Source organism: Coccinella septempunctata, chromosome 7 (genome assembly GCF_907165205.1).
Source record: "Coccinella septempunctata chromosome 7, icCocSept1.1, whole genome shotgun sequence".
Taxonomy (NCBI): Eukaryota; Metazoa; Arthropoda; class Insecta; order Coleoptera; family Coccinellidae; genus Coccinella; species Coccinella septempunctata.
The window spans coordinates 29,455,279-29,527,367 of NC_058195.1; the positions used below are offsets into that span (position 1 = coordinate 29,455,279).

Here is a 72,089-nt window from a genome sequence, read left to right on the forward strand (position 1 = left end):
TTGACATTCTTTCTCAATGAATTTTCAACATCAGAAATATATTCTGAATAACATGTGGTCGCCAAAGAAGCACACTCCGACCTTATCTTGCTGAATGCTAGATAATCTTCCCAACTTTTGAATTTTTTGTATACTCGATGGATTTCTTTTTTCAGGAAAATAAGTCTCTTCAACTCTACAGAGAACCACGTTTTTTTTTTTTTTTTTGGTGTAAACAGACGAACACACCCTCTGCTGAGGGGGAACAGTGTGGGGATTCTCACTCTCTGAGCTCGAGACCCACTAAAAACCCTTAACTGCTTCTTCATAGGTTCCGGGCATTTTGCCTATTAACCTGTTGACTCTTATGGTTTCTCTCACACGATCATAGTCGTGTTGATAGTTGTATGCTGCCTATAGCTTTTATAGGTTAAGCTCTTCTTTGGTTACATTTAAATCCTTAACTGATCTCTCGGTCTTCGGTGGTAGGTTCTTGACCTTCTAGCTTCTTCCGTTGGATCGTAGTCGACTAATCTTCGTAGTTCCTCATTTGGATGTTGTTTGGCTTTGTCGAATATCCTTTCCGCCATTCTCTTCATAAATTCTGTAACTGGTTCCCATTCCAAGTCCTTGTAGATTTGTTTGTTCCTAACAAACCAGGGTACGTCCATCGCCATTCTAAGGAGTTTATTCTCAGTGGCCTGTATTCTCTTGATGTGGGTCTTGGCTGCGAAGCCCCATGCCGCCGATCCATATGTGAGTTGTGGTCGCGCAATAGTTTTAATCATCGTCAACTTGATGTTCTTATTCATATGACTTCTTCTGCCTATGAGTGGATAAAGTTTACTCATTGCGGCTTTTGTTTTATCAACAGCACATTTGATGTGGTTTTTCCATGTAAGTCCTCTGTCAAGCGTCACTCCTAGGTATGTTGCTTCATTTTTCCATTCAACCTCTTCTCCATCAACTTCAAGGTTTTCTTCCATCCTCAATCTTCTCTTTTGCAGTAATATTGCTTGAGTCTTTCTTCCATTGATTTGGATTTTCCATTTGGCTTCCTGCAGTCTCCGTGTATGATCTCTGGGCGTCGATGTCTGAACGATATTCCTGTGTCATCTGCGTACAAGGTGAGCATATTTCTAGCATTCTTCGGGATATCATAAACGTATATTACGTAAAGCAGAGGTCCAAGTACCGATCCTTGAGGCACTCCCGCTTCCAATTGTCTGGTTCGAGAGGTTGCTCCATCTATCTTGACATAAAAGTTTATATTCCTCAGATAGTTCCTTATAATCTTGCATAGCTTGGTCGAATATCCTGCTTTTTTCATCTTGTAGATTAGGCCTTCGTGCCATACTCTATCAAAAGCTCTCTCGATATCCATCAGAACTAATCCTGTGGCCTGTTTGGTCTGCATTCCTTCGGTGACGTATTCTATGAGCCGTAGTAATTGGAGTTCAGTCGAGTGTTCTCGTCGAAATCCAAATTGTTCGGGTGGAATTATCTGCAACATTTCTGTTTCCCCATTCACCTTTTTGGCGATAACCCTCTCGACGACTTTTCCTAGTGCTGATAGTAGGCTGATTGGTCTATAATTTTGAGGAAATTTCCGTTCCTTTCCAGGCTTGTTGAAAACTATAATTTCTGCAGTTTTCCATTTCATTGGGTAGTATTCGGTCCTCATCACTCCGTTTGTTATATTCGTCAAGGCTGCTATTCCTTTTCTAGTCAATTTCTTCAACATATAATTCGTTATCCTATCTTCTCCCGGTGCTTTCCGGTTTTTCAGTTTCATTATTATCTCTTTGATTTCTGTTGGTGAAGCCGGTTTTGGAATGATTTCGGTTTCCAGTGGTTCCATCATCAGTTCTTCGTTTGCCTCCACTTCTTCTTCTAGATCTTCATTGTCATCATCATTTCTGTAATTTATTCTGGCTTCTCTCTCAATCGAGTCGGCAAGTGCTTCGGCTTTTTCAAGTCTCGTATATACCATTCCGTTTGCTCCATGCAGTGGAGGTATAACTGTCTGTTCTCGTCGTAAGCGTTTTTGCATTTTCCAAGCCGAGTGATCTATTGTATTCAGTTCCCTTAATCTCTGGTGCCATCTGTTATTACGCAGTTCTGTTAAAGCATTTTTCAATATCTGACTATGCTTATTCAGTTTCTTCTTGTCTTCTTCTCTTTTTGTTGTTCTGTAGATTTTCCTGAGTCTTCTGTTCTTTTTTATAAGTTCCTTTATATCCCTTGGCGTATCTCCATGTGAATGTTTCGGAATTGGTTTCCTTATTCTCTTGGTGCTTTCTTCATAGGCTTCTTTTATTTGATTTTCCAATTTTTCAACTGCTTCATCTAATTCATCCCGGGTGTTTATTTGGGGAATTTCCGTGATTTTCTCCTGAAGTAAATTCTTATATTTCTCCCAGTCTGTGCGATCCTTGGTTTGTGTCTCTTCTTCGTTTCTTGGGCCATGTCCCACTATGAATTCTATGGGATTGTGGTCTGAGGTTCCGTCTTCTATTGTATCAATGCTGATTTCTTCAGTGATGTCTTTCATTACGACAATGTCCAGTACATCGGGTAGTCCATTTACTCTTGGTATGTAGGTCGGTATATCAGGTCCTATCACAACTGCATCAAGTTTTTCAGCATAAATCTCCAGTCTTCTCCCGTTGGTATTTTCCACCCTACTGTTCCATTCCTGCGATTTGCAGTTAAGATCACCAATTATGATTTTCGGGTGTCTTCCTTCTAGTAGCATTTTCAGATCCTCTTCCAGCATGTCCTTATCCGGTGATTTATAAGTCGAAATAATCTTCACTTGTCCTCGATTGGTATTCACAATAATCGATATTGCTTCTGCTTCTTGACCATTGAATATTTGGTCGAAATGGTGATCCATATTCCTTCTAGCCAGTATAGCAACGCCACCTGTGCTGTTAGGTCTATCATTTCTGTAGATATCGTAATTAGGAAATGCTATCCGAACGTTGGGGTTAAGTCTTGTTTCTTGGAGAGCTATGACATCCGGTCTCTTCTCTTCGATCAGTTCTTCGAATTCTGGTCTGCGGGCTCTCAATCCTTCGACGTTCCAAGAGACGATTATGAGATTGTTCTTTATCGTCGTATCAGCCATTAAATATTCTTAATAATTTGCTGCATCTTCTTCTCAATCTCTTTCTCCAGATTCTGCATCATCGTGCTGAGGAGGTTTTTCGTGAACTTATCCAGTTCCTCAGTGATTCCAGAAATTCCTTTTCTGGTTTCGGCTTTTTTGACGGTTTTTGCCTTTTCCGTCTTTTTATCTGGTTTCTTCGTCTCTTTGACTGCTTTGGTTGCAGTTTCCTGGGGTTTCTTCACTTCCGAAGAGTTTTGGGCTGGCTTCGGAGTATTTTGTGTTGGCCTCGAGCTGGTTTGGTTTGATCTTGGCGATCTCTTGGCCTTTTTAGTGACCAATTTCCATTCGCTACATCCCTTGTAGCTGGCTGGAGTAAGGACTTTCCTTATTTCCCTCCTGCAACTCGAGCCTCTCCCTGAGATTTTTAAACTCAGCAACTAAGCTAGATACGCATCTATCTAGCTCATTCACCCTCGCTTTCAAACTTGCATTCTCCTCTCTCAAAATATCGTGTTCGGACACGACATTAGCGATTTCTGGCGCGTCTTCTTCCATTACGGAATCGCAGTCCGAATGGTCAGACATTTTAAAATCTGATTAATAATTACTTTGCTACTCAAAGAAATTGGAAATAAAATTTTTCAAGACAAAAAAGAAAAATGTATCTCATGCATAAAAACAAAACGACTCATCAAAAATTCTCTACGCTATGAGAAAAATCAGAAAGAAAGATACAAAAAATAAGCTCACCTGATGTTTTCTGCAGTACCAACGAGAAAAAAATCCTCTGGACACTTAGGATGAACACCAACTTTGAAAATTTTAACGAATTAAAATTCCGATAGCACCACGGAGGAAAGGTTGACCTCCTTATTCTGATCCTGGGCACGAACCTATCAATGGCCGCCATGAGCACTTCATAGAAAGCATTTACAAGGTCATCCACATGACCAGACTCGGACAGTCTGGTCATGTCAGACACAAACATCTATGACGTCGGCGGGATTCGCTACCTCCGGTATCCTAGCCGAGTTCGCTGCCAACCCGACCGTAGAGGCTGTTTAAATGCTATTGGTATTAATGGTATATATATATATATATATATATATATATATATATATATATATATATATATATATATATATATATATATATATATATATATATATATATATATATATATATATATATATATATATATATATATATATATATATATATATATATATATATATATATATATATATATATATATATATATATATATATATATACCATTAATACCAATAGCATTTAAACAGCCTCTACGGTCGGGTTGGCAGCGAACTCGGCTAGGATACCGGAGGTAGCGAATCCCGCCGACGTCATAGATGTTTGTGTCTGACATGACCAGACTGTCCGAGTCTGGTCATGTGGATGACCTTGTAAATGCTTTCTATGAAGTGCTCATGGCGGCCATTGATAGGTTCGTGCCCAGGATCAGAATAAGGAGGTCAACCTTTCCTCCGTGGTGCTATCGGAATTTTAATTCGTTAAAATTTTCAAAGTTGGTGTTCATCCTAAGTGTTTTTTTTTTTTTTTTTTTTTTTTTTTTTTTTTTTAATTTCACACAGAATGTGGTGCCTTTCGGATTGCTCGGGAAAAAGCGCCAAGAGCAATCCGACTGATTAGTGTGGGAATATCACTTGTCGTATGATGCTGACAGTTGCCAATATTACGGCCTTCTGCATCCAAGTTATGGTGTTTGAAGGCAGATCCATCTCTCTCAAGTGCTCAACGGTTTTCTTATGTACCAGACCATTGCAGCTAATCACCAATGGCTTTATTTCTACTTTTTCCAGCTCAAAAGTTCGCTTCATCTGTCTTGATAGCAATTCGTATTTGGCAATCTTCTCTCCGTAGGCTTTAGCGAGGTTTTGGTCTAACGGTACCGCGAAGTCAATGATGATCGCCGACTTCTTATCTTTGTTCCATACAACCATGTCTGGTCGGTTATGTTCAGCACCCGGATCTGTTTGCACTGTCAAGTCCCAATAGATCTTGATATCTTGGTTTTCCCGGACAGTCGTCGGTTCGTAGATGTGATGAGGGACGAACTCTTGGAGAAGCCGTTCTCTGAGACACATAAACTGGTGTACAACTTTGCCCATGTTGTTATGGCGAGACAAGTATTTGGTGTTAGCTATAGTCGAGCATCCAGATGACAAATGTTGCACAGTTTCCTCAACGTTGTTGCAGAGCCTGCATTTTGTGTTTTCGATGTTTTGCTTCATTATGTGTTTCGCGTAGGCTCGTGTAGGAACAACTTGATCCTGTATTGCCATCAGGGTTCCCTCAGTCTGAGGATAGAGGTAACCCTGAGTGAGGTAGGTGTTCGTGCTGGGCAAGTCGACTTCTGGCTGCTGCAGGCTGGCATAGAACCGTCCATGTAAGGGCTTTGATCTCCATTTTTCTTTCCATTTTTCAACCATGTTCTCTGTTTCAGGTTCCTGCTCATCGTCGTTTCCTGCCGGCGTGGACACATAGCGTTGGCTAGTTACCCACTGGTGCACCGGTAAGTTGCTCTGCAGAAAAAAGGTTTTAATTCTGCTTTCTTCTTTCAGATAGACGTTCTCCAGTGAGCTCAGTCCTCGCCCCGACTCTCTACGTGGAATATACAGCCTTTCAATAGCTGAATTTGGATGCAGCAAACCATACTGTGTCAAGGTGGTCCTAGTTCTCCTGTTTAGTCTTTCCAGATCCGTCCGAGACCAGGTGAGTACTCCAGCAGTATATATGAAAGCCGGTATTGCCCAGGTATTGATAGCGGTCATTTTGTTCTTGGCTGACAGTTGTGTGTTTAAGACTTTCTTGATCCTTGTGAACAGCTCTCTTTCGACTTCTTCCTTATTCTCCCTTTGTCTAATTTCATATGTCTCCTGGACACCAAGATATTTATACCTCTCTTCTGCCCCTAAAGCTGGTATCACTTGTCCGTCTATCAACACCATATTTTCTTCACGTTCCAGTTTCCCTCTCATCACAGCGACCGTCGCACATTTATCCAGCCCGAATTTCATCCCAATGTCTCCGCTGAACTCTCTCACCATATATATATATATATATATATATATATATATATATATATATATATATATATATATATATATATATATATATATATATATATATATATATATATATATATATATTCTTTTGAAAAAGAGTGTTACAAACTTTTACAATCTGAAAATTACAATGAAGCGGGTGTAAAGAAATGGAACAAGAGACAGATCCTAAAAACCTGTTCCTCGTTCCAGATCTCAGTGTAAGCAGAGGAAAAATGTCAACGGGGTACCATACATATCTTCGTATGATACATGAAAAAAAATAGAGATAAAAACCTCAGAAAAAACTCTCTGTTTGCCCGTATAAGTGTAATGATGATGTATTTGTGTAAAGAATAAGCTGAAAATAATTGAAATTGAAGGACATCTTCTTCATATGACAAAATCCAAAAACTTCCTCCTATTCTTTCTACTATGATGGTTGACGAAGAATAATCTGAAAACAAAAAAGAAAGAAAAAAACGAGAGGGGTGTATTGAATTTTATATTACTCATCAAATAATTTTGAAATTAGTAACCCAACTCAAAAAAGAATCGGTAACCGAATGAATACCTTCGAAACCACCCTGAAAACGATATATTCTACAACTCTTCACCAAGTGGTCTATAGTTTCTTCTTCTGCACCACACTCACATCTTGGACTATCAACAGCATTCCACCTAAAGAGCATGCTATTACACCGACCATGGCCAGTCCTCAGTCGATTTAGTGTATACCAAATTTTTCTTGGAAGATCAAAGCCAGGAACTTTTTTTGAAGGATCAGTAATCAAATCTTTATTAAAGAGATTACATGAATTCCATTCTGATTGCCAAAATTCTTTATGGTTATTAGTTGAATACAGAAAATCATTAGTCCATAAAGGCTTACGGGATTTTAATCTGGCACTTCTAGAATCTGGTAAATATGATAAAATTGGAAATGAATTTGGGTAGGAATGGAATTTATTCCAAGACTTCGAGACTGCCACCTGTCGGCGAATATGAGGTGGTACGATGTTTGACAGAACGGGTAACCAATGCAAAGGTGTAGATTTGATAGTCCCCGTAACGATCCTCATAGAATCATTGAGTATGGTGTCGATTTTATTGACGTGAGCACTGTTGAACCAAACAGAGCAACAGTACTCAGCAGCAGAAAAAACTAGGGCCAAAGCTGCCGTACGAAGTGTGATGGCATCAGCACCCCATGAAGAACCAGCTAATTTTTGAATTATATTGTTCCTCGATTTTAATTTCAAACGTAAACTCTCCAAATGAACCTTAAAATTCAATGAAGAATCTAATTTTATTCCGAGATATTTAGGATTGAAATTATGTTGTAAAACATCATCATTAAAAGTTACTTTCAATTTTCTATATTTTTGCTGATTATAAACAGAGTATAATTGGTCTATGTTGACTGTGTGGGAAATTATTTAAAACTTTACGGTTTACAGAAAGAGGTCTGGAATTTACATCAGAGGAAACTATACATAAATCTGGATTATATCCTCTGTTCCATCTGGCCGAATGAAAAGTAGGCCTATCTTTTGCATCGAAAATTAGATGAAGGTCGTTATTAATGGTATAACTGAGTATCACGAAAAGGTGAGTCAGAAAAAGTTATTTTCAAGACTGTGTACTAACGGAAATGAAGCAAAAGATGAATTATCAATACGATGACACTTGCATTTACAAAGAATAAATGGAACAGGACATAGAGCTAGTCATATTTTTTTTTTCAGATTTTTGACTGCAAATATTTTCATTTTCCTTGAATCTAAAGGATAAATGAATATAGCGATTTATAATTTAGCGGACGTTATCCTCCGTTTCATATCTACATATCTATAATCAAACTGTCCGATATATATTGTACCTTGAAAAAATTTTATATAAGTCTTAAAAGTCTCAGAGTGGTCTAAGAATAACGCCATTCAGACGTCTTTGTGCGACGTCTTACTAGCCCACTTGAATTGACATCTCAGAGACGTTATTGTACGTCCGAGTGACGTCGAAGACCAATAAAGACCTAATGAAAACGTCTTCGAGACAACATCCCTCTAACTGGGGTATATCCGTTGAATGTCCATTGGAAGTACAAAATGGACATGACAGACATCCATTGTACGTCCAGTTATGTACAATGTTTGGTCCAGAAAACGTCTGAACCTCACTGGATTTAACATTCTATGGACGAACATACATGCAGGATGTACAATGGACTTACATGCAGGATGTACAATGGACTTACATGCAGGATGTACAATGGACGTACAGACAGGATGTACATTGGACGTACATACAGGATGTACAGGGTGGACAAATTTCGATGTTTTAGCACTACAGCTTCAAACCAGAGGAGATAGACAAAATCTAATACCCGATTCTCGTTCTCTTTTTCTGAGAAACTAACAAGAGTAGTAGTCATTTTTGGCCAGCTTCTTTTGTTTTCAAGTTATAAGCGAAAATTGGATAAATGGCGATTTCGAAATAATAAATTTATATCTCCGCTAATACCGATGATAGAGCTCTGAAATGAAAACATTATATAGGCACTTTTTTAAGTAGAATCCAGTGGCCTGCTTGCCTTTTTAGCAGGATTTTTAATTACGAAGCTATAACCCAAAGTTATTTTTTTTTTAATAGGAACACTAGATTTCTGTGCAATGTTTTGAAAGCTTAATTTTTACTGATTCCAAAAATATACAACATCATATGGTTTCTATCAATATAAATAATAGAAAATGGTCAAAAACTTATTTTCTCAATATTTCTATGGTTTTTAGTTTTGATGAGAATAGAAAAATGTAGCATCTTAGGATTACCACAGTCTCCTTCTAAGTTCTTTCATTTCTATGCTTCTTACTCAATTTCTACAAAATTCAAATTTTGTGGAAATTGGTAAAAAGCATAGAAAGAATGACATTGCTGGAAGGAGACTGCTCTTGTTATGGAAAGTTCTATTTTTCTGTGTTCGTCAAAAGAAATATGGAGCAAATAGGTGTTTGACGATTTTCTATTATTTATATTGATACAAACAATATGATGTTATATATTTTTGAAATCAGTGAAAATTAAGCTTTAAAAAAATTGCATAAAAATTTAGTGTTCCCATTAAAAAAAACATAACTTTGGGTCATAGCTTCGTAATTAAAAATCCTGGGCGTACATACAAGGACGTCCACTGTACATCCTGTAGGTATGTCCATAGGATGTTGAAACCAGTGAGGTTCGGACATTTTCTGGACCATTCATTGTACATAAATGGACTTTCTTTGGGCGTCTCAAATGCCCATTTTATTGGGGTTAGTATTTTTTAAGTTTGATTCGGAGAAGGTATTTTAGAATCCCACCTATCAACACATATATGTATTGATAATTATAAGGAAATTGGAATTATTGAAAAATAAAATGCCTGGAAATGTTCTACATCTCTATGTGAAAAATTAAAATGAAATAAATAACAAGTAAGTATAATTTGAACATTGAACTATAATATATCCCTAAGCAAAAAAACTAAACTACAAAAAAACTAAATAACAATGAAGCAGATATGTAGGTATATGTACACTGAATAGGAAACACTTTTATGATTTTCTATCGTTGGCTCCCCGAAGCTTTTTAGAGATAGCCTCTTCTATCTCCTTCCTGTCCCCTTTTCTGGAGTGTATGGCCGTTTCTGTAAATTTATTTCATTAAAATTTTGCTGTTGTCATATCATATCATTACATCACCATACTATAATAGTATGGTGATAATATGTATTGAAAATTGAATTTCTGGATGTTTTCTCGTAATTCCGTTTCATATTCTCATTGTTGTTCCCCTATCGAATAATATTCCTGTTTTTGAAAAGACAACAATATATTTTTTACGACAGTATCAATAATTATAACTAATGAAATCAACAAATCAACATGAAACAGAGATGAACATTCGTGGTTCGTATAAGCATTCAACATTAAATTCTTTCAATATTTCTACCCATTAGATAATATTTTTCTATCTACACGTAAATTTGCCACTTTCCTCAAGAATAAAAACTTCGACTCACCTCGTTACTATCAAATATATATGCACCACACACTGGAACTAGAACTAGACACTATACCTCAACAGTAGTTCAACAAGCTAAAGCCAAAATAATTCACAACACAAATCACAAAATATGTCAAATCCATTGATTACAGATTAATTAGTTTCGCTTAGATATTCCCTAATAGCACAAAGTAGTCCTATGGAAATCCATAGGACGTCCTCTTCGGACATTACGGACATCCATGGGACGTCCATTTCTGGTACAATGGACGTTCTATGGACATCCGAGGGACGTACAAATGTCACAACTTTGAACCGAATTCGAAAGTCCATCGCGGACGTCCAATGGATATCCCGTTGGGACCATCATTAGCAATCTCAACGGTACAGTAGAAGCAAAGAGGAACAAGAGATTTCACTCTACTATTATGACGCTGCGTGTTACTGTGACCTTGAGCAGAAATGGGCGGAGTCCCTTACGTCAAATTCGAAATTTTCAAACATAACCTAGCAGACGAACAGATCATTATTTTCCGTAGATATCTACGTTATTTTCTGAATTTTAAATTATCACGAAATATCCTCTAGAAACATTGATATGTCAATATGATTGTCTGTTGAATTATGAAGAAAACGATTGAAACTCTTACGAATCGAAGCCATTCCAACCTCACAAAAATTGTGGACGACAAAAAACGCGTCATTACAAGTGAAATTCCCAAAGATATTAATAATATCTTTGGAAATTCCTCACTCGAAGAATTTAATGCTAATTCCATGTACGTATATTAACTAAAAGCACAATAATATTCCTAATTATATGATTTATATGTTTTATTTACGTACACAACACCTGTTAATCCTCCACAATTCTATTTTGATATCTATCTGACAGCGGGTTGGAGTGGCCTGTTTATCGATATTATTCATAAATGGATGACTTATTCTTTATTCTAATGAAAAAATTGGATTACGAAAACACTTTAAAAGCTACATTCACAATCAATTCACAGGCCGAAGTGCACTTCGGCACGGAAGCTTAGCAGATGGCGTTCTCCGTTACCATTCACAATGAAATTCAAGACAAAATTTCTTGCAAGTCGCAAACTATCACTTCAGCAAGGAATTTCGTGCCGGCTATAGATGATGCTGATGCTTATGTTTTGATCAGTTACATTTTTGATTCATTTGAGTATTTGGTTCCAAGATTATTGCGAATGGTAAATTTCGTGCCTAAGTGCACTTCGGCCCGCGAATTGATTGTGAATGCAGCTTAACCAAGGATTATTTGCTTTCAATTTGACAATCAAAACACACACGAGACCAGCTGATTCTGTTCGACTGAATCTTCAATCTGATTGGCCATTCGAAATTCCTGCGATCTTATTGGCTCCCTCGCAACTAGAAGACAAGTGGGAAATTGGCTCGAGGCAAAGCATTGCGAAGGTCGCCCCACCATTGACGTAGACTCGGGAACTAAATTCGAGGAGTGAAATCTCTTGTTCCTCTTTGGTAGAAGTTCATCTACCACTAGGCTCCATAAGAGGGGAGATATTACCCCTCCCTGAGGTATTCCACGAGTAGCTTTGACAAAGACGGTTTCGTCGCCCATCGATGTCTCAGATATTCCCGTCGTTAACGCCTTATACATCCACTCTAAAATGGTATCATTCACTCTCTCCATTTCAGATAAAAAATTCCAATTGTATCCTACATTCCAGAAAATACCATTCCAAAAGTTACGCGACTTTTGGAACCTTTATGGTCCAACTCTTTTCTTAATTCGATTATAAGGGACAAAGACCTTTGGCAGTCTGAATGGAATAGGTGCACTATTTTCAACAAAGAATTAGTAACTGATCCCACGAATAGAGTTCCTGGTTCCTGGTTTTGATCTTCCCAGGAAAATTTATATTGAACATCGCTCACCGTTGATTTATATATGCGCAGATACCTATTTTTTCCTTTCAGCCTAGTAATAATATGTCCCGTGAAACATGATGGGTAAGAAGACCTTCTATTTATCGATTTGGGGACACATTGAGAAAAAACTTTATTCAGAATGGAATAAAACATGTTACAAACTAAAATTGACATCAGTTTGTTCATTCAATAGATCCCAATTGGTGTTAAGGATCGTGTCATAAAGCCGCGGAAAATCAGCCTTCCTGAAGTTAAAACACTCAAGATTGGCTTTAACACTCAATCGGTTTCGAATTCAATGACAATGAAAATTCCAAGGGGGGGTGATGCCCATCGACGGCAACGACAGGAGATCGAGATTCGAGAACAACAACCAGGCGGTGGCAACTCATTCAGATAATTTTGGACCACGAGTTGCAAGCGTACGCTGTTAGAGCGCTAGTGTCGCTTTCCTTGGCAACACAGAAATACCCAATTGGCAACCACGCAATCGGCAAATCCTCAACCATAAAATTCGAAATGTAAACAAACTTTGACGTTTGTCAGTACTCTTTTCGAGATTATACGGCCTAACAGAGTTTTTCTAGTAAATCAAGATATTTATCGAAATTATCGGAAGTGAATTGACTGATTTAGTTTCGTAAAGAAAGATAAACATTCTTTGGAAATACTTCATTTAAAAGGGATGAATTGTGTAATAAAATCGAGCGATGATATTGGTGATCCATTGTACCTAGACACAAATTCCTATTATTTCACAGATTCTTTCTTGAAGTAAACCTGGGTTATAATGTTGAGGTAGCATATAGTAACTTTGTGAAGGAGGTAGAAGCTAAACATCTTGATAAGTAAAGCGTTTAAGTGGAAGTTTTAAAGTTTCTATTTAAAATATTTCAATTCCATGTTATGATATAGGTATTCCTCATACTGAAATCTCAAGAGACATAAATATGTTTCAGCTCATGGAACAAGTTCTGCAGATGAAAAAAAAGCATTCATTTGGAAGTATGAAAATTATGAAGTTGTATTTCTAAATCGTCAATTGAACTTAGCAGAAAACTCTCGCGAAGAAAAATCGTTTTTTCGGAATCAATATTTCTATTCAGAAACCCAGACAATAATCCCAATATAACTTCTCCAAATAATAATTATAATACTTTGTTGGACAACGTGAGATAAGAGAAAACATATTATAAGAAACAAAACTTGTTTTGACTTGCAATACTAGCATTAAGCTAAATTCACAATCAATTCACGGGCCGAAGTGCACTTCGGCACGGAAGCTTAGCAGATGGCGTTCTCCGTTACCATTCACAATGAAATTCAAGACAAAATTTCTTGCAAGTTGCAAACTATCACTTCGGCAAGGAATTTCGTGCCGGCTATAGATGATGCTGATGCTTATGTTTTGATCAGTTACATTTTTGATTCATTTGAATATTTGGTACCAAGATTATTGCGAATGGTAAATTTCGTGCCGAAGTGCACTTCGGCCCGCGAATTGATTGTGAATGCAGCTTTAGCCATTTTTTCACCCCTGCAAAATAACTCGAGGTGCTGTTTCAAATTACGGGCACGCATTGAAGGATGGCCGAATTAGAGAAATAATGAAAAATTCGAGAGAAATTTTAAGTTGAATAGGGAGAATAAAAGAAGAAAACCTTCCTGTTCCTAATTTCATTACTTTTTCTGAGTACCATCAGGAAAAGAAATACAAGAAATCATAAAAGTTTATTTTCATCCTTTATTTTCCTATAAAACTCAAAATTTTTCTCGAATTTTTCATTATTTCTCTGATTCGGCGCTCTTCCAATGCGTCCTCGTCGATTTGAATCTCTCGCCTCCTGCTAGTAAGGTCCGGACGGGAGGAAGCGGAAGCCGCATGGGCAAAAAGAACGTAGTTCCACAGTACGCTGTTTCAGCGCTAGTGTCGCAGACAAAAAACACGGTCAAGAAGATTAGCACGGGAGTTACCATTCTCTTGATGTTTATGTTCTGTGACAACAACAGAGCATCGAGTACAGATAAGATCCAAAATCCTGTTTTTAGCATTCAATATCTTATTTTGCTGGGCGAGTCCGAAAAAGTTGATAGAATTCTCAAGCGCGTGGACTCTGACTTTATGCAGATTTTTATCCCTGCCTGTGATGTACTCCGGTATATTGAAATCACCTGTAATTATCAACTTATCGTCTTCATTGCCTAAACATGGTAGGCAAGAAAGGGTCTCGAAAATCTTGATAATGTAAAAATTTTAACCTCGAATAGTCAACCTCAACTCAATCACATCGACCCCGGGGAAAACAGCACTCACGGAGCTGAGATCAAGTGCGGAAGCCAACAGCTTTGAGCACACTGCAATCAGTGCAATCAGTACACCACCTCCCCTCGTTTCACCCGTGAGGTCAAAGTCTCGATCTTTCTTAAACAGAACGTACCGCTCGTTACAAATTTCAGAATCTGAAATATCAGACGACAACCAGGTTTCCGTCAAACATATGACATCCAAATCATATTGGGCAATGCTATCATATATCTCAAAACTTTTGGATCTAAGTCCCCTCACGTTCTGATTAAAAAAAATTAAATTTGCTGATTGGACTGCAGGAAAATTAGCGGAAATATTTTCACGACATAATTGTTATTTAGGAGCAAAACTAGATGACTTATGTACTTTCAGTTTCTTTTTATTAATTGGACATTTTACGGCATCCCATACAGCATGACAAATGTCAGTTAAATTAGCATTAATACAATTGATACATTTGTGAAATGAACTGGTACACTCATTCAAAATATGAATGATCTCCCGCACATTTTGGACAAACAATTTTGAGAGAGCAGCTTAATTGCCTGTTATTGAAACCACTGCACCTATAGCAAATCTTCACATCCGTAGCATCATAAACCGAGCAAGCATCGTAATTCCCGAAGAGTTTTCCGCGATCCATTATCGAAACATGAGTAGCAGCATCTACCTCGATTAATGCCTGGAATATGCTCGGATTATTGTGCGTCGGCCAGGTTTTCAGGATCCTCAAATGGGATAAATCAGATCATACATTGTTCTATCCCCTCAAAAAACATATCTTCATCTGAGTAATCCTCTACAAGACCCACAATTTTAAGCTTGGATAGAAATCTTTTAACATCCGAAATTTTGTAGTCCGTGGCGAGTTTTTCGTTAGCTCTAGTTCTCTGAATGTCTCGGCACCGTCAGGGTCGTCGAAACCAATGAGAATGCCACCGTCCTTTCTGTTTGATTTGAGAAACCTGCAAGCCCAGTTGGACCGGATCAATATTCTTCATTATGTCCAGTTTGGTTTTTGAGTTCGCCTGATCTGAATCCCTGGGTTTGACAAGAATCATCGATCTCGTTTTGACAACATTTGAGTACGAGGGAACATCGTCTACGGCTCAAGAGGGAAGGGAAATCCTTGAAAATGTTTCCTCAGCCTGAAACGAGATTCCATCCAAAAGTTCCTTGAACCTGGTTTCAAATTCCTCAAATATTCGGTTGAGTGTACCATCAAAAGATGCCTTCATATGCTCCTCGTATTCATTCCGAATTTTATAACAATCCGGACAATACCAACAAAAACCAGGGGATTTCAAACATTGTAACTTATCAGCGGAGATTCCAACACATTTGGCCTGATAAGTCTTCGCACACGTGCCGGAGCACAATATGCTGAGAGATTTGCGGCGATCGTATGATTAATGAATCATACGATCGCCGCAAATCTCTGTAATGTAATGACAGTGGCCGCATGTAGACATCTTTCACGGTTTTATTCCAACCAGTGAGATCGGAAAAACAATCAGAAAATATAAATAGGTAACTCACTGTAACGCCGCAAGACAGCGTGAAAATTGAATAAAGTGGCCACATAAAACGTTCACAATATTCAACTTAATCGGAGAGTACACTCAGATACGTTGTAAGGGGTTCTCCTCGGTGTACTCGAGCGCCAGCTATTCTTTAAGGGAGAATAGCAAACCTACCCTGGCAGCTACTAGCCGGAGACAGGGCTCCCTGGTGTCTAGGGTGTTAGCGACGCACAATGATAGGCAGAATCAACGTATACAACTTTTATTCGTCGAAAAGGGGAACACAAATAGCACTACTACTAAATTTTACAGTGATTCGAAAGACGGACAAGACGGACGGAATAGCACGGGATCCGATCTCAATCGTTATACGGGGTTTAACGGACTTGTTCGCCAGCCAGAACCTGAGACGTACACTTGACGGACAGATATCGGGTCTTCAGCCAGGTGCGGGGATGAAAGACGGCACAGATTCACAACAGCTCACCCCTAGTTGCGCTCTTCGCCCCCTGAGTGTCCACGCCAGCGGGGTTCTTCGATAGCAACTGAAGTGAGCGTCGAAACAACGGGGAAGGGAAGAGGGTTCGCCACTCCAAAGTGCCTCCGCACCCCCTGAGTGTCCACGCCAGCGGGGTGCTTTAGCAATAGGGGTGGAACTTAACCCGGGTTAGGAAGGGATGAAAGGGGGCTGAAGTTCCAATATAAAAGCAAATAACGGCGTGTCGTCTTACCTTTGGCTTGGCCACTTGCACTCACAAGAGAGTAGAAAGAACAGTAGAAAAAAAAACAAAAGAAAAATAACTTAAAAAAAAACTTCTTCTAAAATTTCCCCCGAAAAGAAAACTAAAACAAAATTAGTGAATTCTCGAAAATACTCGGCGGCTAATCGGTGGTCGAAACTAAATACGGAAAAATCGCAAAACGGCAGCAAGTTAATCATAAGTGAAAATCGTAAGTGAACACACTGAAAATAATTCGTAAGTCGCAAGTGAAGTGGCCTGCGGGGGAACATCTGATTTTATACCCACAGGGGGGGTGCGGAAATCAGATGTGCCCGACAGTCGAAATTCGGTAATTTTGCGTCGATGAAAACGTCTTAATTTCGACTTATCTGTGCTAGCAAACCAAAAAACTCGGTTATCTTCCAATTCAGGATGTTTTATACGGTGCGACATCGTTTTTAGGAAATAAAAACGGTACGGTATGTTTACAATTCCGAACGATGTCGGAATCCTGAATTGGAAATTCGAAAAGATTTCTCGGAAATTAATTCGAAACAAAATTATTTAAAAAGGAAAACTAAAATAATTATTCTAAAATGAGGGAATAGGTTGGAAAACCCATTTTCTCATTACATCCCCTCGTCTCCGGTTGAAAAATTGAATCCACGATGAAATAGGGGATTAAATTTTTCACGGTGAAATCTACTAAGTCCGGTTAACGGTTTGACTATTCACGGCAAGACGATTGAGATCGGATTTACAATAAACAAGTTCACCTAACCTACTCCAGGTGGCGTATACTCGGCCAATGCTCCCACGCTATGGTCCGCGATGACGTATGTCCGCCACAGATTACATTATTCTCTGTAATCTGTGATGTCCGCCGGTGGCATTGAACTAAAGAAAGAAATGGAAGGGACTCTCGGGTCAGCAAAAGTGAGGCCGACTGAAATAGACAATTGGATGTATATCTTTCTCTCTCTGTTCTTGCGCAAGGGGAGATAACCTATTAAACTTTGAATTTAAATTTTTGACGTTTCGTTTTTCTGATTTGAATCGTATTTTTTATCAAATCAGGACGTTTTCTGAGTTGATTATGCGATCATAGATAACCTCTATGCGATGTGAATTATATTTTTCATAGTATTGTAGAAGGAATTTAATAATTTTTTTGCCAAACACCTGCAACAATGACATGGGGATATCTGAAATTTTGGACCCGTTTCTCGAACTGTGATGATTGGAATCATATTTTTCATCAATTCAAGACGTTTTCTGAGTTAATTTTGCGACGTTGATCATATTTTTCAGAGCAGTGTAGACGGAATTTAATAAGTCTTTTTTTGTATGAAAAGAACAGAAATTTGTTCATTTTAACTAGATTAGTATATTATGAAAGAATGTAATCATGTGAAATTCATCAAGGTTTTAATCTACATGTTGAACATACATATTTTCCTTCTACTATACTGAATTTTAAGTTAATTAAGGAGCGTTGTCCAAAAAAAAACAAGTGTCAATTCTTTCTATATTTTTATTATATACAATATATAAAATAGTTTACATATATCTTCAGTAATAGTCTACAATGAAAAAGAAAATTATTGATTTCAAATAATTTAAATTCACTCGAAAACTTACATGTGCTCTGCTTCTCATCGGATTAGGTTAGAGGGATCTTCGTTTGCAATTAATATTACAAATGGTGCCGACAGTAATAAACAAATATAAAATATCACAGTGGTAACAACATGCATACAAACACAATAAAAATAAGAAACAAATCTCATCACATATTCTTTCTCGATGAGAACTTCTATAGAATATATAGTTTCATTTAAAAGCAACCTTTTCACTTCTCTCCTAAAGTTCATCTAGGACTTGTCATGAAACTCAGAAGGAAATTTATTATATAGTTTGGGGCCGCAGAAGTCCATGCCCTGGTTTATGCGCTTCAGATGGTGCACTGGAATCTGTAAGGAGTCTTTATTTCTTGTTTCATATGCATGATTTATAGAATTGGTCGGAAAGTTCTTCCAGTTCTGATGCACATAACACAGTGAATTGTATATGAAGAGTGATGGAACTGTAAGTATTCCATGATCCTTGAATGTCTTGGGATATTATTGAATACACTTGGTACAGCATCAAGTTTCAATATTTTTCTTGTATAACTTGGATTATGAAGGTAATCTTCACATATTCTACTATACTTTGAGGGATACCAATTTTCCCTTCCTACAGCAGTAATCCAAAGTTCCAAAATATCTGGGCGTTTAAAAGGAAACCTAAAATAAAGTAACATATAATGCTTTAGAAGTCGCAAAAAGGGATCTCATAATGAAAATATTTAAAATAGACCTACCTGTGGAAACTCCTTGGCTCATTTTTGTTCGGCTCATTGGAGCATCCTTTAGCAACTTGTTACAACCATCGTTGTAACAAGAGTCTGAAATTTACCAATTTTGCGAGACTGCAAACAGTACTGATATTGATGGGGACAACAATGATTTGAGAAACACAAAAACCTATAAAATACTTTCTCTAAAACTTTATACCACAAATTTACAAACAACTTCAATTCTGAAGATTACTTACTTTGATTTTTTTTAACTGTCCAGTTAATATCGAAAGAGGTCTTTTCAGACAGTTTCAACCCTTTTAATTCCCTCGGGTGGCCAGGTAAAGGTAATCTGTCCCTTCACTAGATCCATATTTCTCAGAAACCGAAAATCCAGATACTTAAAGGTTTTCGAGTGGGATTCGGAGATTCCCCGATTTATTTGAGTTTTTTCAAGTTTCAAGCGAATATTAATCGTGAGTTTTAGCATTCTGAACACTTTTAGATCTCTTTCCAATTGAACACAACCGAAATCATCCCAAAAACTAATTTAAACTGAATAATCAACAAAACCGTCAGCTGATTGATGTAAACAAAACATCTAAAAGAGAGAGAAGGGATACCCACCAATAGTCTTTCTCTCTCCCACACTTTTGGACACACTTTCGACCGATTTGCTGAACTGCGGGTCCCTTCCATTTCTTTCTTTAGTTCAATGGCCGGTGGTTCTGTCGAAGTTCGGTGTTCTATCAGCTAACCTCCAAAGTCCAATTGTCAAATTTCGCCGGGTGGTTCCAAATTTCGATTTCCATTTCCATCGGCGAAAGAAATGCCGGAAAACAGTGGAAACAGTGCAGGACGGAATCTTCAAAGTGAGTAACATTTCGATTTGTCATTCGTTGTGTTATTTCTGAACCATTTTAGGGTGGACTTCGCAAAGCCGGCTCCGGGCACATGTCATGGGGGTTAACAGTTACCAATATCGTCCAACCAGGGTAGTTTGGAATACTGGACAGCGTCGTTGGCTCCCCCCTGTGACGGTGGTGCAATTCTCCGATGGTGTTGGAGTCAGCAGCAGTTGTAGGTTGCACAAAAAGGAGAGAAAAGCATTTAGTATACTGATATCCTGGAGCAGAGGGATAACAGGGTGTACGGTGGAATTTCGGAAGAAACGGTAAGTACGGTCGGTAATTTTAATAAGGAGATACAAATATACTGTTCTATTTCACTTACCGTTCAGGTCAGTTTGTAATATCGGTGTAAGCGGTATCAGCCTTCTATTGCTATTGTATTTAACAGTGACACAGGGGTGAAATAGAGACAGACAGGACGGGCGTATCTCACTTGTTATTATCGGACCCACTATTAATACAGAAAAATTGAATCAACTGTAACGGTTCCTGTTTTTCCATTGAATTAACGGAATTTTCTGTTGTAGGTGTGTGGGATACCACTTACCCACTGGATGACAGTCAGACGGTCCAGTTTGGTGGTAATAAAAGTTGCACAGAACAAACAAGATTGTACGGAACAGAATCTTCCAACACTGGCAGACCAGGTTAGATCTATCGGTTATGGTGGAATCGCGGAAATATAGGTATGTACATTTTGTCAGTGAATAAGGAGATACAAGTATAAGGCTCTATTTCACTCACCTGGGCACTTATTCAGTGAAAGCAGCGGTAGTACCCCATTACTAACCTATTTTCGGTGATAAATATTATTTTTAACGGTAATAGAGGAGTGAAATAGAGACGGACAGAACGGATGTATCTCATTTATTATCGGTGATCAGTACAATATAACGGTACGGTTGGTTTTTATTTCGGTTGCTATACAGTGTACTTACTAATGATCAGACGGATGGAACGGTTTTAAATCCTTCACATGAATATTGGTGATTTTCTTACCACTGTCATCTTTCAGGTCATAAACAACGGGTGAAATTACTTTCACAACGGTATACGGACCAGAGAACTTCGGAGCCAACTTGGCTGCAAAGCTATCAACGGCGGATGACAACGGATTAGCACGGCGCAGAACTCTATCACCGACATGGAAACGAACTTCTCTTCGACGGAGGTTGTAATGGTGAGCTTGCTGCTCAAATGCACGGTACAACCTGGTATTGACAAACTCATAGGCCTCCTGAAGATGACGGATTTGTTCTGTACGGTGAGTAAGATTTACTCTACTTTCTTCTGGGCTTCTGTTTGTCTCCTCAGTGTCTTCGTCTTGGGTGTTTGACGAGTAGATTGCCTTTGGAACTGTTAATTCCCTTCCATAGTTCAGGAATGCCGGTGTGAATCCTGTAGATTCTTGTTTTGCGGTGTTCAGGGCGAAGGTTAGTTCACCTAATTTCTCATCCCAAGTACGGTGGTCGGCTTCACAGAACTGACCTATCATAGTTTTCAACGTACGATTGGCTCGTTCTACGGCGTTGCACTGTGGTGTATACGGAGGGGTGAAACGGTGAGCAATGTTCAGCTCTCGGAGACTGTTTTTGAACAGTCTACTGTCATACTGTACCCCATTGTCAGATATCACCAGCTTCGGACAGCCATATCGGAGTATCACTTGTTCATACAAGGCTGAATAAACGGTTTTGGCGGTGGCTTTCCGCAACGGACGGCATTCAACCCACTTCGTGAAACGGTCCTGCATCACCACTACGTAAGAATTTCCCTTCTTGGAACGGGGAAGTGGCCCAACCACATCTGTACAGACCTCTTGGAACGGTGCATCAGTCATTCTATGTGGTTGCATTTTTCCAGGCGTCTTCTGTTGTGGTACTTTGTACCTTTGACAGGATGGGCAGTTTCTTACGTATTTTGCGACATCTCTGAACATCCCTGGCCAGTAATAATTCCGGGCTAGCCGAGAGATGGTTTTGGAGATTCCCAGGTGACCAGCTAATTCAGAATCGTGATTTTCTTTCAGGACCTCCAGTCGTTGTTCGGTGGGTACACAGAGCTTCCATGGTTGTCCGGATCCAACTTCAGTAAAGTCGGAAGAGTCCCAGAAATTACGATACAGTTTCCCATCCTCAACGGCGTAGTCAGGGAAATCTTCTGGGTCTCTTTGTACCTCTTGGAGCTTTTTGTTGTACCAACTGCAGCGAACTTCGACGTCGGCCAGGCATACGGAATCCACAGACGGTAACGGGTTTCGGGACAGACTGTCGGCGACTTTGTTCAGGGCACCTTTCCGGTATTGGACTTCAAAGTCGAATTGCTGAAGGAAAACGGCCCATCGAGCAATTCTTCCGGACGGTGACTTGATGGAATTCAGCCATTTCAGACTCATGTGGTCGGAAATTACGGTGAAATGAAATCCTTCCAGGTATGGTCGCAGTTTCTCTATCGAGAAAACAATGGCGAGACATTCCTTTTCGGACACGGAGTAATTTCTTTCGGCGGTGTTCAAGGTACGGCTGACATAGGCGATCACCCTTTCCTCTCCATCAAGAACTTGGGTCAGGGCTCCTCCAAGGCCTACGTCACTGGCGTCTGTTTGCAGGACGAACGGTTGATTGAAATCCGGACAGGCCAGTATAGGTGATTCGGTCAGTTTTTGTTTCAGGAGGTCGAACGCTTTTTGTTGTTCCTCACCCCACTTCCAACGTGGTTTCTTCTTTAACAGGTGGGTCAACGGTGCAACGACATCGGAAAAGTTCTCTATAAAACGACGGTACCAGCTAGCAACTCCCAGAAAACGGCGCAATTCACGGATAGTTTTCGGCGCTGGGAATGCTACGATAGAGGAAACTTTATCCGGGTCGGTACGGATTCCTTCGGAAGTAACGACATGTCCTAGGTATTTTAGGGATTTTCGCACAAAGTCACACTTTTCGGGGTTGAGACGAAGATTGGCTTCTCTCAACCGCCGGAATACTTCTCTTAAGTTCTCCAGGTGCTCCTCGAAAGTTTCCCCCAGGACAACTATGTCGTCCAGGTAAGCGAACGCCTCCGGTTCCATTTCTGGGCCAATAACGGTGTCTAAGAATCTCTGGAATGTGGCTGGACTAGCGTGAAGACCAAACGGCATGACGGTGAACTGGAACAATCCCCTTCCTGGAACTGTGAAGGCAGTAATCGGACGGCTCTCCTTTGCTAACGGTATCTGCCAGTATCCTTGTTTCAGATCCAGTGTGGAGATGTATTTGGCCTTACGCAGTTTGTCCAGAATCCCAGAAATGTACGGCAACGGGTATGCATCTTTTACAGACACTTGGTTGACGGCACGGAAGTCGATGCAAAAACGGTATTTTCCGTCTTTCTTCCTGACCAACACTACCGGTGAACTCCACGGTGACTTGGAGGGTTCAATCACTCCCTCAGCCAGCATACGGTCTACTTCCTGATTGAAGATCTCCTGCATTTTCGGGTTTAGGGGTCGGTATCGTTGTTTGATCGGTTCGGTGCCCGGTTTCAGTTTGATCTTATGTTCAATCAGGTCGGTTGTACCATATAGGTCTTCAAACTTCTTTAATTCCTCTTTCAGAAATGCCTCCAGCTCCTGTTTCTGAGACTCCGTCAGCTCCAACAAGTGTTCCTCGGCGGTGTGAACCTCTGCGGTGGCTTCGACAGGAGTCATCGGTTTCGAGATCAGACGGCCTTCCAGAAAGCACTCGGCGGTACTGAGATTTACGGAAAACTTGAAAGTCGACAGAACATCCATCCCCAGAATAATGTCAACCGGTAAGTTTGGTACCAGTAAGAATTTCAAATCAGGCAGTGTGTAATCGGAAATTTGCACGGTGGTGGCGTACAGTTTCGGTATGACGGTGGTTTGTCCGTTCGCTATTACGGCGAAACTGTTGTGCATTGTTTGTCCTGTGATTCCTTTACTTTCACACTGATCGGATACGGCCTGACTGCAGAAACTCCTGGTCGCTCCGGTATCTATCAGTGCTCGGAAGTGTTTGCCGGCTATTCTGACCTCTACTAACGGACGGTTATCATTACAGGTAGTCGGTGCCAGTGGAGTCAAGATTCCGGGAGATGTGGTCGACTCCGCCTCCAATCTCCCTTTCAGTTTCCCGAACACGGACAGTCTCGTGAGAGAATGTTCTCCCTCTGGCATCGAGAACAGAAGATTTTCGGTGGCCTGCGACACTCTCGACGCATGTGGCCATATCCACCACATCGGAAACATTGTGTCTGGAAGGACACTCTCCTCCCTGATGGTGGTTCAGTCCGGTCAGCGGGGCTATTTTCGGCTGGACGGCGGGGTGGCGGTGTTGCAGGTCTGGATCGACCTTCGGACCTGTCTCCAGAAGTCGGACGGTGAGATTCCTGTCGCTGGGATATTGACTCTCTGGACTTGGGTGGCTCTGGGCGGCTTTCCCTCGGCTGGGAAAGTCGTGTCTGGTTGGCTGGTGTCGGCGGCGATTCCCTGTGATCGATTGTTTGGTGAACCTGCTCTCCGGTGTCCATAGGAAAGCCTGCTTGGTATCGGTTCAGTTGACGGGGACTATACGTCAGGTGAGGTTCCTCCACAAAACCTGGTTTGGAGGGTGGCCGGGTGTACTGGCTCATCTGCCACTGGACCAGTTCAAAAACTTTTCCCTTGCGGAGAAGTTCATCATAAGTCTTGGTCTCCTGGAAAGCCAAGGCTTGCTGTAAGGGCGGGATCAACCTCTGTCGGATAAGCCGGATCTGCTCCACCTCGGATGGTTTTGCATAGGTGAGTTTCTGGAACAAGTTCTGCATCCGGGTAACATATAGAAGCAACTTTTCTTCAGGGCCCTGTGTTCGCCTTTTTATTTCCTCCAACAGATTCTCCTCGTAATTAACTGGCAGAAATGCTTTTTTTAGCTGGTTGCTAAAATCCTCCCAGTCCTCGAAAGTACCTCTCCGGGGAATGAACCAATCCCTTGCATCCTTTCTCAGCAATTCATACACTGATTCGAAAACTTGCTCCAGGGACACTTTACGGGATTCAGCCAGTCTCTCCACTTCTTCAAGAAATCCGGTCACACTACCAGTGCCATCAAAGGAGATGTTCCATTTGTGTACCGGAACAGTTGGTACTGTTGATCGAGACTCCGGTTCCGATCTGGCAGGTGTTGTGATAATTGGCCGGTCAGAACTTATCCACGGTGCAGGTAAGTGTGGAAAAGACACCCTTCGTGTGGAATTAACCCATCTACTTTGTGTCGGACCCTCAGGTGTTGTTGTCCCACAGTCCTGTGATTGTGTGAGAGGTATCGCTGGTAATTGTCGTAGTAATGCTCTACATGTCTGCCTTGTCTCATTCATGACCCGTTCTAATGTTGGATTTCTTACAGGTGTACCGGTACGTGAGACATTAACTACAGCAGGAGGATCGACACCATCTCCTAAGTCGATAAGTGATGTCTCAGCCTTTGATAACTTCTCCGGTTGGATCGGTGACATCCCAGGTGAACTGGGCACCTCCTCATCCAAAAGAGACCTCTGACCTCGGTTGGATGTCTGCGGCTGTTCATGATCACTCCTCCTACGCAGCTCCTCCAGTGCCTCCAATGCTTTATCTGTAGTCGCCTTCATTTGTTCAATCAATTGTAACTGTGCTGTGTCTGCGGTGACAATAAAGTTCAGCCTGCCTTGAATGTGTATTAATCTGGTGTAAATTCGCGAAAATTCGTTAGCCGCATTACTATGATTGAAGTTCTGAAGGGATTCCACCAAATCGGTTAGTTTATTTTGACAGATCTCAATCTCGGAGGCGGGATTCAATGATGTTGGGGGTAGTAGAGGTTCATTAGACTGAAGCACTTGTCGTAGCAGACTCCGTTTAGTCATTACAGTACCGGGTATCGATTGTCCCCTCAGTTGTAATTCGAATGTAAGTTCATCACTGAGTAACCGGTTCACATCCATGTTCGACATATTATATTCAACTAAGTCCGATTCAGAACGCACCAAAATCTCACACTCGGTATGTCTTTCACAATCCGTTTAAGTTCTAAGTCCAACCCGGCAAGTTAATCGTTAGCCAACCTATTCACTTAAGTTCGAAGTGGGTATCGGTACACCCCAAACAAAAATTAAGTCTAAGTCCCGGTGTATCAGAAAAAAAGTCTAAGTCCCGGCGCACCAAAAACAATCTAAGTCCCGATGTATCACAAAAAAATTTTCAAAAATTTTAAAGTCCAACGTTACTCGAAAAAAATTACTATCAGTCCCACTAAAGTCCGAAAATATTCGAGAAATGCCGCACACAATCGCAAGTCACCTCGTATAGTCCGAAAAAATTTCCTGAGATTCGAATAGCACCAAAACGCACAGGTTAAACTCCAAACAGTCTTTCAAGTTCAATAGCCAGAAAATAAATCACAATAATTGACTTTCAGTTTTCAGAAAAATCAGAAATAATCGGTAAGTTTCAACAGTACAGGTCAAAAGAAATAGCAAACAGGTAGATAGTTTATCAATAGGTAATAGGTGATTCCCTATTGAACCGATAGGTAAATCACACCTATTAAATTTTACCAATTGCGACAATAAATTTTCAATTTTTCAAAGTCCGGAAATTCACTCACCTTAAATGTGAAATTAAAACAGTTCAATTCAATAAATCAGAAATATGCAATTAGAAATCGGAAATAATTTTCACTGATATAACGGCGGAATAACAGTTCAGATTTCAACAACTCAATACAGTAATCGGCAAAAAGAATAATCACAAATTATTTTCAACGGGTTCAACAGTAGGAAAATTTTCAAAATATAGTCCAATTCAATTCACAGTATAACAGTTCAATATGGAGTGGCAGGGAATAAAACACAGTTCAAGTTTATTTTTCACAGTTTTCCGTTCAAGGAATAGTTACTCACTGTTCTGAGGTTTTACTCACTGTTTCGGGAATTCACTCACTGTCCGGTTATTGTCTCTCACCTCAGTTGTTTCCTGGTAGATTCTGAACGGTCCCTGCTCGGGCGCCATTTTTGTAAGGGGTTCTCCTCGGTGTACTCGAGCGCCAGCTATTCTTTAAGGGAGAATAGCAAACCTACCCTGGCAGCTACTAGCCGGAGACAGGGCTCCCTGGTGTCTAGGGTGTTAGCGACGCACAATGATAGGCAGAATCAACGTATACAACTTTTATTCGTCGAAAAGGGGAACACAAATAGCACTACTACTAAATTTTACAGTGATTCGAAAGACGGACAAGACGGACGGAATAGCACGGGATCCGATCTCAATCGTTATACGGGGTTTAACGGACTTGTTCGCCAGCCAGAACCTGAGACGTACACTTGACGGACAGATATCGGGTCTTCAGCCAGGTGCGGGGATGAAAGACGGCACAGATTCACAACAGCTCACCCCTAGTTGCGCTCTTCGCCCCCTGAGTGTCCACGCCAGCGGGGTTCTTCGATAGCAACTGAAGTGAGCGTCGAAACAACGGGGAAGGGAAGAGGGTTCGCCACTCCAAAGTGCCTCCGCACCCCCTGAGTGTCCACGCCAGCGGGGTGCTTTAGCAATAGGGGTGGAACTTAACCCGGGTTAGGAAGGGATGAAAGGGGGCTGAAGTTCCAATATAAAAGCAAATAACGGCGTGTCGTCTTACCTTTGGCTTGGCCACTTGCACTCACAAGAGAGTAGAAAGAACAGTAGAAAAAAAAAACAAAAGAAAAATAACTTAAAAAAAAACTTCTTCTAAAATTTCCCCCGAAAAGAAAACTAAAACAAAATTAGTGAATTCTCGAAAATACTCGGCGGCTAATCGGTGGTCGAAACTAAATACGGAAAAATCGCAAAACGGCAGCAAGTTAATCATAAGTGAAAATCGTAAGTGAACACACTGAAAATAATTCGTAAGTCGCAAGTGAAGTGGCCTGCGGGGGAACATCTGATTTTATACCCACAGGGGGGGTGCGGAAATCAGATGTGCCCGACAGTCGAAATTCGGTAATTTTGCGTCGATGAAAACGTCTTAATTTCGACTTATCTGTGCTAGCAAACCAAAAAACTCGGTTATCTTCCAATTCAGGATGTTTTATACGGTGCGACATCGTTTTTAGGAAATAAAAACGGTACGGTATGTTTACAATTCCGAACGATGTCGGAATCCTGAATTGGAAATTCGAAAAGATTTCTCGGAAATTAATTCGAAACAAAATTATTTAAAAAGGAAAACTAAAATAATTATTCTAAAATGAGGGAATAGGTTGGAAAACCCATTTTCTCATTACAACGTCTTGTCGAAATATTTTACGACTTATCCATCATGTGGAACAAAACTCAGCTCGCTCTTGAACCAAACTCCCAGGTCTTGAAAACTATCTCCAGTCGCAATGAAATTATTCCCAACGTGATAAGCGAAAGCCAGCGGCTGTGCCCTCCTGGTGAAAATAACTTCAAAACACTTCTTTAAATTCAAAATGAGTCCATTACGCAAGCACCAACTGCGAACCAGCTCCAGACTCGACTGAAGACGTAATTGGTCATTAATTCCAAGTAAGAAATGGATCACGCCTTCATAGTAAGGCCGGTAAATAATAAACGAATCAATTCAGATGCATAACATTCGCAGACAATGAAATCAACGAATGTTACGATCTAAATCGAACTAACAAACTACCATCGCTCGAAGCATTACCAGAAATTTCATTTCGTCGACAAAGAGTAGATGCTCACCATGGTTTCGGTCTTATTTGAATTAATTTGTTTATTACTTACCGGCCTTACTATGAAGGCGTGATCCATTTCTTATTTTCCATGTTTTGTTGCTCTGACGAGGTCAAATAAGACCGAAACCATGGTCAGCATCTACTCTTTGTCGACGAAATGAAATTTCTGGTAATACTTCGAGCGATGGTAGTTTGTTAGTTCGAAATAGATCGTCACATTCGTTGATTTAATTATCTGTGGATATTATGCATCTGAATTAATTTGTTCATTATTTACCTGCCTCACTATGAAGGCGTGATCCATTTCTTATTTTCCATGTCCGCGGCAGATCGGTTACTGCCATGATCCGAACCTTTCCGCGCTTTTTCCCTTGCTTAATTATCGTAATATACGATATCTGCAATATGGGATTAAAGCATATGGATGCATACTGCTATCTTCGCTCTGAGAGTTAGGAAATTGAATTGGGTTGGTTCCCGTTTCTCTGTCAGATATCGGTACGATGTATTTATACCAGAGATATATCTCTGATTTATACATCATACCCGCTACTGAAATGGAATAAAAGGAGCCGGCAATTCATAGCATTTCGTTAGAGAATGAGTTTTGTTGCGCTGACGAGGTCAAATAAGACCGAAACTATAGTCAGCATCTACTCTTTGTCGTCGAAATGAAATTTCTGGTGCTTCGAGCGATGGTAGTTTGTCAGTTCGATTTAGATCGTAACATTCGTTGATTTCATTACCTGCGGATGTTATGCATCTGAATTAATTTGTTTATTAATTCCAAGTACTCTCATGTAAAGCTTCAGATCATCAGCATAGGCTAGAGCCTCACACTTGAGAGAGCATAAAAGGTCATTAATGAATATTATAAACAACAACGGTTCGAGGCTAGATCCCTGAGGAACACCAAATCTGAGCTCATATTCAAAAGATCTGAATCCATTGTAAAATACATAATTAATTCTTCCCCTAAATAGGAGCGAATCAACGTCACAAAATTAGGAGTAAAACTTAAAACCAAATGAAGCCAAGTGAAGAAGTTGAAGAATATATTATTCCTCCTTGGAAAATTTACCCGGCATTTTGGAGACTCCTAAGATAAGACCATACTCAAAGCAGGATGGTATGGATCCTCAGAAACAAAGGGGGAGTCAGAACGAAGAACCGACACCTCAAAACTATTACTCGCCAGAATAAAGTCCAGCAACCGGATATCTTCGTTGGTTCAGTAAAACATCACAAGACCACATCTATCAACGGAACATGATCGGTCAAAAATGCTGCATCTACAATACTGAAAGATGTTTCGTCAGAAGCCGCCAGCAGAACTCCACCGCCACGGGATCTATTAACCCTACTAAACTGTCTATCACATCTTATTACACTTTATCCTGGAGGAAACATTTCACCATCAAAAACCGAATCAGTCGAATCACCCGGCCATGTCTCAGTTATACAGACACGGTTGGATATTGTTGAACGTTATCGTAATTTACCACAGATTACAGAGTAGAATTTACGTTGTTTTCTTGCCTTGCGCATTTAGATTATGTTTTGAAACAGGGGCCTCTTAATTGACATTGAGACGAATTTTTTTTAAGAGAAAAGTAGCAGAAGAGACGAAATGAGTTCCTCAAGAATAATCTATTATAATAACCAAAGTTAAAAGTGTATATCTTCAATTAATGGGCCACATGAAAGGAAGAGTCGAATGAAAATTGAAATTTCCATCCTAGTGTTTAATTCTGAGTACCTATTTCAATCCCATATTGATGATTATGAACTATGTAAATTGTTTTCAATAGGAAATAAAAGGGTTCAATTCGAGCTTTTTTTTATTAAGACTATAATGAAAGTAGAAACATCTAGATTGGACATTGGCTTATGGCTTGATAATAGTAAAGCAGTACATGTGTACTGCTTTACTAACGTTTATGTACACGTTATCTCTACATATCCTCCAGGTGATATTCCAATTTTTTCTTGGTAACTATAGTGGCCACTTATAGGTCCATGTCCATAAATTTTGAAATTATGAAAGCATCACTGTGAACAGGTATTTTTCAATACAGTTTAATCCAACTCCACAAACAAAAATTCCTGTAGATATGCATCCATATAAACGCACATAATCCACAAAAACAGCATAAAATCAACCCAAAAAGCATTAGAAACCTATATCGACAACAAACTTTGACATTTACCGATCATCTGTTGCTTACGCTAATAACGTAAATTCGTATCTTCCATACGACTTAATTCCGAGCCAGATAGCGCAAGACGTTATTCCATTACCGCATAACGTTATTAGCGTACGTCGGCGTTGTACGCTTCTTCCATATCTCTCTTATAGAGAGAGCCACTGTGTACACAGTGAACACCAGGGGGGTGAAACATAGACATATTAAACACATGGACACGGCGTAGAGAGAGAGGTGGTGCGGCCGAAATAAGATAGAGCTAGTATGGGCAAAACATTAGTTTGAACTTTGTATTTATCGAAATTTTCAGAATTTTCTCATCAATTTTAGATCAACTTTGAATGTCGTATCCTTTTTCTATTATGAAAGTAATAATGGTGTCCTCGTAGAGTGCAATTAATAGTACGAAATGAGTTGAAAAGACAGATAAAGTGAAATTTCAGAGGTATAGTAACTTCGAATGTATTAATCGATTTATTATATCATAGTTGAATTATTCATTTCAAATCAATAAATGTATGTCAATTCTTTTCTCATCTAGCTAAAATAATACTCAAGAAGCACTTGAGATTAGAAGAGAAAATTAGGATGCTGATTGTAATGAACAAGAAATCAGAATATTGTGCTGGCTAAAAATGTGCTCAATTGTTTTTATTCAAATCAATTTATTCACAAACTTTTCATGAACTTATCTGTTGTATTTTCCGAGGAATAGTTGCCGAAAGCAAAAATTGTGCTCTTTAGTTCTAATTGGATCATTAAACGCAATCTAAATGATACTAATATTCGTTCAATTTTTTATATTCGATTATAGGTACTTGTTTTTATCTCTAACGGGCGCAAATATACAAATATAGCTCGGAAATTAATACCATCTTGCCCATACTAGCTCCATCTCATGTTGGCCGCACTCGTGGCTATTGAAACTCACTGAAAGGGCGCGTCCATGTGTTTTATAGGTCTATGGGGTGAAACTCCCTCTTCTATGATCCAATCTACAACCAAATATGGCCGACATGAATTTCCGGTTGAAGTGACAGTCAAAACCAAATTAACCTAATTCTTTTGATTGACAACCTGTTGACGTTTCAAAAATCATGTTTTCAATATTCACATTTCATTATTTAACTGAAAAATTACTTCCCTACTACATAACGAGGCGGATTATTTAGGAGATTCTAGTGCAGATTCAAGGAGATGTAACTTACGAACGACCGAATGTTGAATATTATTTTCATCTATTCTGATACTCGAAATTAGGTAGGTTGAGCTATTTTTGATCTCTGAATTTTTTATCATTCCAATTCCAAATGTTATTTACTAAGCTTTCTCTATCTTCATTCTCTTTTCTTTGTTTAAGATATGTTTTCAATTTCGAGATGTACAAGGGAACAAGAAAATTTATCACAATGAAAGAGCCGGCCTGATAATTTAAATAGCTCATTATGTGAATAAATTCAATATAACTAAGCTTTTATAGGGACAGATTTTTGCTGAGGTTTTTATCGTGGTTGTTTTGTATCATACATATATGTGGATGTTACTTGATTTCCATTTCCTCTGCTTATACTGAGATTTTATATGGGAAACAGGTTTTACGATCAACAATTCTATTTCTTCTCAAATACCATATTGTTTGATATATTTCATCCTCAATATGTATTTGCATTAGGCTGACTGATATATAAATGTGCTCCTCTGGAAAATACTGTTTATAGAAATTTCATGAAAAATAAATAAATTGCTGAAATTCTAACTTTGTCCTACCTTGATGTTATTTTTTATGAAATGTAAATTTACAGCTTCTATCATGAATTCCAAATCTGTTTTCAATATTAATGGTAGAAGCTGTAAATTTACAATGAAGGTGAAAACAACTAAAGGTATGTATGTATGTAAGTATAGTACGCCTGTGAATTCAAAATTCCCGCCATTTAATATCTACTTCCACAACCAAATATGGCGGCATATAAATGACATTTGGTGTATATTAGTGTTCTGTGGTGAACACTTATATTAGTGTTCTGTGGTGAACAGCTCAGGCTCAGTCCAAAGAGTAACCAGATTACTCTTTGCTCAGTCCATGTCTCTACGCATAGGTAGATTCCACAGACATATGTTTAATAGGACTATAGTAGATATATGGACCCCAAGGAGATATATATCTCCCTGTATGGACCCTCCATAAGTAGATTCAGAAACTCTGGGTAGATTGCAAAGATATTACAAGGTCTGTAGTGTAGTGGTTAAGGGTTTTAAGTTCGATCCATCCTTCTAGGATGGATCCTCTTGACAATTAAGTGCTACGGACAGTCCGTGCATTGATTCAATTTCGAAAAATTGACAACATCGGTTGAGTCGAGTCGTTCGGAAAGTATCAAAAAACTGAATTATGGGATCACCATTTGGCGGTACATGTCTTCACAGGAAAAGCTACATTCACAATCAATTCACGGGCCGAAGTGCACTTCGGCACGGAAGCTTAGCAGATGGCGTTCTCCGTTACCATTCACAACGAAATTCAAGACAAAATTTCTTGCAAGTTGCAAACTATCACTTCGGCAAGGAATTTCGTGCCGGCTATAGATGATGCTGATGCTTATGTTTTGATCAGTTACATTTTTGATTCATTTGAGTATTTGGTTTCAATATTATTGCGAATGGTGAATTTCGTGCCGAAGTGCACTTCGGCCCGCGAATTGATTGTGAATGCAGCTAAACGTCGGCGTCGTAGGAAAAAACTTGAAGCATTCCTGACTCGTCTTTATATACTTTATTCACACCTGAGAAGGGAGTCACGTTGTGCCGGGACATCCTGTAGGTATATGGTTTGTATATGATTCAGGTTATCAAAGAATTGGTCGGAAAGCTACTGGAAGAAGGCCATCCAACGAAGGTAATCAATATCTTCTATGATATCACGTTTCTAAATGGAAACCATAGAGAAAGGGTTGTCATAGAGAAAGGCTTGTCTCTGATCATTGAACTCTATGGGTTCCCATAGAGTTCAATGTCTCTGATGGAAATAATTGATGTCTTCTTTCCAACATGTGCTAACCTCAGATCAATAAAAAATTTTATTGATCTGTGGTGCTAACCATGGAGCTACCTCCATGGTGCTAACGGATACTACAGCGAGTTGACATACAATTTACATTTTCAACATAGGGGTTCTCTTCTTTCGTAGACCAGGTTCCTTTTTTTTAATACTTCCTGACAAAAAGTGTTCGTCTTAAGCATTGAACTCTATGGGAGTTCCCATAGAGTTCAATGGTCTTAAGGCATGAGTTAGAAAATGTCCATCTACACAAACAGTAAGGTAGCAATCCGGACAGACCTCGTAATATCTTTGGTAGATAGCACCACGGCCGTCTAAAGACGGGGGTTTAGAAGGCCGTGATTGCACTGATTGCAGTGACCAAAGATTATAGACTTTCTCTATGTTATAGAGTTAGGTTAACTCTATAGGAAACTCTAACGATTTGTCAAAATCCAGCTAAGCGTTCGTTGCCGTGATGCTGTGGGGCAGACAAGCTTTTCCCTCCATTTATTCGCATGCTGTTTCAGTGGAGTATTGTGTTTTGTGCATGTTTTTGGAATGAATGTTGTTTCCAACGTTAGATTGAAGTGATTAGACTAAAACTTTCTCAGAAATGCCTCTTTACAGTGATAATAAAAAGCTTTGTGTGCCCCACGGTAACGAACGGTCAGCTGATTTTGACAAATCGTTAGAGTACCCCGTATCTATGGAATACCCTATCAGAGACATTGAACTAAAGAATCAATGATCAGAGACAATCTCTCCCAATGTACCCTATAATCTTTGGCAAAGACCATAGACAAAGACAGTCTCTGGTTAGTTAGGTTAAGTTAGGTTCACTCTCAATCATTGAACTAAAGAAATTTCTTTAGTTCAATGCTCTTAATGCGGGTTCGGCTTTCTGACAGTCCGAGAATTGTTCTAGGACTGCGCAAAACTGTTGCGCTATGGCGAATCCAAAAATCTAGACGCCCTCTGTCGACTGAATTACGAAACTACTTTGTCAGTACTGCAAAGTCGAAACAAGTTTTGTTCCTGATGTTTTTTCTTATCTCACGTTGTCCAACAAAGTATTATATTTATTATTTGGAGAAGTTATATTGGAATTATTGTCTGGGTTTCTGAATATAAATATTGATTCCGAAAAAATATTGGAAATTTATATCAGTGCTTTCAACTGGCAGGAGTTAGGTTAAACGATTTTTCTTTGCGAGAATTTTCTGCTAAATTTAATTGACGATTTAAAAATACAATTTCATAATTTTCATACTTCCAAATGAATGCTTTTTCTCATCTGTAGAACTTGTTCCATGGGCCGAATCATATTTATGTCTCTTGAGATTTCAGTATGAGGAATACCTCTATATCATAACATGGAATTGAAATACTTTGAATTAAAACTTCACAAACTCAGTATATGCTACCTCAACATTATTAGCTAGGTTCAATTCAAGAAAGAATCTGTGAAATAATTAGGATTTTGTATCTAGGTACAGTGGATCACCAATATCATCGCTCGATTTTATTCCACAATTCATCCCTTTCAAATGAAGTAGATATTTCCAAAGAATGTTCATCTTTCTTTACGAAACTAAATCAATCAATTCACTTCCGATATTTGCGATAAATATCTTGATTTACTAGAAAAACTCTGTTAGGCCCGTACATAGAGGAAGGGGAAGATAACGTAAACAACAAGAAAAGTGTGTCCAACATCTCTCTATGTTTTTGTTGACATTTACTGTGCATCTACTCCATGTTTGTTTACGTTTACCCCAATATTTGAATGTTTATTATCGTATTTGTGTTCGATGTAATAGTGTTTCGTGCGTTTTAAGACTTGAGTATCAAGAATTTCGGTGTTGACATGCCAGGAAATTGTGTAATTTGTGGAAAATATGCCGAAAAAGATAGATTCGGATTGGGGTAAACGTAAACAAAAACAAGTTGATGTTGGACACAGAGAGCTATCCTTCGTAGCTGCGCAATGCGGTATCTTCTCTTTCCTTTATCTACGGTTAGGCCGTACAAATATCGAAAAGAGTACTGACAAACGTCAAATTTTGTTTTCGCAGCGCCCTCAACGGTAATTGTATTCGCGAATTAAATCCTGTGCTCAGTTCTAGAGCCATTCACGGACTGTCCGAAAGCCGAACCCGAATACAGCTTCTGGGTGACCACAGATTACTCTGTAATCTGTGTGTGTGACTGTGTGCCAATCTGTGGCCTGTGACGTTGTTTTTGCCGCCAAAACATGTGTAAAGTTAAAAGTTTACCCATTGCAGTTTTTACTACATACAAGGGAATCTCTGTAATATGTGATTATTAACTAACAATGTTACATGACAACTGTCTATCTTATTATCTGTATGTGGTATCAATTTCTGGTTAACCTAGACTTTGGTGGTGTGACGGTTTATTTTGGAATATGGAATATTGTTTTGGAAGTTGTTTAGTTAAACATGTAAGAAATCAGGTAAGATTTTTCTTCCTTTTTTTCACGTCATAAATCTTTATTGTAGGACTTATTGCCGTATTGGCTTATATAAAGCTTTTGGATGTTTCGACTGAGTTATCTATTCTATAACACTTCATTTGTAAGGTCTTTTAATTGATAAAGTGGTTCAAATGTCTAGTTGATACTTTTCACTTGTGCCAAATTTCTGATATTTATATATTATATGAGTTAGTACAGTTCTGATATTTCTTCAGTTCTTCAATTCATTGATATTGATTATTTGGGCTGTCTGAAGTTTACATGAAAAATGTATACCTATTTGATGTGGTTATCACGATGCTTTTTATTAGAATATTTACCATTTACAGGTTCTTCTGTACTAAGAGTTGATGAATTGGATCTGAGAATATTTCATGATGTGAGTATGCAATCATCTTATAATGCTGTATTTCAGGAGCTAATGAGTAAGTAAGATCCACTTATGATTTGTATATTTTCTTCTTAAGCCCATTTGTAACAGCCGAAAATTCTTTGGAGAATTCTCTACAGAATTTTGGCAAGAAAATGACAGAAATTTTTTTTATGCAACTGAACAGCAAATTCTACTGAAAGAACGTATGTAACTGCAGAGAATTCTCAGTGTATGAAATCACAAGTAAATTCTGTAGAAAATTTTCGGCTATTGCAAACAGGCTTTAAATGAAATATTCACTCCTTTTGTGAAAGCATTGATGGCTACTGAAAGTGGTTTACCTGGCTTCTATCTCCATTTCCAATACTCAATTGGTTCAATTTACTGAAAACAAATCCACATCTAATAGGCTAATAGTAAATTGTAAGTCTTTTTGGTTACAGCTTGTTCTGTTCAAAAGTTAAAAAATCTTCCTTCACGTTCAGATCTGTCTGTGACTGATGTTGGATTTTGCTGCGAAGGAAATGCTCTATTTGCACATAGAGGATTCAGATTTGCCTTTAAGAAAATGTACATTTTCAAAGATATCAGGATGTTTTAACATTGATACTACAATTATTTTTATTTCGACTGAGTTGGGTCTACAACTTCTGGTTTATATGGAAATGGCTGTATTTTTCAAATTTCTTGCAGTCTGTAGATGTGATGTATATCTCAGCATATTTGAATTCTATGTTGATACAATATCAGACAACATGTAAACAAAAAAAAATCAAGGAAAACCCATAGGATCTATCCTGAAGTGTTTGAAAGAAGCTTTAACACATGCAGTATTAAAATTTAATTACATGAAAATGTACATACATATATGTATATGATGAAAATATTTATATGTATATTTTGCAATGTGCTATTTTTCCCCGATAGATCCTATGTCCTAAATATCACAGTACTTTAGATATGTTATTATTTAGTTTTTTGAATCACCCAGAATCTTGCTTTTAAACTGTCATAATTTTTTATAACTCATGTTTGTATTCTGCAATGTATCCTTATTCTAAATCAATTATTACATGATCCAATGGGCAAGTTTCCTAAAACTCCAAAATCGAATTTAATATTATTTATGGAAACCCTTTTCCATTAGTTATCCAACACCTGAAAGATTCGCTTCAAATTTCAGAAATTTCAGAAATACACCCTTTGAAACTTAGTAAACATTCGAATATGTGAAAGCTTGTGACGTAGAATGCCTTTACTAAAGTCTAGTAATTTTTGTTAATTCGACAACAGCGGAACCGATCAAGAAGATATCCACAGATTGCATAAAATTGTTTCTGTAATCCGTGTCTATACTTTCTTAAAACCTATGGAGAGTAGAGAGAAGGAGAACGATCGACGTACTAAAAATGTGTCCCCGAAAACGGGAAACGTACGATAGGTGTCGCTGCGATTGCAGCGGGTGTCCATAAAGAGTGGGGATTCAAGCGTCAATTTGAAATGAACAGCCTTCATTTTATTTTAGGTTATGTGTCATCGTGGTTTTTCTGATGATTTTTCAAATACCTTTCTTCAAATCTATATTAAATATGAGTTCTCTGAATTATATGCAATAAAATGCAAGTCGAAATCAATGAAATTCAAAAGAAATCACTGATCAAAAAAATTGTACCTACTTTTGTTTATCATTGTTTATTGAAAGCAGCTATGTTAGTTTGTTTTTCCGTAATCTTCAAAATTATATAAATCCGTAGTGAGGAGTAGTACACATCAAGACAACAAAAGGTAGCAGTCTCAGATTTATCACTTAGGTATTAGAGTAGATTCTTTTGCCAATACTCAGCTGAGCACCGATATAAACCATATATTATGTTATGCCAACAAAATTCTTCAGGTATTAGAGTAGATTCTTTTGCCAATACTCAGCTGAGAACCGATATAAACCATATATTATGTTATGCCAACAAAATTCTTCAAGAATATTTACTTCTGAACCATGTAGTTTTATTGGTTAGATATTCCTATTCAGAAGAGTCAACTTCTCACGAGGGATGACAATTTCGATTTCGTTTATAATGAATCCATCATCTTTTTGATATCTTCATCGCAAAAGTGCTCTCGACACACAAATTGATTCGGAGTTGATTCTTGAGATAAGGTTTTTTTCAATTTCCTCTCAAAAATGCTCTCGGAAATTTTATCTCTTCTCCTTTTCTTTCCGATGCCAAAACACTCTTATACTAGCGCACGCTTCAACATTTCACCATGGTCATATGTTGTTCTCTTATCAAAAATCGAAAATAATAAGCCATATTTTGGTGATTAAGCGTCTTAATCGATGTCTTAAAGCGTCTTTAAGCGTGACGTCATTAATTTTGTTGTCGCAAAAATAGAATATCGCTGATGGTTGAGTCATCTGTCGTTGTCATTAGACATCGAATCGAATTGTGAATTTTTCAATTTCTGTTCTTTGGCTATTATTTGAAAAATATTTATTTATTCTAAATGATAATGCAGAAACTGCATTATTGGCAATAATAGCACTCTTCCCTAGTAGGAATTCAAATCAAATTCGATATAAACAACATATTCTCCCTCTTTCCGCTTAAGACGTTCTGTGCTTAAGACGACACAGGCCAGAGACAAGATGACTCTATGACACAGGCGCTCTCCACAGACCGCTTGGTTCCGCTTAAAGCGTCTTAAAGACTGACGTCATGACTTATTCGCTCGAATAGCACCGCTTAAAGACGCTTCACGCGTCTTAATCGCTAAAATATGGCTATAATATTCCTATCATCTGTCACCAGGGAAACAGTTCACTCAGACAACTACAATTTGATTTGTGTAAATCAAAATTTCGCACTCTCGTGATGGCCAGCGCGCCTGTTGGCGGAAGCATGAACTACCGTATTGGTACATATTTTAGGGGACAAAAAATCTGTGGTCTCAAAGCAGCGATCGTTCTCCTTCTCTCTACTCTCCATATTAAAACCGATGACATTTTGTGTCATTGTTTTTCTTGTCAAATTTGATCACAAAACTTGATATTTATTACGTCTATGTTGATCAGAAAACTTTCATGACCATTATTGACTCAAAGGGCGTTGCCGGATTGTGAAAATGACGTAGAATGTTCATAAGAGAGCACTTCCAAAATCAGAATTTTCGAAAGTGAATAAGGACAAAATGCAATATGATAAAATTCTAAAAAAATATATTTCGATATATTTGAGGTATAAAGATTTTAATAACATATATTTTGAAATTTAGGAAAATACCCCATTAATATAAAAAAATTTCTGAGCTTTCAAAGTCTGAAATCTGTGAAAATGTAATGAAAACTGACAAATTTTAAATTCATTACGTGGCTCCTTTTGGAGGTCCTTCAGTGGTGCCTTCTCCACCCTATCCGATCGAAATGTACTGATATTTACCCTGCTTTCAAAATTTCCAAAAGGGGCAGTGAATTGAAAAAGTTGTCTATATAGCAGTGGCGGCTGGTCTGTGAGGGCTACAGGGCTACAGCCCCCCATAAGAAAAATCACAAGAAATCAACCTTTTTATGTTATTTACCTTCCCATACGATTTTTAATGAAAATATTACATTCGGTTATTTATATAATTTATTAATGTAAAACTTTCATGCGACTCCTGCAGTTTTGTTTATTTCAATCATAAGTTAGCAGTTCGTCCCTGCATGGGCGATGAATCGTATAGCCCCGAATTCTTGCATTCGGACACTTATTCGGATCCAGCCGCAACTCTTCGTGTCGGTCGTTTTAAGGAGTAAAAGGGCTACGATAAAAGTCGCCCCTATCCGCTTCAGTCTAGCCGCTAGGGCATATACAACCTAGCGTGTGTTCGTATTTGTTTACGTTTTGAAATAATGTCGGACAATAGTCTTCTTCTTCTTCTTCCTTCTTCATTATAGGCATTTTTGCCTGTTCCTTCTTCGTAACTTGCCCGGTGTTCAGTTGGTAGTTAGGTTATCGCTCCACCTTTTTCGAGGTCTTCCTATACTTCTCCTTACAGTTGGTGATTTATCACGTGCAATTCTGACCATTCTCTCATGATCCATCCTATATGTGCATTCCACTCGTGCTTTCTCCCCAGGATCCACTCATTCACCTCTTCTACCCCGCACATTTTCCTTATGTTGTCACTGCGCTCTCTATCTAATAGCGTTTTTCCAGCTATTTTCCTTAGGATTTTCATTTCACATGTTTCCAACAACCTCTTAGTTTTTGTTGTGTCTGGTCGTGTTTCTGCTGTGTACGTCATTATTGGTCTTATGGTAGCTTTGTAGATTCTTGCCTTTGTCTCGGTTCGCAAGTGTTTGTTACTCCATATGGTGTCGTTCATGCATCCAGCTGTTCTCATTACAATCACAATAGTGTTCAAAATATTTTAAAAACTGATTTCGCGAGGCTTTCGCTGGCGGAAAAAGGCGTATTAAACTGCTGGGTAGACCTACCCTCGATTTAAATTTAACCCAGGCAGATAAAACTCCAAAAACTTCTTACACAAGACGATTCTCAAGACAAGTGTATAACAAGTGATAACGTATGGGCAAGGGCAGGATTTAGAGATTTGAAGCACCTTAATGAAAAAATTAAGAAGCATGAGCTATCTGCCAAGCATGTAAATTGTTCGACAGAATTAGCTTTTCTGGTTACGACTAATATCGCTGCTCAATTAGATTCATCTTACCGGAATAATATTATTAAGCACAACGAGCAAGTAGATAAGAACAGGTATGTTTTAAAAAGAATTATAAATTGCATCAAATTTGGCGGAAAACTGGTTTTGAAATTTCATATTTTTATTATTATTCTAAAAGTAGCCCCCTAAGTAACGAGATCACGAGCCGCCACTGCTATATAAACTGTGCCACCTGGAGGTAAGTACTGAAGGCATAAATTTTCTGTTACTGACGGTCCCAATGACTTGCCGTCTTTCTTATCACCAGCACTACGGTACAGAGCAAATTTCATTAAATATCCTTCAGATGTGGAGAGACACCAAAACTGAGAACCATATCTTATTGGTTTGCCCGGTATAAACTGTTTCATATGGTGGTGGCCATAATACGGCTCCATGGACTCATCCAAAGAAAAATTTTTACCAATAGGTATTGCTAATGCTTGTGATATTTCATTGATTCAATCTATAAGTGGTTGAATCTTGTACAGCTTGTTGTTAGGGTCAATTTTGTTGATCTTTTTTCTTTTGTACTGTGACATATTGCTTGTTGAAATTTTCTACAATATTGTCAAAATCTTCATCATCTAATGATTCCAATTTCATAAAAATCTCTTTTATCACTCATTCATTCATTGCTGAATCCCGTTACCGGGAATAAATCTACAAAAAGAAGAAAAAAAAAAATATTTCGAACAGACTTGTAATTAGGGCTAGTTACGTCTGTGTGCCCTCCTGTGACTGAAGAGACCCAACCGTGACCTACAGATCCTTCCACACTCAGGGCATGGATAGTCACCAACCAGATCTGGCCGCCGCTGTATCCTTCTCGATTCTCCATTATAACTGTGTACCAGAGACCTCCACTGTGACCTGTCTGACGCTAGTTGTTCCCAGTTATGATTGGCATTAACTAATTTTAGGGATTGATGTAGTGTATCCTTAAACCGCTTATACTGGCCTCCTGGTTTCCGGGCTCCCTCAGTGAATTCTCCATTAAGAGCTATTTTGGGGAGTCTTGTGTCTTGCATCCTCAGAATGTGGCCACTCCATCTGAGTCGGGCCCTCGTTACTTGAGTCTCAATTGTTGTACAACTCGCCCGTTGCAAGACTTCTGCATTCGAAACTTTGTGGAACCATCTGATGTGCATTATCTGTCTTAGATGACGTTGTTGCGTTTGTTCAAGCTGTTTAATATGTCGCCTATAGGGCGTCCAGCTTTCGCTTCCGTAAAGAAGCGTTGGGAGGACCACTGCTCTGTAAACAGCTGTCTTGGTATTCAGATTGAGGTCGTGATTTTGAAACACTCTGTCCTTTAGCTTCCAGAATGCCCGTGATGCCGAATTGATACGGTTTTGTATTTCCGTGTCTAAACTAGCCCTAGTATTTATGAAGCTTCCCAAGTATTTGCACTGCTCGACCTGTTCTAGAGTTTCATTCTCCAAGCTGATATCTGTTTGAAGGCTTTTTGGCGGACTTACCAGGATTTTGGTCTTGTCGATATTGAGTCTAAGGCCTAAAGCTTCGTATATATGTTTATAGGTGTCCATCATTATCTGTAGATCCTCTGAGCTGCTAGCGGTGAGTGAACAGTCTTCTGCATATTGAAGTTCCGTGATAAACTTGGTACGGGTTTTTGCTCTGAGGCGCTTCAGGTTAAACAGGCCTCCATCAAATCTGAATCTTATCCCAACACCTCTTACGGGCATACTCATATCTGCAATTATCTATACGGCTATGGCGAAAATATTGAACAGTAAAGGCGCTAATACGCAGCCTTGTTTTATTCCGGAGTTGGTTGAGAAATGGTCGGTTGTAGAGCCATTATGCTGTATTCTAGCGGTGTTGTTGGTATGAAGGCTTTTACACACTGCTAAGAATTTTTCGGGTACTCTAAGACGTTCCATGATTTTCCATAGCCCTCTCCGATTCACCGAGTCTTAACTTATCTATCTACTTAAATCGATGAAGGCTGTATAAATCCTTGATTGATGTTCACGGGCCTTCTCTTGTAACTGTCGGAGTGTAAAAATTAGGTCCATCGTACCTCGATTTGGTCGAAAGCCGCACTGGGATTCAGGTAATAGTTTTTCTAAGAGTGGAACCAGACGATTAGCCATAATCTTCGAGAGAATTTTACCGGCCACACTAAGCAACGATATGCCCCTGTAATTGTTGCAATTCGACGTATCGCCTTTGTTCTTATAGAGGTTGATAACTAAAGCGTCTCTGAAGTCTTGTGGCACATCTCCCTGTTCCCAGATCTTGCGGAATAGTGTTAGGAGACTATTGACAATGTCTTCATCCAAGGCTTTGAATATCTCCGCTGGAATGCCGTCTAGACCAGGTGACTTATCATTTTTCATATTTCTAATCGCACTTATGATTTCCGACATTGAGATTTCGTCATCAAGCGATGTCATCGGACTATACGCGGGGAGCAGGTTTAAAATGGATAAATCCGAGTCGTTATTTTGATTCAAGACCTGTGAATAATGCTCCTTCCATCTTTCGAGAATTTTTCTATCATCAGTTAGAATAGCTCCATGAGCATCTCTTATAGGAAAGCTAGCTTTTCTGCTTGGACCGTAAACAGTTTTGATAGCTTCGAAAAAACGCCTGTAGTCATGGTTATCGGCGTAAGCTTGTATTTCCCTTGCTTTTTCTTTCCACCAGCTATCCTTGATTTTTCTTATTTCTTGACGGACCTCGCGTTTTATGTTTATAAAACTTTTTTGGGCTGCAACATCGCCAGGCTTGTTAATTGCGGTTTTCATCGCTTTGTGTTTTGCGTCCAAAAGAGGTGCGATATGAGTTTCGCTGTCGGCAAACCAGTCTGGGGATTCTCGGGAGCGTTTTGTGCCCAGTATTTCTTTCGCTGTATTTGTAAGAGATGACTTGAAGCGAAGCCAATGAGTCTCAATGTCGTCGTTATAATCCGGTGGTTTTAGGCTATCTTTGACGGCAGCTGTGAATCTTTCCTTTGTAGAAGGGTTTTGTAGTTTGAAGATTTGAAGGCGCTCTCTTAGATACTTTGGCTTGCGTTGGTATTTTGGGCGCATTGAGATTTTCATTCTCGAGATTACCAGCCTATGATCAGTCCAGCACTCCAGATCTGCTCTGGGTTCAGTGACCAACACCTCTTTCAGATCTTTTCTTCTCACGATCACATAGTCGAGGGTATGCCAATGCCCTGAGCGCGGGTGGCGCCAGGTCCCCGTTGAATTGGGTCTCGTAATAAAATAGGTGTTCGTTATACACAGATTGTGTTCTGCACAAAGAGCCAGCAGACGTTCTCCATTCGAATTAATGCTGTCTGTGCCGTGTTTCCCTATTATTCCCGGCCATAGTTCTGAGTCTTCACATCTGCCCACTCTGGCGTTGAAGTCTCCAAAGAGAATAATTCGTTCCCGTTTTGGGATTTTACTTAATGTAGCAACGAGTGTTTCGTAAAAAATGTCCGTTAAGTTGTCAGAGGAGTTCAAAGTGGGTGCGTATACTGCAATGATGTTCACAAACGTGTTATTCGCTGCAGGAAAGCGTAGGGTCATTAAACGTTCTGAGATACCAACTGGATTTTCGGTAAGTTTGGCGGCCAGGTCGTTTCTAATGGCAAAGCCTACGCCATGTTGTCTGATTTCGCCTTCCGGCAAGCCTTTCCAGAAAAAAGTATACGCTTGTTCTACCAAGCTACCTTCGTCCGAAAAGCGTGTCTCGCTTAAGGCAACTATTGCAATGGATGTTCGTTGCAATTCCTTATCGATTAGGGCAGTACGCCTCTCTGGTCGATCAGCCTTGTGGTTGTCTAGTAAGGTTCTGACGTTCCATGCTGCAAAAGCTATGTGCTTTTCATTGGTGTTTGTTCGATGATTCACTCGCTCAGGCACCCTCCCCCGGAGATCCGAATGGGAGGGTATTTTCCCTCCGGATACAAATTTTTTCCTGCTCGACTGATCAATCTTTTTGTAGGAGCTGCGTTAGAAGGTGTTTAAAAGCTGCACTGGTAACGCTGTCAGTGCAACTTTGATTGCGGCTACGACTAGATTATCTTGTGGCACAGGTATCCTGAGACGACAAGGTCTGAGACGTAACTTGAGCAACGCATAGAGCCATTTCCTGCTCAAGCCAATGTTTAGGCTAGGTAATTGTGGGAAACAGAGTTATACCGCTCATGTTCGGTCGCCAGAGCCTCGTTCGTAAGAACAGGGTGCACCGCGAGTAGGTAAGGTTGGCATTTGAGAGGAGAGGCTATAATATGCATCCTTCCCCCTTACACCCCATCACAATCTACAATTGAAATCCTTCGCAAAGCTATTCCCATCACCAAATATTCCTAGTTTACCTCTCGTTTTTTGCTTGTAAAAATAGTATTTTGGTTTTGTAACCTCTCATCTATGAATTCCTTGATTTCTGTTCTCTTCTGTACTCCACTTGTTGATGATTCATCAATAGTTGGATAATTTCCAACAATACCTGGACCTGGAAAAGAATCGCTTCTCTTTTCGATCAAAGCTATTGCATATATGTTTTCACATAATGCAGTTTTAACTGTGTATTCTGGACAAGTACATTTGTATTTATGAATGCAGAATCTACATTTATCTCAATAAATAATTCCACATTCATCATCACGCAATCATTATATTCTACTATAACTATATAAAATTGGTCCCTCACCTTACTTGAGAAAACCTTAAACTCACCAGAATCCAGATATGAGCCTCTCTATTAACTCTAGATTGGTAGGAATTCTGCTTGGGCCTTTCAGATTCTTTTTCACATTTTCTCATTTACAAGGTCTTCTAATATGTAATAACTTGTCGATTTAGGAATTGATAGACTGTCAAGTGAAAAGGGTAGTTTATATATATTAAGTTGTACCCAAAATTTTGATGTCCCTTCATTTTATTATATTTGAGTACTTTATGCAGGCTCTCAATAGCGGTTTTTATCCCTACATTTGTTCTGCAGTTATCTGATCTAACTCAATGTTAAACTTTGTCGTAAAAATTAGTCTGTAGGATTCATAACTTATTTTATCACCCGGGTATTCTTCACGAAAGAATAGATACATCTTTTTAATATTTATGGTCTCTGGAAGATACAGTTCTCTTTCTTAAACTATAATGCGATACACGACCTTGGAATGATCTGGTATGTTCGGATTATTGCTCAATTTCTGGACTCATCTTATGTGGTCGATTTTGATGCCTACCTTCAATTTGAAACTTACACAGATTTGATATTTTAGCTTGTATTGTACGCTTACCTCTCATATTGTCTACTGAGCTAGTAAGGTAGCCCACTTTTTATTGTCATTAGTCTTCTGTTTGTTATTCCATTGATAAAGGCCTGCTGACACACTGACATTTCATGGAATCCACCATTCTCCTCATTTTGAACTCTTCATTTTGTAACGAAATGCACGGTCTCTCAAATTTGCAATGTATTCAGTTTTCCGTGGCAGCATAGAAATCAACCCAGCTAAATTTTCGTATAATATAATTTTTATCGCCGTCGCTCAACTTTTGAAAATAACGCTTTTTACAGTTACAAGGACTCCGAGTCTCAAACGTACGGTTTCGGACATGTTTTAGATATCGATTGAAATTTATTCTGGGAGGATTCTGCATTTCCTGAAAATTTTTCAGGATTTTCACTGCCAATCTCTGTTTCAGAGATTGGGAGTTAAAACCCTAAAAAGTTTCAGGTAATTCGGACATGTTTGTCAACATCTCTTTGACGACCACAAGACTTTCTTTCTCGTGTATGAGACAGTGGCACAGAGTCGCTAACACTACTAGACATGATAACATTATTATTTCCGATATCCCCCAATAAAAGATGCAATACACGCTTGAACACGATTGAAAACAGAATAAAAATAAACATGAATAAATCGACTCCCCGCCTTGGCTGGCTATCGGACTTGGATAGGAAATAAATTCGTAAATTGGGAGGACTTACGGTGGTATTCTGCTTTCATCTGTAAGCCAACATGTAACTTCTCATAAGCTTACTGAAAAATTATGCATTTCTGGACATTTTTAGTGATCTGTAGCTTACAGGAATTCGTATCTATTCACGATAAGTAGTTCAAAACTAACACTGTAAAGAAGATAGTTACAGGAACATTTCCAGAATTGCATTATTTACGAATCTGCCAACCGGACACAGACAGATCGATCGTACGCTACAGATTTGCAACTTACAGATGAAAAGCAGAATACAACCATTAGATCGCTCTTCCATTGTACGCTTGTTTTTACACGCGATTATAAGGGAGTTAGATCGGTCTTTCATTGGTTTATTTTATACGAAATATACTTCGCATGCTGAACTGCCATTTGATGTAATGATCCTGAAAAATTTCTTGTTCATCTATAAGATAGCCCTGCCGTCTATTTGACATACGTTCTTCAAGTAGTATTCTCTCGTATCTATGATCAATCTATTAAAGGCCGCAACATTCGTTGAACCTCTTTCACATATGGAAGCTATTATGTGCAAACCTGATAGATGAAATGTTAGACTCTGGTAATATAGCTTCGTTCACTAGAACAGGTATATTACATCGTTTATACAATCCATCTTCATTTAAGTCATTGCGAGTGGCAATCCAACTTGTGGGACTACACTATAATTCCTAAAGTCATAGCAACACCAAGACTTTGATACTCTGGTGTCTCCCTCAACTTTACTTTTCTAGCACGACCGAAGTCGTGTTGGCATACTCATATAGCTGCATCTTCTGTCGAATTTCATTTCACTCAACTCATCTAGTGCACTAGTCACGTAGAAGAGCTGGCCTTCACTGCCAGTTCTATCCTCGCTCAATTTTTCTACCATTCTGTACTGCGTTTTCAATTTCAACATTCACTAATATAGGTGAGGAGAGCTTCATTGATGCAAGATCCTGTGATCTCCGGTGTCACTGAGAACTCGGAACAAGCCTTACCACATCCTTAATAATCCATCATATAAGAACACTGGTATGCTATTGCGCATATGAAGAGAGATGGAAAATGATCTCACTTGCACAATGTGACGTCTTCAATATTTACTTAGAATTCTCTAAATAAACCACTATTTCTCGAATAAATACCGAGAAACTAAGTAATGATGGATTGAGATATGGAAAATATGAACTGAACATTCTCTTTCAGAGGAATTACAGAAAGGAAAGATTATCAGGGAATAGTTTTTGTGAAGGATTGAATTTCAGATATGATGGGTTTTAGTCTTCGAATTGTCTTGAATGATTGAAATATATCCATTAATGAGTAGTTTAGGTCAAATTTAATTTTTCAGGGATGTAAGGAAACTTATGAATTTTCATCTGGTACACTATAATCTGACTTAAAACGGATATTTAGTCGAACTTCTTTATTCCGTTGGGATTTCATCGAGAGTATTTATAAAATTTCTATATTTCTTTTTTAATCCACATGCATTGAAACATGAATAGGATATAGTATCACTGCTACAATTTCTCAATTTATACTTGACTGTTGAACATATTTTTCAAATGCTCGCATTTCAGGTTCTCCATTTTCTAAGATGAATAAACTTATTTTTATCCATGCAATTGCTTACTCAACACCAAATATAAGACTGTAGAAAGAAACTTCTACAATGTTGAAATTTTTATTTTTTTTATTTGTAAATTCGGACATTTTTTCTCTAGTTTTCTTTGACACTTTTTAAAACTGATTCGCCTATTCAAATCTCTCAATCTTATGTAAGTTCTAGTTCTACTCAAACAAAGTATGACCTCAAATGGTATCGATGTTTCCATGTGTGAACCATGGGAAATGGTTTGTAACCAGTCAGGTTCTCCATTCTGTTCTAAATTCCTGGTAGGTATTCCCAAACCGAGTCCCAAACTATATTTTTTCTAAATTTATGGGCAACGAATCCAGCTATATATTTCAGAGATTCCATGTTTACTTACTCTCTGGTTTCAAAATCTTGTAAAAGGGTTGAAAATTCTTCATTCACCTCCTCTTCAAATATTTCTGGAGGATCAACAAATGAAATCAAGGCCGCATTTTCCTCTTCGTGATTAATTACAACCTCTTCAACTGGATCTTCCACAAGTTTTCCCAGGATGTTCTGTGACAGATATATTCCTTCGTTTTCCTCATCTCTCATACTCAAAAGACATGATTTGCCACTTTCTTGCGTATTTCTATTTTCAGTAAGTATGGCTGCCGAATGTTTCCCCAAATTGTACCATCTGAAACTATATTTCAGATCTAATGGAGAAGGATAATGATTTGCTCCACCCATTCCTCTTAAATATGAAAATAAATTTTCAAGCACATCCTGATTTAAGCGGGAAGTCAAGATATACTCTACTTCATTTTTTCCTTTAAGTAATCGTATATACTTTCGAGGTATTCATTTGTTAGAAGTATGCCTTTCTGAAAGGGTATTAATGCTTTATGTTTTCCAACCCTGATGGAAGGAACCAATTCTGTCATTTTATGGAGCAGATCCCTTCGTATCGGCAAATCCGTACCATAAGCATTTCGCCCAGGACAATTTCCGATCAATTTAGAGTGGGAATTGAGCATATCAAACCAGGTATTGAATATCTGTATCATTTCAGAAGCTTTCTTCTAATACATTCAAGGAAATGTACAGAGTCACATAAATGAAAGAGAGGTCGTTTTTTATCTGTAGGGTGAGGATAAACAATACTCAAAATTTTTTTATCAGAAAAATTACTCACTGCTTTACTGTTTACAGCATGGTTGTCAGTAATGAAGCAGAAAACCTGGTATCCAATTTCTTCTAACTCAATAATAACTTTCTTCATTAATGAAAACACAGTAAGGTGATCCACTTTGGAGGTAGGAGTAATATGTACTTCTTTTAAGTTTGGCATAATGCTAGATATCATAAAAACAAACGTAAAATTTACTAAGGCAGTTCCAACAATATTTCCTGCTTTATAATCAAGGAATGGTTTAATATGGATTTCGTCCACTAATAAATGTACATGTTTCTCACGGTCTGATAATAGCTTGAATAGGTTTTTCGCATAACTAAAACACATGTTTCTTTCTTCCTTAGTAGGGTCAGTCAGCAATGAACTACAAACTGATTATACTTTATTTATAAGCATGAGACTTATTTTTAGGAAGATCGAGGCTAAAAATCATAGTATTGTTTGAATACCGATATCTTGCCTTCTTAGTTGTGTGTAATTTATGTTGCTCGGATAAAAAAGCAAGAGCGCCGACTGAAACAGAATTCTTCTAAAAACTGTCCTCTACATCTGAAATAGCCAATGAATCTAATAAATTGAAAATATGTTTTAAAATATTTTTATTTTTATCGCTTCGGTCAGAGCCATTTTCTTCATTGTGTTTGTCTATATTACATAACAAATCTTTGATGTCATTTTTATTATTGGAAGTGAAGGGGGTCTTCAAATCAGGTTTAATGTACTTTCCGGGTATTCGTATTTCGCATTCATACAAAAAAGTTTCAACCTTCAAATCGGAGCTTATTATTACACAGTATTAATAACAGGTCCAGGAGAATATTTCAATTTGAATAATGTAATGTAAAAATAACTAAATTTCAAAGACATAGCAGCATTTTAATTAATATCAGAAAATAAGCTATTGTTCAAGGGATCTTATAAAGGGGGAATAAATTGTTTGAGGAAATAAATCATATTTGTTATTGAATCATATATTTGTTTTTTTACAGTGAACATTTAAGTGGAAGCAATACTAGTTAGAAATAAGCACATGCTCCAGGAGTTGAGAAATATTTTTAATGAATACAAAACATGCACACATTCATTTATATCCAAGAAGCTTAATTTATTGGAACACAGCATCCAAATCTACCCATCACAATGGCATGCATTTTTATATATTTAAATACTGACCCACCACCACCACCTTTTTCATGGATGGTTCCTGAAACTCTAATATCAAATATAAGAAACGAACGAAACCATCAATAAATTATAATTACTTTCTCCAACTCAATACTTTTACTGCAACCTAACTTTTTATTCAAACATCTATATATAAATTACTGTTGAAATGAGCTGGGGAAGCACATTTCTTAGTTATAAATCTTGACCTCATTTATCAACTGTTCCTGAAACTTTGCAGAAATGTTGGGAGCCAATGAAGTCATTTCATGAAAATATTCACTTTCCACAATTCTGGCAAGATCAAAGACCTCTATTTTTTGTTGGGGAAATACGATTGTTTCTCAATCTTTCTTTCTGTCCCCCTAGGGGTCTTGTTCTCTTGTAAACTTTCAAAGCCCTTGTTGAAGATATCTAGCATCTTTGGACGGCTCTCTTCATTCAACGACTTGAATTTCATACCCATCTGATAGATATATAGATAGATAGATAGATAGATAACAGTCTTTATTTCGAAGCATGTACAGCACAAATACACATATGCTACACACACTAAAATAAATAGTGTCAACAAAAACCGCAAATAAAAATACTCCCTACCCCTACTGAACATCAAAATACTCTAGCAGAGAGTAGGGTTCTAAGTTAATAAGCATTTCTTTTACTTTCTTTTTAAATGAATTAAAATTATCAGTTCTCTTGATTTCATTAGGTAATCTATTATAAACTCTAATACACATGTATGAAGTATGTTTTTCTGTCAGTGTCAACCTATGCTTAGGGTAATTGAAATCTAGAGTTCTTGTCTCATATTTATGGTCTGGCATATGTATCGCAAAACTGGCCTTGTTTCTGAAGAAATAAATCAGGCATTCATACAAATAAATACCGTTAACTGTCAAGATACCATTTTTTTTAAACACTCCTCTACAAGAATCAAGAACTCCTAATTTAGACAACAATCTCAAAATTCTCTTTTGTATGACAAATAATTTTTGCACCTCTGAACTAGAACCCCAGCAAACAATACCATATCTTAACACTGACTCAAAGTTTGCATAATATACTATCTTCAAGGTCTTATAATCTAAATAATCTGACAGTAAACGAAAGCCATATCCAATTCTACAGAGCTTTCCTGATAAATAATCAATATGACAAGTCCACTTCAAGTACTGATCTATATAAACTCCCAAAAATTTTGTTGACTCTTCAAGTTTAATATTCGATCCATCAATTTGAACAGTATCATTTCTACTCTTAACAGACCTCTGAGTGCTGAATAAAACTACTTTAGTTTTTTCATCATTAATTATCAACTTGTTAGCAGTGAACCAAGATTTTAACTGTTTGAAAGCCAATTCTGCTCTAGTTTCCAGATATTTAAACTCTCTATCCCCCAGAATGACATTAGTGTCATCTGCAAAACATGTTATTGCATCGAAATAATCCCTCTCCAATGTACACAGATCGTTAATGAAAATAATGAATAAAACCGGGCCTAGTACACTTCCCTGTGGTATACCAAATTTCGACTCAGCAAACTCAGACTTATAATCTTTCCCGTTGTTAGTGATACAAACACTTTGTTGGCGACCTGAAAGATAGGAATCAATCCAGTCCTTTACACAACCTCTCGGACCTATTTTTTCTAATTTCACTGAAAGGAACTGTCTAAAAAGACAATCATATGCACTAGTTAAATCTAAAAATATTCCCAGTCCTAGTTTATCTTCTTCAAGTATTTTAATTATTACTTCAGTAAATTGATTCAGTGCTGACTGGGTTGACTTGAGCTACCTCCCAAGTATCCATGTTGTGAACTATTAAAGAAATTACATTAATTTAAAAACATGAGTAGTCTATCACAAAAAGCATGTTCGAATATTTTTGAAAAATTTGATAGCAAACTTATTGGCCTATAACTATCCATCAAAGTCACATTTCCCTTCTTATATATTGGTTTGATTAAAGCAAACTTTAATCTACTAGGAAATATTCCATATTTAAAGGAATTATTTATAAATGGTGGCAAAGGAGTAGAGGGTTCTGCACTGATGAACTCTGCGCCTGAGCCGTCGAAAAAAAAAGAGAATACCAGTTTCGTAAAATTGTTGATACCATCTGAAGCACCCAACAGGAAGTATATGCTAAGGCATAGATCCACAACAGAAAAAGATAATTAATTGGAAATAATTTATCATACACCTATGTCTTTATCCCAATATATATCAATATAACTCCTCTAAATAGACGATACAACATATAAGTAATAAATAGTTTATTTTCACTTCGACACAATTGCACATTTGTGGGTTTTCATCATGAATCGTTTCATTAAGGATTACGACAGCCTTGCGTATGATACAAAAATAATAACTAACTTAGAACATATTAAAGATTATAGCTTCATGGAAAGTCTCAGTATATTTCATATGAATGTAAGAAGTATCTCAGCAAATTATGATGAATTTGTTTTGTTTCTGGAGTCTGTTCAGACTACTTTTGATATCATTGTCCTCACTGAGACTTTCCAGATACAAAATATAAATATGTATGGAATTGTTGGTTATAGCATGGCCTACAATGAAGGCCATTACAACCAAAACGATGGTGTCTTGGTATATGTGAAGCATGGTATATCTTTCCACTATAAAATAATTGAGCTAGGGGAAATTAAATGCATGGATATAGATATTGAATGTTCAAATAAGGAGAATATTAAATTAACAGCGATATATAGGTCTCCAAAAACATGCGTACATACGTTCAATTTGAATCTCAGTAGATATCTAGAACAAATAAATGCAAAACAGCATATACTCATAGGAGATATAAATATTAACCTTATGTCCCAAGAAAATTTTGTGGAAGACTATAAGAATATCATGTATTCAATAGGTTTTATATCGGTTATAAATAAACCTACACGCCCTAGCAGTAAGAGCTGCCTAGACCACATATTTATAAAAAGAACATGTACGCAAGATGATATATATGATAGATGTAATGCTTGCATAATACATCACTTAATAACAGATCATTTCCCAACGATGATATCCTTGAATGTTTCAGTAAACAAATCAAAAGGAAGAGATAAACCAAAAATAAAAAGCTATATTAACTATAAAAAGTTGAGGAGTGATCTCGAGAGGGAAAATTGGGGTGAGATTTATCAAGGAAATGACGCAAATATGATGACCAATTCATTTATTCAGATCATTACAAATTATATTGAAAAAAACACACATAAGAAAACAATAAAAAATAAAAACATTCAACGGAAATTATGGATCACAGATTCTTTGATAAAATTGATAAATGAAAAAAATAAACTCTATTTGAAACTAAAAAATGACCCCAACAACGAAATATTGAAAAATCAGTATTCTAAATTGAAAAATGAAATACAGAAGAGAATTAAAATTGCTAAAATGGAATACATAAAAAAAATTGCTGAAACTAAAAACTCAGAATCCAAAATTGTATGGGACCGGGTCAAGACTGTCTGCGGTGAATCCAGGAAGGAAACATCGATAAAATGCATTAGAATCCATGGAGAAATTACTGAAAACAAAAATATTATAGCCAATGCATTCAACCAACACTATAGTACCATAGGGCAAGTATATGCGAGTAATATTGAAAATGTTGAACACCCAGCGGAAAATAACCCTATTCAAGGGAAAACATTTTTTTTATCTCCCACAGACAGATTTGAAATAGAAACGATAATGGAAACGTTAAAGGAAAGAAAAGCTCCTGGGCACGACGGTATTAGGACCGAAATCCTTATTGAAATAAAAAAGGAAATTTCGGAACCCTTAACACATATCATAAACCATTGTTTCGTCACTGGATGTTTTCCGGACATATTGAAGTTGGGAGTTATCAAACCCTTATACAAGAACGGAGATGAGCTTGAAATGGTCAATTATAGACCCATCTCATTGATATCCAACTTTGCGAAAATAATCGAAAAAATAATATACAAACGCATGATGCAATTCCTTCTCGAAAATAAAATAATACATGAAAACCAGTATGGATTCATGAGCGGTAGATCTACTGAGGATGCTATCAGAAAATTAACAACCAATATTTATGAATATCTAGACAAACAAATTCCTTCTCTTTGCATCTTCGTAGATCTTGCTAAAGCATTTGATACCGTCTCACATGAAATTCTGTTGGATAAACTTGATAGATGCGGATTCCGGGGTAAGATTCATGAGTTATTAAAGAGTTACCTATCGAATCGTAAACAAGTTGTTGAGATCGATGGAAAAAGAAGCGAAGAGAAGTGTGTCACTTACGGTGTTCCGCAGGGTACGGTGTTGGGGCCACTCTTATTTCTAATATATATTAACGACTTGTTTAAGGTTCCCTGCAACGGAAATATTATCGGTTTTGCAGACGACACCGTGATCATATTTCAAGCAAATTCCTGGGATGAACTGAAGAGTAAAACGAAGAACAACTTTATGCTAGTGAAAAATTGGTTGCAGTATAATAAACTTACTCTGAATGTGGATAAAACAAAATATGTTCCGTTTGCATCATATGAGAGTGGCTTGCCAAAGTATGGAAACATCGACATAGACACAAATACAAGTATACCAGCAGCAAAAAGTGCAAATTATCTTGGTGTGATAATTGATTGTCATTTGAGATGGGATAAACATGTGGAAAACTTGACCAGAAAATTGAGAGGAATAATTTATAAATTCAAAGCTTTAAAAAAAGTCTGCATGCAAGAAAAGTATTTGATAATGATCTACAATGCTCTTGTTGAAACACTAATTGGTTACGGGATAGTGGGATGGGGCGGAATTTACGATTGTCATGTAGAAAGTCTGAATAAAGTTCAAAAATGGATACTAAGAATCATATATAGTAAAAGAATAACATACCCTAGTGAGCCTCTATTCCAAAAATCCAAAATACTCAACATCAGGAAATTATTCATTCTAAAAATGGCCGTAAGCGTGTTCAAGGGGAAGATACCATTAAATAACGTAGATTATGAATACGAAACAAGAAATAAAGATAGAACCTACTATACCTCAAAATGTTTTAAGCGAATAGGACAGAGATCAGCTCAATTCCTTGTTTCTAAAGTATATGCAGTGATCCCAATTCAGTTGAAAAAAATTAGAAATTATAAGAAATTTAAGAGGACAACCAGGGAATGGCTAGTTCAGTTGAACATAAGAGAAGCAAATGATTTAATTAATAAATTCAATGAATGAAACAAAATACATAAGAACATCCAACTATAATACCAAATACTCACCGATTATGACGAAACATTCTCACCGATTAGGACAAATATACTCACCGATTAGGACAAACTACTCACCGATTATGACAGGATAATTTCACCAATTTGAGCAACGTAAAACCCGGTTTGGACTTTTGAATAAGAGCCAGGAGTGCCTTCACAGTGAAGTGAATGTTAGGAAAGATTTATTTATGTTTGAAATTATATATTGTAGAATTAAATTAAGTTATAATTAATAGTTACACACAGATTATACTATATCTGGTATGATCTCTGTAACGTAAACCATGTTTATAGATGAATAAACATTATTATTATTATTATTATTATTATAATGTATGATAATACATGTTTAATTTCATCAGTGCATAATTTTATCACATTCATTGGCACACTATCAACGCCACTAGAAAATTTAGTTTTAATTTTCGAAATTATTTTTACAATTTCCTCTGGATCAGTTGGTTTCAGAAATAAAGATTGATTATTGTATGGCTCCCTATATGAGAAAGGAACCTCATCTAGATCTTCTAACAATTTAGGTATCTTTTCTAAAAGAAATTTATTATATTTTTCAGCAACTTCAAGTGGCTCCCCCTCAAGTTCGCAACCTTTTTAAAAACTGTTTTTTGCCTGTATTTCCCCACAGATGGACCACATAGTTCTATTTTTGTTGTCTGAACGTTGTATCGCATTATTATAGTGATTAACTCTAGCTTGCAACAATAACTTATCATATCTGCGTTTTTCTTCATCATATAACGATTTGAAACATTTGTTACGTGATTTTAATAACAATAAAGCATCTAATTTTTTCTTACTATCAATAACTTCAGGCGTGTTGTAATAATTTGTTGTCCCATTGTTAACACGCACCAATTTCAAGGGAAAATGTTTTTCAAAAGTGAGGTGGAAAATATTCATAAAACATTCCCATTGTGCATTCACATTATTTTCTTTCTGATCAAAGACAGACACCCAGTCCTGCTCTCTCATGCAATTTTTGCCTCTTCACTATATATTCTACGATAAGTAAAAATATTTTTAGGGGTTGAAGACAATTTAAATGTTATTTTTTGTCCTGTATGATCTGAGATAGCAGTCCTGAGGACAACAGCCTTGCTAATCGAAAAATTGTCAAAAAAGTTATCAATGCAACTACTTGTATTATGGGTTATTCTAGTTGCTTCATTTATGGTGGGATGAAACTGGTATAATTGTAACAGTGTTGAAACTCTGACCTAATGTTACTTGACATGTCCAATAAATTAATGTTAAAGTCTTCGGCTATAATAACTAGCTTGTTTTCCCTTAATATGAGGAAAAGAACTTTTTTCAATTGTTCGAAGAATACACTTATTATGCCCCCACTGGGTCTATATATTGATAGTACTATGACAGCCTGGTTCCCCAACTTACACTCACTTGCCGCACACTCAAACTGACCCAAAATTGAGCAGTCTTCGAGTTTCTTCCTCCTTATGCTTTTGATACGTTTATGAACATATACAGCTGCCCCACCATGTCTATTCTTCTCCCTGCATACTGACGAAACCAAATCATAGTCTTGTATTCTAGTTATAAGTTCATCTTTAGCTTTCCAGTGTTCAGTAATGCACAAAATAGTGCAGTCCAAATGGCTGAATAGAAGGTGTTGAAGGGAGTCAATACTGTTTCCCATCGATTGTACATTATGGTGAATTACACTGAAATTATCATCACAAATCGATAGATTTGGATTTATTTGTCTCTTATCGCATCTTTCTGAAAGAAATTTCTGAAATCAAAATCCCGAATCAGAACACCTTCAGGCCAGAAGTTCTTGTCTGTTATTGTTTGGTATAAATCTGCGGGGACACCTACGCTGAATGACGCTTTTGTCACGAGTTTTTTAACTTCGACGTTATCAGTTTTTAGAGCATCGCAAACATATTGCTTAACTGTGTTTTCATCTACTTTGCCAGCAATCCTTCCCAAATAGATCCATCTTACGACGTACCCCAGCAAAGGAAGGATTTCCATTCGCCGTACCAGTACATATAATTCCCTTTGATCGATAATTCCTTTTATTTCTTGATTTAACTTCCTTCCATTCATAATTTTCTTGCGATTGCGAATTTTCCGGTTTTGGAATCGGACTTGTAATTTGTTTATTTGTATCATTTTCAGCATTGACATTGACAGAAAGCATTTTGACGTTGTTATTGGGCCTGTTCACAGAGCTGTATGTTATTTGTCTGTGTTCTTGATTTACCCGCTGTTCGATGATGGTACATTATCAAACTTATCGCCTGTTGTCGGATTTTTTGCTTCTTGTTGTTTACTTATTTCAACTGCCTTATCTTCGAGTTTTTTCTCAATAACCTTAATTTTCTCTAAGAGTAATTCATTATTCTGCATTAGTATATAATTCTTACTCTGAGATTCACTGAGAAGTTTTTCCAAGAATTCATTTCGCATTTTCAGGAAGGCGATTTCGTTTAATGGATCGCTAGTTGGAGTAGTTGGTTGAATTCCATCCATATTCTCAGTTGCTTCGTGCACACATAGGGCGGATTTCACACTCGCTGACTGAACAAGGCATGCTGGGTGAAATTTTCCCGAACACTTTATGTATTTCACAAACTTAACAACTTTTCTTGTGCACTGAGCACAGTTAGTTTCAGTTTTCGGGTAATCTTTATAATTTCTTACGGAGCGTTCGTACAGTTCACTCTCACTCTCCGCCATCTTGAGTTGAACTCTGTTCCCAAATGATCTACAAACAACCCCTTTCACCCACTATTTATATTAATTCTACGAGATTTACCTCGGATTTCATGCTAGGATCATAATGCAATTTCAACACTGTATTCCGAACATTCACATTTGAATTTGTGAATACACACTCTGCATATATCACAGTATGTTGCTTTTATCATTTTTTCTTTTAATTTTGATCATTTCAGTAGAATTAGCTGCAATTTCTTCGAAGCATTGCCATAACTTGCTTTGCTTAGTTCCTAATCCTTCACTAGCTTTTTTCTTTATTTTTGCTAAAGGTATATCGTCTTCCTCTCGGTCTTCCTCTTCATCTTTTGAGTCATCTAGTTGTCCTCGTACTTGCATTAAATATGAACATTCTTCCACACACATTTTAAAATTGTCAATCTTCTCTTTCTGGAAGAAGGCTAATTTGAATCTAGGATCCAACACAGTCGAACTAATATAATACTTATTTTCAAATAAGACATCGAATCTTTTTGAGATGTGTTCGCAAATAATATCTTTCATTGTCCCAACACCAACGAATGTACTCTTTGTCAAGTATTTTTTCAATGTTACTATTGTTGGTATAACTACGGATATCAAAGCTTCATTTGAGCTCATACTATTTGTAATCTCGTCAAAGGGTTGTAGTAAGTTATCAGCATCCATTGATTCGATGTTAAATTATCCAGAATATTATCTGCGCTGTAGACAGTTAAGGCTCTTTTCTGCTGATAAATCCTCTTAAGCATTAAAAAGGTGAAGTTCCATCGAGTTGGAATGTCTTGAATAAGTTTATTAGGAGCTACACTCAACTCGTTCTGAATTATTTTCAACTTAGAACAGGCTGCAGATGAATGGTTGAAATGACCCAGAATTTTTTTACAGGTGGCTATTAAATCCGAAACAGATCTTTGACTGACGATGCTTTGAGTGATTACTAATTGCAGGGTGTGGATAAAACATGATACACTAAGTATTCCCGCTTCATTACAACCCTTCACAATAATAGCTCCATTGTCTCTTACCATTAAGTGAATGCTGGTGGTATTTAATTCCCACATTTGTAACATATTAAAAAACACATTTTTGATTGCCTCACTGGTATGACCTGGAAAGTGTCTATAGTTCAGCACCACATGGTTAGATGTAAAACCATGGTCAAACCAATGGCCCGTGAAACTAATAAAACTCTCATTTGTATGTGAGCATGTCCACAAATCAGATGTTAAGGATATATAAGGAACACTCACTAACTTGTTCTTTATCACTGTCACTAAGCGGTTATAAATATCGGGAACTATATTATCTGTAAAATATTTTCTGCCAGGTATCGTGTACTGAGGAACAATTTTGGACATTAATCTTTGAAAACCCTTGTTTGTGACAATAGAATATGGCAAATTATCCAGAGCAATCATTTCGCCTATTCCATAATGTATCGACTTTGAGCGATGATCATCGATACTCCATTTAGAACATGACTGTAGGGCACTAACAATTGTGGGTTGTTTCAACTTTTTACTTGAATTTCCACCTTGGAACTGTTCATATTCCCCACAATGCTTTCTCTTGAGGTGATTTGTCATAGATGTTGTACTAGCATTTTTACCAACACCACCACAAGATTTACCAGAACTAGATATTTTAACACACATTTTAGAAGGACATAATCCAGATATTTTGATACTGCCTCCTGTTTTCATACTTAGTTGGCTGCATTGGCTGACATCCTAAGTATATAATGAATTCGGTTGAATTGAATTATACTGATCGAGATTATACCTTTAGAACTGCTTCGATTACAGTTGTAATAGCTATACTGTTCATTAGTAGCGTTTTTGGTAATTCTTTGGTGGGCATAATCAACACTCCTGTTATTGAGTGCTCGACATGTCTCAAATTCATCCTTATTCCTAAAATGAAGAAACGATTGTTTAATATTTAATTAATTAATTTGTTCTAAATGATTAATTAGTAAATCATGGGATCAAAATGAAATCTTCTCTTCATCAACACAAAGTGGACACTTTACATGATGGATGGTTCTTCCTTGAAAAGGTTCTTCATGAACCTGAAACACAACTGAGAATTTGTGCCAGATGTGGCAAATCAGGTTTTCGCTACAAATAATTAAAGCATGACTGCAAACAGTTTATAGTGAATCAAAAAACACTCACTCATTTTGTTGATCCATATTGTCTATGTTTTATTATCACTCAGCAATTAAAATTGCTATTTGTGAAATACTTGTCCAGAGTCGTGAATGGAATTCGAACTGAGACAATAAATTCCTCGAAGACAAAGTTTGTCTGCGCAAATCCCTCAAATAGTCAAATCAAAAACCAAACTTCAGGTAATCACAATCAGTTCAAATGATATCTAATGAATTCAAACGAGGAAGACGGACAGACAACCTTTAAAAACCGACAGCGTCATGCTCAGATTGGCCCGAATCTTCGGCATCGTGGTAACAATTAATGTATGCTGCAAACATATAGCTATTCAGTGTCCTTCTAATTCGGAAAGCGAATTTTTCAATTACAAAAAACATTTTAGCATTGTACTACTCACTATATGTTATGCTCACTATAATTTTCCTTAAGTCAACATTGGAGCTTATGGTTCACAAAGTGATGGTGGTGTTTTATCCAATTCAGCCTTTCTTGATACACTGGAGAAATAACGATTGCCAGAAGAATGTTATATTCCAAACAGCACAATAAGAATGCCATATTTCTTTGTGGGGGATGATGCTTTCTCCCTCAGCCAATATTTGATGAAACCATACAAGGGAACAAATTTACCGTTACAAAAACAAATATTCAATTACAGATTGAGCCGTGCAAGGAGAGTTATTGAGAATACATTTGGTATATTGGTTGCACGGTGGAGAATTTTCACCAGAACTATATCCTCACGCCCAGAGACAGTGGATTTCATAACAAAAGCAACAGAGGGTAAGGGAAAATACTGTCCTCAACATTTTTTTGATCGAGAAACTGACAATGGAGTGGTTGAAGGAGATTGGTGTAGGGAAGTAAGAAACCAATTATGTGTAGTTCTAGAAGATGTGCATAGAGGGCGAAATTGTGGAAATAATCCTGGTAAAAGTGCTCTGACGATTATAGAAAATTTAACAGAGTATCTCATTAGCCCAGCAGGATCTTTACCTGATCAAGTAGATTATGTAAAAAGGGGGCGAAGCAATATTCAGTATTATAATTAGAAAATTCAAGTAAATACATTTTTTCGCCCTTTGAAAGTGATAGATAAAAAAACATTTCAAAAATAGGATTTTAATCAAATTCATTCCCAATAGCAATTAAAAATATTTTTGCTCTTCTTCTTTATCTGTTATCTTCCTCAATTCACAAGCAACAGCCCGACAGAAAACGTCATCCTTTAAAGTATTCAATACTTCCATATCTATGTCCCTAGAAATTTTTCTTTTCTTTCCATAACTCCTTGAAGGGGTACTGACATCTTTCGAGCAGCTTGCTAAGAATATAGAGATAGAGATAATTCAGGCCCACCGAAACAATGGTCCTACTCCACAGTTTCAATTGCATTTTCAATGAAAAAGTTACTGGAAGCGTCTTTTTTTTGCCTTTACGTTTTTTTTTTTTTTTTTTTTTTTTTTTTTTTTTTTTTTTTTTTTTTTTTTTTTTTTTGGTGTAGCAGGGGGAAAATCTGCAAACAGACGAACACACCCTCTGCTGAGGGGGAACAGTGTGGGGATTCTCACTCTCTGAGCTCGAGACCCACTAAAAACCCTTAACTGCTTCTTCATAGGTTCCGGGCATTTTGCCTATTAACCAGTTGACTCTTATGGTTTCTGGACTCTCACACGATCATAGTCGTGTTGATAGTTGTATGCTGCCTATAGCTTTTATAGGTTAAGCTCTTCTTTGGTTACATTTAAATCCTTAACTGATCTCTCGGTCTTCGGTGGTAGGTTCTTGACCTTCTAGCTTCTTCTGTTGGATCGTAGTCGACTAATCTTCGTAGTTCCTCATTTGGATGTTGTTTGGCTTTGTCGAATATCCTTTCCGCCTTTCTCTTCATAAATTCTGTAACTGGTTCCCATTCCAAGTCCTTGTAGATTTGTTTGTTCCTAACAAACCAGGGTACGTCCATCGCCATTCTAAGGAGTTTATTCTCAGTGGCCTGTATTCTCTTGATGTGGGTCTTGGCTGCGAAGCCCCATGCCGCCGATCCATATGTGAGTTGTGGTCGCGCAATAGTTTTAATCATCGTCAACTTGATGTTCTTATTCATATGACTTCTTCTGCCTATGAGTGGATAAAGTTTACTCATTGCGGCTTTTGTTTTATCAACAGCACATTTGATGTGGTTTTTCCATGTAAGTCCTCTGTCAAGCGTCACTCCTAGGTATGTTGCTTCATTTTTCCATTCAACCTCTTGTCCATCAACTTCAAGGTTTTCTTCCATCCTCAATCTTCTCTTTTGCAGTAATATTGCTTGAGTCTTTCTTCCATTGATTTGGATTTTCCATTATTATTATTATTATTATTATTATTTGAGTAATTCATCTATGGCTTCCTGCAGTCTCCGGTGTATGATCTCTGGGCGTCGATGTCTGAACGCTATTCCTGTGTCATCTGCGTACAAGGTGAGCATATTCCTAGCATTCTTCGGGATATCATAAACGTATATTACGTAAAGCAGAGGTCCAAGTACCGATCCTTGAGGCACTCCCGCTTCCAATTGTCTGGTTTGAGAGGTTGCTCCATCTATCTTCACATAAAAGTTTCTATTCCTCAGATAATTCCTTATAATCTTGCATAGCTTGGTCGAATATCCTGCTCTTTTCATCTTGTAGATTAGGCCTTCGTGCCATACTCTATCAAAAGCTCTCTCGATATCCATCAGAACTAATCCTGTGGCCTGTTTGGTCTGCATTCCTTCGGTGACGTATTCTATGAGCCGTAGTAATTGGAGTTCAGTCGAGTGTTCTCGTCGAAATCCAAATTGTTCGGGTGGGATTATCTTCAACATTTCTGTTTCCTCATTCAGCCTTTTGGCGATAACCCTCTCGACGACTTTTCCTAGTGCTGATAGTAGGCTGATTGGTCTATAATTTTGAGGAAATTTCCGTTCCTTTCCAGGCTTGTTGAAAACTATCATTTCTGCAGTTTTCCATCTCTTTGGGTAGTATTCGGTCCTCATCACTCCGTTTGTTATATTCGTCAAGGCTGCTATTCCTTTTCTAGGCAATTTCTTCAACATATAATTCGTTATCCTATCTTCTCCCGGTGCTTTCCGGTTTTTCAGTTTCATTATGATCTCTTTGATTTCTGTTGGTGAAGCCGGTTTTGGAATGATTTCGGTTTCCGGTGGTTCCATCATCAGTTCTTCGTTTGCCTCCACTTCTTCTTCTAGATCTTCATTGTCATCATCATTTCTGTAATTTATTCTGGCTTCTCTCTCAATTGTGTCGGCAAGTGCTTCGGCTTTTTCAAGTCTCGTATATACCATTCCGTTTGCTCCATGCAGTGGAGGTATAACTGTCTGTTCTCGTCGTAAGCGTTTTTGCATTTTCCAAGCCGAGTGATCTATTGTATTCAGTTCCCTTAATCTCTGGTGCCATCTGTTATTACGCAGTTCTGTTAAAGCATTTTTCAATATCTGACTATGCTTATTCAGTTTCTTCTTGTCTTCTTCTCTTTTTATTGTTCTGTAGATTTTCCTGAGTCTTCTGTTCTTTTTTATAAGTTCCTTTATATCCCTTGGCGTATCTCCATGTGAATGTTTCGGAATTGGTTTCCTTATTCTCTTGGTGCTTTCTTCATAGGCTTCTTTTATATGATTTTCCAATTTTTCAACTGCTTCATCTAATTCATCCTGGGTGTTTATTTGGGGAATTTCCCTGATTTTCTCCTGAAGTAAATTCTTATATTTCTCCCAGTCTGTGCGTTCCTTGGTTTGTGTCTCTTCTTCGTTTCTTGGGCCATGTCCCACTATGAATTCTATGGGATTGTGGTCTGAAGTTCCGTCTTCTATTGTATCAATGCTGATTTCTTCAGTGATGTCTTTCATTACGACAATGTCCAGTACATCGGGTAGTCCATTTACTCTTGGTATGTAGGTCGGTATATCAGGTCCTATCACAACTGCATTAAGTTTTTCAGCATAAATCTTCAGTCTTCTCCCGTTTGTATTTTCCACCCTACTGTTCCATTCCTGCGATTTGCAGTTAAGATCACCAATTATGATTTTCGGGTGTCTTCCTTCTAGTAGCATTTTTAGATCCTCTTCCAGCATGTCCTTATCCGGTGATTTATAAGTTGAAATAATCTTCACTTGCCCTCGATTAGTATTCACAATAATCGATATTGCTTCTACTTCTTGTCCATTGAATATTTGGTCGAAATGGTGATCCATATTCCTTCTAGCCAGTATAGCAACGCCACCTGTGCTGTTAGGTCTATCATTTCTGTAAATATCGTAATTGGGAAATGCTATCCGAACGTTGGGGTTAAGTCTCGTTTCTTGAAGAGCTATGACATCCGGTCTCTTCTCTTCAATCAGTTCTTCGAATTCTGATCTGCGGGCTCTCAATCCTTCGACGTTCCAAGAGACGATTATGAGATTGTTCTTTATCGTCGTGTCAGCCATTAAATATTCTTAATAATTTGCTGCATCTTCTTCTCAATCTCTTTCTCCAGATTCTGCATCATCGTGCTGAGGAGGTTTTTCGTGAACTTATCCAGTTCCTCAGTGATTCCAGAAATTCCTTTTCTGGTTTCGGCTTTTTTGACGGTTTTTGCCTTTTCCGTCTTTTTCTCTGGTTTCTTCGTCTCTTTGACTGCTTCGGTTGCAGTTTCCTGGGGTTTCTTCACTTGCGAAGAGTTTGGGGATGGCCTCGGTGTATTTTGTGTTGGCCTCGAGCTGGTCTGGTTCGATCTTGGCGATCTCTTGGTCTTTTTAGTGACCAATTTCCATTCGCTACATCCCTTGTAGCTGGCTGGATGTCCTTGCTCTCCACAGAGAACACAAGAGGCATTTCGCTCCTCGTTCTCCCTGGTGAGCGTACACTCCTTGGAGCTGTGATTACCGGAGCATTTCACGCACCTCCATGGAAAAGTGCACTTACTTTGGGCATGTCCATATCGCTGACAGCGGTAACATTGTCCAGGCCCGGTCGTCCTTCTCTTAGGTTCAACAACACAGTTCATGTTGTAGAGCCTTCTCACCTCGAAGATACCCTTATTCTGGGTTTTAACCAGCAATAAGGGCATCGGCCTCTTAGTTATATTTGAGGTCATTCTTATGACCTCAGCATCGACGATCCCTTGATCCTTGAGGTCGTCAAGGATCGTCGGGATATCTGCATCCAGCGGTAGATATCTCACTACCGCATAGATTTTCTTTTCTTCCTCCCTATTTATTTTATGAAGGAAGTCCGTCATTCTTCTGTGGTCTTCCGCGGTTTGTGGAACGACCCTAATTCCGTCCTTCACAGTAGTCGCTCTGCTGTAATTTATTCCGTTTCGCATTAACGCGTTGGAAATTGACGTCCATTCGGACGTACCCCTCAGGGTAACTGGGGGGATTTTTTCTTTTCTCTCCACTGGAGTGGTTTTCTCTTGGGCTGGGGTTTCCAAGACTCTTTTCTTGTTTGCCTCTTCATTTGACGAGGAGCTATCCTTTCTCACTCTTTTGGCGGGTGGGGAAATTTTGGTTTGAGGGGTTTTGACCACCTCCATCTTCTGTTTTTGAACCGGTAAGTTCACTTCTTGGACATTTTTCAAAATAATGTTCTTCTTGAGTGCTTTGGAGTAAGGACTTTCCTTATTTCCCTCCTGCAACTCGAGCCTCTCCCTGAGATTTTTAATCTCAGCAACTAAGCTAGATACGCATCTATCTAACTCATTCACCCTCGCTTTCAAACTTGCGTTCTCCTCTCTCAAAATATCGTGTTCGGACACGACATTAGCGATTTCTGGCGCGTCTTCTTCCATTACGGACTCGCAGTCCGAATGGTCAGACATTTTAGAATCTAATTAATAATTACTTCGCTACTCGAAGAAATTGGAAATAAAATTTTTCAAGACAAAAGAAAAATGTATCTCATGCATAAAAACAAAACGGCTCATCAAAAATTCTCTACGCTATGAGAAAAATCAGAAAGAAAGATACGAAAAATAAGCTCACCTGATGTTTTCTGCAGTACCAACGAGAAAATTCTCTGGACACTTAGGATGAACACCAACTTTGAAAATTTTAACGAATTAAAATTCCGATAACAAATATAGAACCTACACAACTTCACAGACGGAATCAAATATTCCGTAGCTTGGTTAGTGGACACTTTCACCTCCGCTTTCACTTTTACGGCACTGTGACTTTCTCGTCCGCTTTCTCTTTTATAGCACTAGGAGCACTGTAGCACGTCTTCTCCTGTCAAGCGATTGACTCGGAATGTGCGTTTACGTGAGGATTAAGAAAACTCACTACTTCAAATCACTTCCAAGAGCTTGGCTCCTCCTGACTCTGCCCACTTTTTGTATTATACTCATGGATTTTGTTCTCCTTGGCGAATTTTTCTCGTCCTCCATCGAGTTTTCATTTCAATTGAAAATTGAAGAATTTTCATAGATTTGTTAACCGAACGGTTCTTAGAGGGAGTTTATGCTGGCCGGTAACTTTAACTTTTCCCTTACCTTAATAATTTTTTTTTGGCTACACACTAAGGGCTAAAGTTAAGATATTGGGAAAAAAGTTACCGGCTAGCATAAACTCGCCCTAACAATTTTCAGGGGAAGGTAAAACAAGACAATGACCGAAAATACTACTTACTATTACAACCTAGAGTTTCTGCAATCTCAATCCACGCGTTATTTTTTTTATGTAGATCTCTAAAATCCTTTCTACTCTTATCGATAGGAAGCTGTATTGTTGCACCAATTCTATCAATAAAGATACATCAACCGGCATGATTTATGCATGATTGAAGCTTCTCTCTTTGTTATAAAACTTAACATGATGATTGTCGACTTTGAAACCACGTCTGATAGGAGATAGCACAGATCACAAATAATAGGGGCATTATTTTACTTAGTTAACAATGATATTACTTTGATTTGTGGTTGTTCTTTGAGATTAAGTCATTAAAAAATTCACAGTAAGATTGTGAAAATTGTGATCACAGTACTTAAAAATGCGACTAAGGTTGTCAAATTCTAAACCTTTCCGAAAAATTTCTATTATTGCTTCACTAAGTGACCTGGATTTTTTTCTTATTTTATTCAACTAATTTAGTTAACTAGAAATGAATAAAAAAGCTTTGTTGGCCAATCGTCCTGCTTGTTAGCAATAATTTCGGAAGATTGCAATCTATGTTTGATACATTCTCTTCCAAAATACAATTGTAGAGGGTGCCATTGGTCCAGTATTCTTTCCACTGCCATAAGTAAAGAAAGCCATCTGGTTTGTGATTTCGTGGGGTTCTACATTACAAAATTTTTGAAACTCGCTGAACTGTGCTTGTCTTTTCGAGCTGTTTTTAAAATATCCAAAAATATTTCGGGCCAGATCTTCACAATGGCGTGGTGGAACTTTGCAAGATTCACTTGCACATAAGTGAATGGTATATGCATTTCTGTACTTTAATTCTAGAGAAATTCTATTTCAATCTGCACACTACTAAGTTATGAAACCAAACATGGTATTGCAACCATGCAATCAGCAATATTCTTTGAGCTGCGGAGATGGCATCAGAAATAGAACCCAAGTGGAGCAAATAAAATTTATTCCCAATTTTCAAAAAACATAAGCTCATTCAAAACGAATGAATAACACATCAAGAACAATATTATCAAATATTGTGGTACATGGTACGTGGTATATTATACGTAACATGATTTATGCATTGATTAGCACAACTGTATCTGGCACACAGAACAGGTCCATTCAGAGCGAACTTGATTGGCCTTCGTACTGCAAAGGGCACATCTCCTTCTCGTGCTTCTCTCAGGCTGATAATACGCTGCAGCTAGACGCACTTCTGTAGGAATCTCATTCGAGGACGAAGAATCATGTGGCCTTTTATTAGCAATCTCTCTCGGCTAATAGACCATCCATCCATAATACTTGAACGAAATTGTTTGTCATTTTTGGCAAGTCCACTAATTTGTGGATGAGTTAACCACAGCAGCATCTATGAAGTAAAAAAATTCTATATCACCATTCAACACTGCGTCGATTGCTTTTATAGCTTGAGAGGAGCTGGCCGAATTTGTCTACATAATTCATGTTTTTATTATAGTTGACCACCGCTTCCGGACACGGTACCTGAATGATAATTCCCGTTTTTACCTTCCTTTTGACATCTATAAATTTTTCTGGGTCATGAAACTTCAATAGGATGTGAACTGATCGGTTGTCCTTCCATTTGACAGCTGCCAACCCTGAATTACTCGTGAATCAGTGCACAATTGAGTTCTATTGAGATTTATTGTCCTTACGGCATGAATATTATTCAGTTTCAAAGTTTCCATCAAAAGAACACTATTGAAAAAATTATCGAAATATAAAATATGATTTCTTCCACACAGACCTGCCGTCATATTTTTTATGATACGTGAACCTGAATTAGTCTCTTGGGTATCTGTCTTACCTGTATAAATGTCAAAATTCAGGCAATATCCAGACTTATCTGCAAGAACCCACTTTATAACCACGCTTTATGGGTTTTTTCAAGGAGCAGCGTTTTATCATGGATTCATCCACACAAACGTGAGGGGGTAAGCATCTCTTGAAATTTTTAGAAAAAAGATTCAACATCCGACGCAGCTTATATAGTTTATCATATTCTAGTGAGTTTCTGTTTGGTATTACTGAGTTGTCATTCACATGTAAATGTGACAAACACCAACTAAAACGTTCCAAACTCATGAATGATGAGATGAAATTATCTTTCAATACTGGTACGCTAGACCATTAATCTTTGTAGCTGGGTAAATGTTTGATACCCATAAGAAGGTTTATACCCAAAAACGTCGCATTTCTTCAGCGTTAGTTGGATAGGGTTTTCCTGTGGAATATTCGGTATGACGAATCTTTTTTATGTGAAGGTTTTGGATTGGATTGTGACCATGTTGGCGCAATGTAGTCAGTGGCTATGTTTTGGATAGGCGGAACTCGAGGCGCGTTGGATATAATCCTTTCTCTCACAGTAGCAAGAGGTAAATCCCTTTCAGATAGTTATTCGTCAGTTTCGTACACAGGAATATCTTGCATATTTTGACTTTCATTCATCCCACCAACTTCATCCTCTTCGACCTTCGCTGCATTCTCCATCTGAAATTCGGAATCAGACGGTACAGACTCAAAATAATCCATATTTTCAACCTCTGCCTCTAATTACTATATCAAATGAACTTACCTGAAGTTCGATCGTAATTATATGAGGCGTCCAGTCCGAAAATATCACCTAGAATACCATGTAGTACGTGTTGTCATGTACGCGCGCACAAGGTTTAAAGATTCAAATCCCCACTCCGCTGCTCCATATCCCCGCTGTATCCATGCCCGACTCCTCATTACTTCAAAGATTTTTGGCAATTCCCAGGGCAGGGATTTTGGGTAGGGTACTAGATGATATTTTCGGACTGGACGCCTCATATAATTACGATCGAACTTCAGGTAAGTTCATTTGATCTAGTAATTATATTTCGGCGTCCAGTCCTCAATATCACCTAGAATACCATGTAGCTGTTTAAAGATATAGGAATTGCCAACTCATAGTAAAGTAAACGAAAGAAAATTGTGATTTATAAGGTTTTATTAGAAAATTAAAAAATTCAGGCATTAAACGAAAATGTGATTCTAACCTTCCGAACTATTATTATTTGAATACAGTTTCCATAAATGTATTTGTTTCAGCTAAAGGTCTATTATAGAATTTATTGAAGATGCGGGAGGAAGAGCTCCAGCCGGCAGATCTTCTAATTGCGTCCAGAGGAAGGCCCTTTCTGAAGGCATCTGAGGTGGAAGCATGTCTTGTAGAATGAGGGTTGTACGAGTCATTTATTCCAGATGCTTTCAATATTTCTTTCACCCATCTACTCAGCGTTTGTTTTGAGGCCGTTCCATGTGGGCTCTTGTAGGTGATGAAGAGGTTGTCATTTTCCCTAACAACCTTCGTCTGTAAGAGATATTGTTTAAGCAAGGAAGCTGTGCATAACCTCGACTCTTCTTTGGAATATGGAAGGTTTATGAAGGGTTGAAACCTCCCTGGACCTGAAGTCTTTGTATGATCAGGGATGAATATTTTGATGCCCTCCTCGGTTTCTTGGATGTTTGAACATTTGATGAGAGATAATGTCTGCATCCTCTGGCCCGACGCTAATGCTAGTAGAGTTACTAATTTCATCGATAAGGATCTTAGATCAGAGGATGTTGTGTTGCGCAGGAATATCGCCTTCAGCTCTAGATAGTTAATGTGCTTCAATTTATCTATTCCTGACCACCAGCCATGGGTGCTCTCACCCATGCAGTACGCCCCCCATCCTGAAAGGCTAGCATCGGTGAAAACCTCTAAATCAAATTGATCATTTTTCAATGAATTTTTCGAAGAAAATATGTTATGATACCACCATTGCAAGTCCGGTGTCAACTCTTTCCCAATATACATAAAACTATCA

General features: G+C 38.0%; 2 protein-coding genes and 3 long non-coding RNA genes across 5 annotated transcripts; 1 reads left to right on the forward strand and 4 right to left on the reverse strand.

Annotated features, from left to right (window-relative positions):
- Positions 1 to 4,761: 4,761 nt before the first annotated feature.
- On the reverse strand, positions 4,762 to 6,183 carry LOC123317718. Its single transcript, XM_044904327.1, has one exon. It carries the CDS (start codon positions 6,181 to 6,183, stop codon positions 4,762 to 4,764), a length of 1,422 nt encoding a protein of 473 aa, XP_044760262.1.
- A 12,037-nt stretch (positions 6,184 to 18,220) lies between these two features.
- LOC123317000 lies at positions 18,221 to 19,756 on the reverse strand. Its single transcript, XR_006538129.1, has 3 exons — positions 19,299 to 19,756; positions 19,066 to 19,228; positions 18,221 to 18,988 (listed from the first exon to the last, which is right to left on the reverse strand). It is a non-coding gene; the product is annotated as an uncharacterized LOC123317000 (long non-coding RNA).
- Positions 19,757 to 32,278: 12,522 nt separating this feature from the next.
- LOC123317298 lies at positions 32,279 to 32,821 on the reverse strand. Its single transcript, XR_006538156.1, has 2 exons — positions 32,636 to 32,821; positions 32,279 to 32,566 (listed from the first exon to the last, which is right to left on the reverse strand). It is a non-coding gene; the product is annotated as an uncharacterized LOC123317298 (long non-coding RNA).
- Positions 32,822 to 36,136: 3,315 nt separating this feature from the next.
- LOC123317424 lies at positions 36,137 to 37,733 on the forward strand. Its single transcript, XR_006538166.1, has 2 exons — positions 36,137 to 36,384; positions 36,735 to 37,733. It is a non-coding gene; the product is annotated as an uncharacterized LOC123317424 (long non-coding RNA).
- Positions 37,734 to 60,032: 22,299 nt separating this feature from the next.
- LOC123317719 (zinc finger BED domain-containing protein 4-like) lies at positions 60,033 to 61,073 on the reverse strand. Its single transcript, XM_044904328.1, has one exon. It carries the CDS (start codon positions 61,071 to 61,073, stop codon positions 60,033 to 60,035), a length of 1,041 nt encoding a protein of 346 aa, XP_044760263.1.
- Positions 61,074 to 72,089: the final 11,016 nt, after the last annotated feature.

What these genes read in the sequence shown, in the direction of transcription:
- LOC123317718 (XM_044904327.1), bottom strand. Translation starts at nt 6,183, where the DNA reads ATGGTGAGAGAGTTCAGCGGAGACATTGGGATGAAATTCGGGCTGGAT.
- LOC123317719 (XM_044904328.1), bottom strand. Translation starts at nt 61,073, where the DNA reads ATGTGTGTTAAAATATCTAGTTCTGGTAAATCTTGTGGTGGTGTTGGT.